At 36.2% G+C, this 72,089-nt stretch overlaps 1 protein-coding gene and 1 pseudogene across 1 annotated transcript; one reads left to right on the top strand and one right to left on the bottom strand.

Moving 5' to 3' along the window:
- Positions 1 to 32,625: 32,625 nt before the first annotated feature.
- Positions 32,626 to 33,284, bottom strand: LOC145046276 (uncharacterized). Its single transcript, XM_078994573.1, has 2 exons — positions 33,015 to 33,284; positions 32,626 to 32,904 (listed from the first exon to the last, which is right to left on the bottom strand). Exons 1-2 carry the CDS (start codon positions 33,282 to 33,284, stop codon positions 32,626 to 32,628), a joined length of 549 nt encoding a protein of 182 aa, XP_078850699.1.
- A 5,169-nt stretch (positions 33,285 to 38,453) lies between these two features.
- LOC145044973 (cation/calcium exchanger 3 pseudogene) lies at positions 38,454 to 41,023 on the top strand (annotated as a pseudogene).
- Positions 41,024 to 72,089: the final 31,066 nt, after the last annotated feature.

The raw sequence follows: 72,089 nt of genomic DNA, 5'->3' as shown, positions 1-72,089 counted from the left end.
TCTTAATGTCAACATATGTCATAAATATCATTCCTACAAAAACCTTACACATCGAACTCTCATTCTAAAGGCTTCATAATAAGCTTATTTCTTATTCTAATCTCAAAGTGTTTGGATGTTTATGCTTTGGAACAATGTAGGATCCCAGTACAACAACTGGATTGGTGCGGAAAGATAATATCAAGAAGATAATCGTATGAACAATGATGAGCACAAAAATGTGAGTAAAATTGTAATGGAAAAATAGAGAGATATCAAATGTTACATGAACAAATCACATGGATAGGGAGAATCCCAGGCTAAATATTCTCTAATCTTAATGTCTACATGGTGCACTCATCATAAATGACCACTCACTTCCATTTTATATACTAGTGGATGGAATATACTGTCATATAAGGGAATATTTTAACCTAGTAAATCACTTATCATTGTAGAGCATTTTCATGCTCCAACAAACAAACCTTATTCCACATAAAACAAAGTTTAATTCCAAAGTTACCATGTGTTGTTTCATTGGTTACAATATCGGACAAAAGTCATACAAATTGTATGATTTACATGAGAAGAAGAACATTATGTCAAAGGATGTCATATTTTAAGAATCGTTATTTTCGTTTAAAGATACACAAGAGAATTTACTTGGAGAAAGAAATATAATTCCAAATTCAGTTACTAATGAGCCATAACCATTTGAAATTGATGCTCAAGATTTCATATGATGTAATGATTACAACTCATATAATATTGATTTTATCAACGAATATGAAAACTTCAAAATTTCTCAAGAAGAATCATAAAGTGAAGCAGATAATGAAATAATAGGTGAAAATATTGGCAATATCGACCTTAATGGTAAGACTTTTAGAACAACTACTAGACCATGAAGGAAACCATCATGAAACCATGATTATGTCATGCAATGTAATGACGCACTCTCATATACAGACTCATCATTAAATCCAAGTTCTAATTCAAAAAGACTTACTTGCCCATATTATCCTTATTTATTCCATACTTTCACTCTACCCTTCTTCCACAAACCCACAAAAGTTTTTAACATCTATTTCATAAATCAAGGATCCATCAAATTATAAAGAAGCTTGTTGTAAAAAAAATGGGTAAAGGCCATGAATAAAAACCTAGTGCAGTGGATGAAATGGCACATGGAAATTATGTCCCTATCACCAAACAAGAAACCAATCCGATCCAAATGGGGTTACATAGTGAAATTACATCCAAATGGCTAAATTGAAATGTATAAATCAGGTATTGTGGAAAAGGGATACAATCAAGTATATGGGATTGCTTATCTTGACAGCTTTTCTCCTATATCAAAGGTGGTTACATTCAGAAATCTATTAGCCTTATAAACATCAAAATGTTGGTTTTTACTTCAACTAGACATAAAAATTCATTTTGACATTAATTTTTTTAAAGAATAAGTATATTTGATTCCACCACATGGTTATAGAAAATCAAAAGAGGGAGAAGTACATTGACTAAAAAATTCACTATATGGATTAAATTAGGAAAGCATACAATGACATATAGAGTTTTGTAATAAACTTTTAGAATTTGGGTTTCAGCAATCCATACATGATCATTGTCTATTTACCAAAAGAAAAGAAATTAAATTTCTTGCTTTTGTGGTATATTTTGATGATGTATTAATTATAGGGCCCGATGAAGAAATGATAGTTGAGGTCAAAAACTACATACACAAAGCTTTTGCCATTAAATACCTTAGAGATGGTAGTTATTTTCTTGGCATTGAGTTACTAAAAAAAGAGAAGGTTTTATATGTCAATTGAAGAAAATATATTCTAGACAAATTATTAGAAGTAGGATTAACTAGACCTAAACTAGAAACAATTCATGTGATTAAAAATATGTAGTTATGATTAGAAGGAGGAGTAATTCTTAATGAACTAGAAAATTACAAAAAGCTAGTTGGGAAATTGCTCCATCTAAACTTTACTAGTCTTGACATAACCTATGATGTACAACAACTAATTCAATACCTACATTCACCAACTAATATACATTGGAAGGCAACATTACATGTATAATATTACATATAGGGGTTTCTATCGAAAGGATTAATTTTTGATAAGAATTCATCAGAAGTCACAATTACTACACATAGTGATTCTAATTGGGCTTCATGCAAAGATACAAGAAGATCACCAACTAGATATTGCATTTTCATAGGCTCATTATTGATATCATAGAAGACAACGAAACAAAATACCATGTTAATGTCATCATGTGAAGCAAAGTACATAAATTTAGCTGAAACAATATGTGAATTATTATGGATTGGTTATATTCTCAAAGATATCAAAATAAAGATGGAAAATTCGGTTGCATTATGGTGTGATAATAAGGCAACAACCCATATGATAGAGAATCCTATATTTCATGAAAGAATAAAACACCTTGCATTGATTGTTATCTTGTATGTGATCAAAATAATCTTGGTTTTATTTTAATAAAGCATACTTCAATAAAGCAAAAATATGCAGATCTTTTCACAAAGGCATTATGTGGACCAAAATTTCAAAATTTGTTATCCAATTTGAACCTTCAAGACATTCATCAAGGTCTAAGTTGAGAGGAGGATGTTAAGATTCAACACGTGTCATAGAGGGTAGTTAACAATAACAAATTAGTTAGTTAGTTATAATTATTCTTAGAAGTAATTAGTTACAAAATAACATTATACTTTGTACTATAAATAGTGATTCATCAATACAATAACAATGTGTGGAATTCATTATAACCGATTCGCATTTACATTCTATCTCTCTGTTCTTACTGTTGGAACAATTGCAACCACAGACTCCAAACATTTTCAAACTTTTGTCTAATGAGTAAACTTTAACATATCCGAACATGGGTAGAGAAAAAGACGATGGAGAGAGGCATTTTGATGGCTTTGTCTTTGAGGTCTTTGTAATGGGGAAATGGTTTCAAAGAAAGGATAAGGGAGGAGATGAATTGTTACTTCTGTTCGTTGGTCTTCAGTTTCCATTTCATAGACAGTGGTTCAATGAAAAGGCATGAACTTGTTGGAGTAAGGTGTTTAAGCTAGTAACTAAATTAATATACTCTTATATTTTGAAGCAAAGTCCTTTTGGGTTGCCGTCATAACTAGAAATTGATTACAATGACATTTATAATGAGAAATAATTTATTAGATTATTATATGATTAATGAACTAATTGGAAAATATGAGGAAATGATTTATTAATATAATACTATCATTAATGTATTAAATTTAAATCAACTAGAATTGATTAATTACTAATAAGAATTAATCTGGAATTAAGTCGGGATTAGTTAGAACTAATTAAAGGTGTCAAGGGTGAATGGTAATTGTTCAATAGTTAAACAAAAGAAGATAATTCAAGAACCATCCAAGGGAGGATGGTTTAGGGGCCTCCTTGGGATTTCCGGAAGCCTCTTGGATACATATAAGGAAATGATTGGGATTAGGACTGAATCCATTCAAACCTTATGTTGTCACTAAGTTACCTAAACTATGACCCCTTAGGGGCTTGATTTTATTCATGCACTTCTGATAGGACTTAGAAATGAAATTTCCCTCTCCTTCTCTCTCCTTAATTGTCTTCTAGTTCTAGGGCTTGGGTGTGAGCCATTAGAGGCATCATATTTTTGGTGCTAGCTTTCCAAGCTTTTCAAAGGAAGGATCGGAGTGATTTGTTTACTACAACAAATCAAAGGTATGTAAACCTATTTCTTGTGTTTTGATTATACTAGGGTTTCAATTAGGTTCATCTTACTTTTGTTGTTCATAGTATGTAGCATTCATAGTGTATGACATTGATCCTCTAGGTGTGTCTTACACTTATTGTACATGATATAAATTGAAAAAATCTCTGATTTTTCGAAAAAAAAGTGTTTCTCACGACGTGGCAGGTCCTCTGTCACGATGTGTGCTTAACCGAAATCCAAAATTCAGGATTTTACTGCCTATTATGATTTATGTGGTTAATTTTGCTAATTATCTATTTTTTAATATGTCAAAATTTGATTTTTGATGCCTTAGATGATTAAAATAAAAACCCCAAATATTAGGACATAATCTTGGAAATATAATACTTGATTGTAAGATAAACTAAATTGGATTATCCTTATGTGTTTAATAATTAATGTAACTATAAGACTAATTAAAAGATAATTATAAATCCATGATAGGTTTAAATTGATTAATTAATTATATGATTAGTTTAGATAATTAATATTTAAACCTTGTATTTTAAAATGTTTTAAAATACACCTTATACTATGTATGATTAAATGCTTAATATATTATATGTTTAAGACAAGTCAGTCAAATCCATAGTAGGCCTCATTCACGAAGCAATACTCTAAACGGCCTATAAAATGACTATTGAATGGGTGTTCACTCTCACCACCACTCTATTATATGGTGGAGGGTCGTCACTAGAACGGATTTGATAGGACATAACCTCATTAAAAGTATGATGATATAAAGTGTTGTAACCTTTTATATAAATCACAACTCTAGTTACTTTAGGAAATATGTGAAGTTTATGCTAATCCATGAAAACGCACATCATTTCTTTGTGAATCGTTAATGGAGCGTGTTTGGTAAACCGGCACACTAATTTAGGACTATAAAGATGAAGTGATGAAACAACTTTTGTTTATAATTATTGATGCGGCGTGTGTGGTCAACCGACATAGCAATGGGAGATTTTAAATTGATCGAGGGTGTTTGAGTAAGTTTGCATGGTTATTTACATCTTAATTGTGATCCTTAGCATCTCAGTCACTATTATTAAGGGCATAATCAAGATTAAACATGACACTGATAAGATTTAATGAATCTCAAAAGATCTAGGAGTTTCATAAAATTGAAATTTGTAAAACCCTTACCTACATAAAATAGATTTGAATTTGATTACAAGATCCCTCTTCAAAGTTCGAATCAAAAATATGGATCATATTCGTAATTTAAAATTTGGGTTAATAATCAAAGATTAAAATAAACTAACTTGAATTATCACTTCTCCCAAATTTTAGATGTCTTATGAAGATAGAAATAATCTTCCTCATTCTTATGGAAATGGTTTTCCTCAATTATCTGGAGATATTCTTCCACTTTCAAGCTAAAGTGAATGTCTTCCCTTCCTTAAGAAATGGTGGAACTAGACATTTTCACTATTCAACAATTCCACCTCCTCCTCATTTGACTGTCCCAAAGCTACATTTCCGTCGAATTGAGAAATATGAAACAACTCAAGCCCTATTGGCATGTAAACATAAACATGGAAATTCTATGTGTGCGCATGTTCTGAAAATGAAATCGTACATTGAAAAATTATAGAGAATGAGTATGTTAGGGTACAAAGTCATGCTTGGATGTGGAGTGTTTAGGCTTACCCTCTTATATGTGTAAATGCGTTGAGTCTTTCCTATCATTATGAAGTGAGTGACTCCCATTATGGATCCTATCATTATGAAGTGAGTGACTCCCATTATGGAATGAACCATTTGGAGTAAATAAATCTTTTAAGTTCCCATTATGGAAGTGAGTGACTCCTATTATGTGTAAACCCATTTGTACTCTTTCTAATTCAACAAATGGGAGCGTACAAGATTTATTTACTCCATGTGTTCTTGATTTGTATGATGATTCACTAGATCTTTTCTTATTCCGTACATGTCGTCATAATCAACACCACTACAGTTGGTATCAGAGCAAGTTTTCTTGATTTGATCAAGAATTGATCCATGATGGCATTCTAGATTTGGTGATTCTTCATTTTGACCTTTGATCTTCATGTTATAGAAAGTTTGGATTCTAGAAATCGAAATCATTTTTGATTCTATTCATAATTTGATTTTCTTCACTAGAATTCAAGTGATTTTTACTTTCTCTCTCTAGAAAACCCTTTCAAAATCACTTTCTCTCTCTAGAAATTATCAAGGTTTTGTGATCATGGTGTTCTTGAAGTATGATTCTTGGGTTGTGATCGTTAAATATATCAAATACAAAGTCAACGAAAGTCAATTTTATGGGTTATTGTTAAGTAGGTTGATTTCATGGGAAACTTTGGTCTTTTATGCAGGTTTGAAGGAATCATGGAAGACTGACATTTCAACCACTTTCGAAGATTGATTGTTTGTTTGGACCTTCCTGTCTCATTTGATCTTCACGTGAAAATCTAAAGGAATGAGAAGAAAGAGATTTTTTAATAAGAGATACATTTCTCTTGTTGAAAAGCCAAGTGATCTTCATGCTCTTAACTTTGTTAAAGATGTTATTGATGTTCTTGATGTTCTTGAAGTTCATGATAAGAAGATTCAAGTTGATTCTCATGAAGATGAATTTTTTGTTCAATTGGAGTTCAAATCGATGATATTTTGTGTTCTTGTGATTCGTTTGAAGGAATGATTCCTTATCGAAAGTAGGTAATCCAAGAAATTCACAAGTATCAAATTCCAAGATATTTGATTCAAACTTGTCAAGTTGAAGTTGTGAAAAATGGGTTTGTTCATGAAATCAAATCTTTAGGATGCAAAAAGATGGGGAAGAAAAATAAGAAGAAGATTAAACGCAAAAACAAGTGGGTTTACTCACAAAAATCGTCAGATGTCGTAAAGTCAAAATTCGTAAAGCAAATTTGGCTTCCAAAGCAACAATCTCCCAATGTTGCATTGAATTTGAAGTCAAAACCCAAAAGTATTGGTGGTTCTTATGAAGATGTTCTTGGATTGTTAAAGAACACGAAGAAAGAGTTGTACAACACACATTGTGGGTGGTACAATGTTCAAATTGGAGATTTTCTCGTTCCAACAAAAGAACCAAGATCTTCTAAATTTGATTCGTTCATTGAAAACAGAACTCAATTTATCAAAAAGGTATCACAAATTCTCAAATGGATTCCAAAACATCCATGATTTTGATTCATATTTTGCGTTTTTCATTTTTGACCATTTTGTCTCGGTTGGATCAAATTTGTTTCAAGCCAAATTGTAGATCCAATCTATTTTCTTTCGTAGATCAAGCCAAATTCTGTTTTCTAATCATTTTGATCTAAAATTCAATTCTAATCCAATCACATAATCAGTTACTGTTCATTAGTCCAAACTTGTGATCCAATTTTATAAGCCTCTTACTTTTCATCATTGATTCTAGTTATATATTGGTGTTCGTTTATGACTCATAGAAATCTGAGTTTTACATTGAGCCTTGTTGTTTCAAACTCATCGTTTCTTTCACTGATTTCAAACATATTTGATTACTCAACGATCCAGTTTCTTCAGATAAAATTGATTCGATTGGATTTGTTGATTATTAATTTTCAACATACACGTTTCTTTCTACATTCATGATCCAAAAACTCAAATTGATTTTTTCAAGTCATCCAGAATTTATCTTGATTTTGATTCAAGATCGAGATTGTGTTTATCATTTTATTAAATCGATTTCATCAAATGTTCTATTTCTATTATTTTTGGTTGACGAAATATACTGGTACAACTTGCAATTCACAGTAATAAGGTGGAGTTTGTTTCGAAAATGTCAAAATTGATGATCATATTTTCCGATTTTGAAGAGAAGATGGGTGTAAGAAGTCGGTTTGTATGTCGATTGTATTTCGAATCGATGGTTTGGAAACGGATTGAGTAAATTCATTTAAGTTGACTTTTTGAATTCAAACTGTGTTCTATTGATTTCGAATCTACAGGAAGGATCGATTTTGAAGGGTTAATTGATTTTTGATTTCGAATGGTTAAAAGTTTATGATTTTGATTTCAAAATGAGAAGAGACGCTTTAATTGGTGTTCGATGACTTCATTCATGAGAGGTTGCACACTGTGTTCTTTTGGTATGTGAATCTGTGTTGGTCAATGTCGATGATTGCAAGCTTGATTTCGAAGATCATCGACATGACGAATTTGATGTCGTTGTGATGAAAAACCGAAGAGCGAAGGGTCCCTTTAGTGAAAACTAAGGACCAAAGAAGATCGTTTGGAGTTGATGGCTTAAGAACAACTTCGAAATAGTGTTAATGTCGATTTTGGAATCGATGCTTGAAGACTGAGAAGATTCTTAATCGATTTTGGAGCTTCAGTTTTAAGTCAATGGTCGATGATAATGGATTCACAATTGACTTTGAATTGAAACGAAGGCATTTGATTGCAATGTCCTTATGAAGTAATCTCAATTTAGATTTCGAAAATGATCTTGATGCTCGAACCGCGTAGTTGCTCGACTTTGGAAGATTTGAAGTGGGTCATCCATTCCTAACTTTGAGGGGGAGAATGTTAGGGTGTAAAGTTATTCATGTATGACTTTGTAGATGGTTTGACTTTTGTAGACTCACTTGCATGTAGTGCATTAGCCTTATGGCTAATGAGTATTTGAGAGTGAGAGAGAGACATGTAAACACTTCTATATAAGGTGGGTTCATACCACTTGTAGATGTGTGCTTAAGAGATGTAGTCATAGTGATTAGTGAGTGAGATATTTATGAAGTTCTAGACTAGATCCCTTTTTGTACTCATTTACTATGATCGAATATATCTTTTAGCACCCAAATCATCATGTTTAATTGTGCAAAATTTAATTTCGCGTGCCAAATCATGTTCTTTTGTCACTACATTTATATACAGGACCAATCCAATCATATTTTGGACTCGAGGCGAAGAGAAAGTAAAAAGACCATGTAAAACACAAATATAGAAAAATAATTTTCAAAAATATACTAATTTAAAGAAAATATTTCATGTAGCTTTTTAGATAGAAAATCATTAGTAATAGTATCAAGCTAAAGAAACATTGGTTAAGGGCTTGTACATTCTGTGTTCTATTCGGTTGGTCACGCATTGGAAACCATGTAAGTTGAATTTTCTTATCCTTCTAAAAAATAGTATAACGATCAATCTTATCTAAGTATATCTTTATCTATACACAAAATAGTCAACCATTTAACATTTCTTATGACATTGATAGCCTTTACTAATTATTTATTAACTTCAATTTTTTAAAAATCCCCCCGATGCCAAAATGACAAGAATGATAATGAAACAGTTTAATTTTAATTATCATTTAAAATCATTGCCCTATTTGTTGGATTACAAACTTAAAATGCCCAATTTGACCATTACCTCCCCCTCCACCAACCACCACCATGTCCACACACCGTTTCTATCGACACCACTATTCCATCTACACCCACATCCCCTCCCTTTGCAGCTGTCACCCTATTGTTAGCGTGCCGCTTGCAATAGATAATTCAAGTTTCTTTTCCTTATTATTTATAGTTTAGGTCTTTAGATTTTGATTATAAGATTTTGATTATAACAATACGTGTTTTCATTTAAATATTTAAAGTTTTGCATTATTATATTTTGACAATCGAACAAATAAAAAACAGAGTTGTTTTTATCATATTAGTAAACACTAATCGTGTATTATGATGTAGATAAAACCACTTGCTTAGTTAAATGACCTCTTTTGCATTTTTCTTTTTATAGCTCAACAATATCAAAAATGCAACTGCAAAAAACATAATACTTATCCAAAAACCTGAATACTATATCAATTACCAAACTATATGGAAAGCTATTTTGATATTTATGAAATAACAAGCAAAAGAGAATGTTGGCACTCACAGCATCCACTAGCTCAAGATATGTGGTGCACGTGGTTGTAAATATCATTTAATTCCGTGCCATCTTTACAAAAAGGATAAGCTCAATACAATACGACACACTGACAAAGCCTTTAAACACATGTTAAATTTGTATATTATATTTTGAATTTTAATGCGATATAAACTTTCTTGTTTAAATACAAATAAAATTGGAATATAGATAAAAGGATGATGATTGAGAAATTGACTTACGATGTGTGTTAGTTTTAAGTTCATTGAATAACTTTGAAAGAGAGTAGTAAGGAATGATGGGCTGATCATGAAAACAGAAACCCGATTACAATTCTTCCTCTTTGTGGGCCTATTATTTTGATAGATGTAGACCATTTTGGGGTTGATAAGTCCAAATCAATCACTTCTCTAATTGTATGACTATAAGGGCGATGTTTTGGATTTATCAATAGCGATACACAAATAATAAGGTTAAGCATGCAAACGTAGTAGTAAAAAAGAGAGAACAAAAGAGAACCATTCTCTTATAAAAAAAAACTAGTGAACAAAATTGATTCACATGTGAACCTTGTTACAATGCACTCATGAAAATTGGTTTCCTATTGAATTTGTTTCCAAGAAAGAGAGGATAAAATATAGATGTGAATAGGACAAAACAGAGGTGAAATAGCCTCAAATTTTAAAATCACTCTCTAGTTTCCTAGTTTTCCCCCAAATCTTCCATTAAATATGTTTGGCCTAAAATTCTCCATTTAACATTTATTAAACGCTACATGAAGTAGCATCTGGATTTGGAGCGTTTTGTTAAAACTAAACGCTAGAAGCTTGTAATGTCGAACGAGGCTTTCTGTTCAAAACGGAGCGTTTTGTCAAACGCTAGAAGATAGAAGTTTTCAAACGCTCCGTACTGAACACGCCCTTAAAATTAACGCTAGAAGCTTGTAGTGTCAAACAATGTTTTCTGTTCAAAATCAAGCGTTTTGTCAAACGCTAGAACCTAGAAGCTCGCAAACACTTCGTGCCGAACACACCTTTAAGCTTCATGGCCTACCACTCCCGATTTCCTTTCTTAGGAGTTAAGAGTGCAGTTTCATTTTCTTTATCGCATTGTTAATTTGCATTTACTCCCATGTAGATATTTTTGTTGATCTTTTATGTTTATATTACTAATACAAAAATATGTCAATTTCAATGTCTTGTTAGTCTTTTATGTTTGTACTACCAACACAAAAATATCTCAATCTCAATATAGCAATATAGTAATATTATAAATTTAAAGAAACTAATATATAAAGAACCCACTTGATTAATACCAAATTCACACTTGAAAGCATGTAAAAATTCCCATTAAATGAGAACTTCGAAATATCTAGAAATATCTTAAGGACAAAATTAAATATTTTACTATTATTTTCTTATTAATGATATAGTATTTTAAAATATTACTAATTTTATCAAAGTATACTATTTGTCACCATCTCACAAGAATAAAAAGATAAATAAAAAAATACAGCAAGATATTTAATTTTTCTATTTTAAATTGTTTAGCAAGTTAAGGGTAATATACTAACATAACAATTGATAATTAAAATTTTGCTTTATTTAAAATTGAGCATCATTGATAAACTTGTTCAAATTTAATAAATAGTAGGTTTGATTAAATTTCAATAATAATAATATATAATATTTTGTTTTATTTGTATTGATGATATGTCAGACCTTATGCAAATTGAGGTTACCGATCGAAAAAATTGCATTTCTGTGAGCGATATAAAAATATTTCATATTAGTTGTTTAGTTTACAAAGTTTCCTATGTCATGTCCTTGTATCAAATTAAAGTTATTAATATAGTTATCTTTTAAAGTTTTGATTCCCTCCCCTACCCCTCCTAACTCTACTATATAAGTTGCCCTTGTCGAAAACATTATAAAAATACTCTACGTATGGAGATCAGGTCATAAGTGTTGGGGAAATATGGTAAAACTATGTGTCATACAATAATCTTACTATCATGAGCTATTATAATCTTACTGTCATGAGCTATTAGAAGCCAAGGGAACACCCCCCCCCCCCCCCCCCCCCCCCGCGGATCCCAAACATAATTATGCCATCATCTTATGATGAAAGTTTGCCAAATTGTAACCCACTCATTAGACAAATTAGATAGAAATTGTAGCATCTGAAAAGCATTTTATAGCTTCTTGAATCTGCATCTCCTCCTTGGCCGAGTATGGATCATAAAAGAACTTAGACATAAGCATCTATTGAACTAATAACGTATCTCTATTTGTGATCGAGATATCCACTATGATCCAAAGCATGTCCTCCTAAAGAGCGACATGTAAGTATTGTAAGCACCTAAATTTTTCTCAACACTTAGGATGAGAGTAAGGAAGGATCATATCGGGATCAATGTGGTGGAGGCCCACGAGGACGGCATGGAAGCAACAAATGGGTCGCACAATGATGCTTGGGTGGAGTTCTTAGCTGCCCAAATGAACACATGTGAAAGCTTGGACTCGCAAAGGAAGCAGATACAATAGCTCGAAATTTTCTTATGAAGTGGAAAATTTGTGCGGGTGATGTCTGGGCCGTGCAAATAAAGAATTAGCAGCATTGGTCTCGCAAAGAAGGGGAAGGATTTGTTCTTGTCCTCGAAACAATTTGCAAGGGTGAGATTAGGTCGTGCAAGTAGGTTGCGAGGGTGGCAGTCGGTCGTGCAAACATTTGCTCGGGTGAGGAACCGGCCGCGAGCAGACATTAGAATACACCTCGTGTTGGAGAAATTTTTAGCTCAGATATACACGGGTGAGTCGCGGGTCACGCAACTTTTGTGCGGGTAAGCAGTCAGGCCGTGGAGATTGCAAATTTTTTACACTTTTTTCAATTTTTCGCTCCATAAGCTCTGGTTTTTTCCCAAACTTCACCAAAATCATTGGTAAACCTCAAGATGCTTATTTTTGACCAACTTCAATCCTAGAAACATCCAAACTTCAAGTAGAGATTATTTATTCACAATGCATTTATTTAACGTCTTTGCCAAGACTTAGTCCCGCTTTCTTCAACTTTCATAAATCAGAGTTTCCAATTTTACGTTGTCGAATTCTCCCATGTCAAAGCTTTCATAATATGGTTTTAAACAGTGCCCCTTCACTTTGAAGATCTGATTCGTTTCCAAATCTTGATTTCAACCGCACTATGATCAAAAACTTTTATAATAATAAAAGGTATGTGTCATCGAGATCGCAATTTTTCCGGGAATAGTTTTAAGCATGAATGATAAAGAAAGACTTTTTGACCCATAACAAAGTATTTTTGGGTAATGTGCTTGTCATGAAATGCTTTTTTCTTCTCTTTTTACCTTTTGAACCTTTTGATTATCTCCTTTTTGACCACTTTCATCATTGGAGGATTTAGTCTTCTATGAGCTTCTCTCCTAGGTTTATGATCATCTTCCATAAGAATCTTGTGTGTGCATACATTAGGGATTATCCCCTTGATATCCTCTTCTGTCCACCCCATGGCCTCTATATGATCTTTTAAATATTCAACCAATTGGTCTTCTTCAAAATCTTTCAATTCAAGTGGTTAGGTAAGGTTTTCAATTCAAGTGGTTAGGTAAGGTATTCAATTCAAGTGTGGGTGGGTGGATTATGGAATGGGAATCTTGTTTGGAGAATGAGATAATGCAACTTAAGAGACATCTTTCCTTGTTGACTTGCTTACTTCCAAAGTCTTCACAATCTTTTCAACGTCGGAGTCCAATGTAAACATCTCCAGTGTTTTCTTCAAACTCTTACAATCAAGTTTCATGTTGAGTATCATCTCCAAAATATCCGTATGAGACAAATGAAACACTTCTTGGGTTATTGGCTCAATTATATCAACCCGGTACAATGGAGAAATCCTGGTAGGGTACCTTATTGCTTCAAAGATGTTGAATTGAATGGTCTCTCCATCAAACTTCATAGTAATTTTCCCTTTATGGACATCAATGATCGTGTGGGTGGTATTCATGAAAGGTCTTCCAAGGAGGAATATAGATGATTTGGAAGGAGTCTTCTCTTCAAGATTAATGACATAAAAATCCGTGGGAAAATAAGTTTGATTAACTTGTACTAACATATCCTCCAACACTCATCTTGGAGACACACTTGACTTGTTTGCTAATTGAATGATTACTCCGGTTTCTTCCAAAGGTCCAAAATTGAGAGATTGAAAAATTTAATATGGCATCACATTGATCGAGGCTCCAAGATCCATCATGTCACTTTCGATATGCAAATCACTAATGGTACAAAGGATAGCAAATATTCTTGGATCCTTGCATTTGGCTGGTAACTTATTTTGGATAACCGCGGACACATTTGCATTGACTTGAATCTTTTCATTCGCCTTAAATTTCCTCTTGTTGTTGCATAAATCCTTGAGAAATTTGGCATATCTTGGAATTTGCTTTATAACATCCAGTAGTGGAATATGGATTTGGACCTTGCGGAAAGTCTCAAGAAACTCTTTTTCTTCCTCATTTTTCTTTGAGGGGCTTACCGGGAAGGAAAAGGTAGTGGTATGACCAACGACTTGATGATATTGTTGGAATATTCGGGCTGATCAATGTTTGTCACAACCAGTTCCTTTAGAGGAACTATAACCTTTGTAGGCTCAACAACAATAAATCTTCTTCTTCTCTTAAAAATCTTTTGGGGTTGCTTTCTCCGAGTGTTTTCTCATTTTTCAAGGAGATTGCACTCGTATTGGGATTTTTCTCGGTTTGAGATGGAATTTCACCCCTTTTCTTTATCTTGTTAAGAGCGGTGGCCAAGTCTCCAGTTTGTGCTTGAATATTGGAGAAGGTGTTCTTTGTCTCTTATTGAAATTGGATTTGACTTTGAGTAAGAGAAGTAACGAGTTCTTGAAGACTCATTTGATGATTACCACTTGATTGGCATTGTTATTGAGGTTGTTCGTAATTGGGTTGATTTAGAGGGCATAAGATGTTTATGGATATAGACATTTTTGGGAAGGATATTGTGGATATTAGGGTCTCATCATAAAATTTGGTGGGTTTTGCTTTGGTGGATATGGGTTGTTTGGATTATTCCTCCAATTTGAGTTGTATGTGTTTTGAAATACCATGGGTCTTGGTTGACCTTAAAATCCTCCCATGAGATTAACATCCTCATGTTCACTTCCAAGTGTGGGACGCTTATCCATATAATTCCCCGTCATTGCACAAATACCACACACCATCAATTGTTGACCACTTTCCACCACCATTTAACTTAACACATTAGTCAAATCCAATATCATTGATTCCAAGTGTTGCGTGTTGCTAATTCACCAACCACTTGTGTATAATTTCTCTTCATTTCATTTCAAGACCCAAAGTTTCATTGATTTTGAGAAATGTTACCAAAAAGTAATCTTATATTTTGAAGTGTCTTGTTGAAGATGTCACCACCACTTGAAGCATTAATCATCCTTCGATCTTTTTCATTCATACCATCATAAAATTGTTGAGGAAGTAGTTGTTTGGGTATGTTGCGTTGAGGAGATCTTGTACACAAGTTATTAAATCACTCCCAAAATCATGAAAAGTCTCATTCTCCCCTTGACTAATCCCCAAAATGTCACTTATTTGACTTGATATTCGGGAAGTGGGATAGAACTTACTATTGAAGGGTTTGAGTAACTATTCCCATATGTGAATAGATCCTGGTGGTAAGTTGAATAACCAATCTTTAGCTTTATCTTCCAAGGTGAGAGGGAAGGCGTTTAGATTTAAATCATCCAATATCACATGTTCGGGCAACATGCTAACACATATCATATGAAAGGACTTCAAATGGATTTGATGATCTTCTTTATCCAAACCATGGAGCTTGGTGATTTGATGTATGAAACTTGACTTCAATTCAATCCCTCGGTGATTTGCGGGATAGACAACACCAAGAGGTGTGTGAGTAACATTCTTCTCCATCATTGGGTATGAACCAAGAGAGGGATTCTGGTTTGGGTCCTTATCATCCAAACAAAGTGGCACACACGAGGAGTCAAGCGCGAAGATATTTGGATGCCAAAAAGGTATGTGATTCTTTTGTTGTATTTTTGGTTTTTATAGGGTAGATGTAATAGTGTGAAACCATAGATCCATTAAGGATTTTCCAAGATAGCGAATCCTTTGACCAAGTTGATGAAGAAGACTGTCACTTTTCATTGGAGGCCTGAGCAGTTGGCAACTTTTAAGACTTTGAGGCATAGATTTTGTGAGGCACCAATTCAGACCCTACCTGAGGGCGTTGAGGATTTTGTGGTATACTGTGATGTGTTAAGCATGGGGACATGGTACTCCTAAAGGTGTCACCTTGTAAAGGTGTCATCCGATTCTAGAAGAGGGGCAAGTTGGGCCCCAGATATATTGGTCGTTTTAGGGTTTTACCCCGAGTGGGAAGGGTTGCATATTGTTTAGATCTGCCTGAGGAGTTCAGTCAAATTCATAGCACTTTTCATGTCTCTTTGGACTAAGGATCTACTTAGCATTGGTCACGCCTTATGAGGCGAAACGGTTGAGTCAAAGACTTGGGGCAGATTTCATGATGAGATTTCAGGTCGAGTTTTCACTTGTGATTGAGTTTCAACAGTTGGCGAGAGAGTTTTAGGATATTTGCCAATCTACTGAGACAGTGGTGGAGATCACTGCTATGTTTCGTGATAGGGCGTTATTTGTTCTCTAGTATGCGGTGGACGATGAAATGAAGAAGATGAGATATCATGATATATTAAGGAGGGATATCGAACTGTATGTAAGCATATACAGACATAGGACACTAGATGATATGGTGGTGAGATCTAAGGAGAGGGAGATTGATTTGGGGATGTAAAAGAAGAGGAATTCGGACCAGGTTTAGAATTCAACGGATGTGTCTCGACTAGCAGGAGCTGAAAAATATAACAATGCAGAACTGTTATCTACTCCCGAGGATCGACAATTTATTTAACCAGCTTCAGGGTGCATCTTGGTTTTCCAAGATTGATCTGCTTTTAGAATATCACTAGATAAGGGTCGGAGAGGAGGATATATAGAAAATAGCCTTCTAGACTCGTTATGGTCATTACACATTTGTGGTGATGCCCTTCGGGCTCATGAATGCTCTGGCCGCATTCATGGATCTCATTAATCGCATATGCAGACGTATGATGGATCGGTGTATGATTGTGTTTATTGATGACATCTTGGTCTATTCCAAGACTCAATAGCAGCACGAGGAGCATCCGAGAGAGGTATTAGAGAATTTGAGGCGTGAGAGGTTGTATGTGAAGTTCTCCAAGTGTGAGTTCTGGTTGCGTGAGGTGCAGTTTCTGGGCACCTTATCAACCAGAACAATATTATGGTTGATGCGTCCAAGGTTGAGGTGGTGATGAGGTGGAAGGTTACGAGGTCTCCATCCAAGATTCAGAGTTTCCTGGGATTGGTGGGTTACTATCATAGATTCATTGAGGATATTCCATGATAGTGGTTCCTTTGACCCGATTGATGAAGAAGACCGTCACTTTACGTTGGAGGCATGAGCAGTTGGCTGCTTTTGAGACTCTGAGATAGAGATTTTGTGAGTCACCAATTCTGACCCTGCCTGAGGGCGTTGAGGATTTTTTGGTATACTATGATGTGTCAATCACCGATCTTGGTGCAATGCTGATGCAGCAGTGTCATGTGATCGCTTACTCTTCGAGGCAATAGAAGCCTCGTGAGGAAAATTATCCTACATATGATCTAGAGTTGGGGGTTGTGGTTTTTGCTCTAAAGATTTGGCGACATTACCTCTTGTTGGGTGACAACAAAAAAATTTAAGCACTTCATAGAAAAAACAAAACAAACTTTGGTGACCTTGCGGATATTAAATTTCTTAAAAAAAATCAAGTGAACACAATATTTAACATGGTTCACTCAAAGTGACCTACATCCACGGTAAAACAAGAGAGAGGATTGTATTAACTTCCAAGAGCAAAATTCAATCACAAATAAAGGTTACACCTCACTTGATCTCTCAAAACAAAAGAATCTCTCTTGCTTACTAACTGCTCCAAAGGAGTGCTCTCAACCTCACAGTGATTACTCACTTGAAATTTATGCACACTTCATAATGATGGAGATATGATTCAATTTATACTTGAGGAATCATACCAAAAAGCCTAATAGGAGAAGCCCATTGGCCTATAGGCCCATGAATAAGGACAACCAATCATAATCCGCCATGCAACATCTTTTGGAAGATTCTTGAGCATCATCATCTTCTTCGCATACATGGATAAACATGGCACAACAAGGGAATCAATATGGCGTATCATGTTCCAAGATGGCGTAACAGCTTGTTCATGGTGCAACAACAACCCTAGATGGCACAAGAGGGATATAAATGGTGCAAGAGCCTCAAATATGGTGCAAAAACATCAATCTTGGAGTAAAAACATCATAATGGAGCAACAGGCACATGCATGGCGCAATAAGAAGCATCATGGCGCAAGAGGAGAACTAGATGGCACAAGAAAGAGTGTCGTGGCGCAAGATCATCCCTATTTTCTCAACCTTTTATCAAATGGCGCAATAAGGACCCCTTGTTGATCCATATCCCTCCCAAGTGCTCCAAACCTCTTATAAGTGCTACAAACCTCTTCCAGGTGCTCCAAACCCACTTGTACATGATCCATTACTTTAGCACTTGATCTGTTCCTTTGTCTGATGATCCACTCTTTTCTCAGAAGATCCTTTCTTTTGTCACATGCTCTAAGAACCTCAAGTGCTCCATTGAGTCCTGAGTGCTCCAAATACTTCATTAACATGATCCAAAAGCTCAATGTTGGACAAGACTTCATACCTCAAAAATCTCCCACTTGAAGGCTTGAACAACTTCAATAGCCATTTAATGTCATCATCATTCTTCTCAATCTCTCTCCCTCTCTATGCCAACCTCCATCCTCAAAATCTAGGAAGGGCAGCTGAATTCATGTGTGGCTTCAACTTTTTAGTGGTAAACACCTTAGTACATTCATCTGTTGACTTCCCCTTACGAAGGACTTTCTTCAGCTTAGTAGCCCATTGGTTCATTGTCTTGAACTCTCTAGCTAGCTGCATCTTATGCTCATTAATATTATATGTGTTGGAACAAGTAATCAACACGACATCAACATTTAATACGAGGATGATGGATCAGGAGCTTAACTTCTTCAAGTAATAAACGTGATCTACCTCACATCTTCTGAACCCACTCTTCTTCATGAAGTTATCAAACTTTAAGTACCATTGCTTAGATGTTTGCTTCATGCCATATAGGGTTTCTTTCTTCTTAAACACCAGCTTTTTCTTACCATTTGTCAGAGCACTTTCTAGCTGTGCCTTCAAGATGTCTCCTTCCAAGTTATCATAAAGGAGATCAGATGTATTCACATCTAGGTGCTCTAGATGGAGATTTTCAGAGTCCACTGCATTTAACATAGAAGTAATTGTAGTCATCTTTGCAATTGGAAAATCATCCTCTCCCTTCTGTTGTAATCCCTTGACTACCAATCTTCTATTGCAACTTTTACTACCATCTTTATCATCCTTAACTTGAAACATCTTACTATTATGCAGTCCACTCAACTTGTCATCTATAGCATTCTCCCACTGTATGGAGTTTATCCTCAAGGCCTCTAGTTTTGACCCATTCTCACACATCAACATGTCATTGGTTTATGCAGAATACCTCACTGGAGTACTTTTCTTCATGGTCCTCTAGATAATAGGTGGTTTGAACTTTAGAACACCTACATGTCCACCCTTATAACCATTATCACCAGAGCTCTTACTATTTCCAGGTTTATTAGAGCTCCCGTTTCTTATTGAACCTCTCCCTATCCTTTGACCAAAGATAGGTTTTTCATGATTCTGGGATCCTCCCATTGAATAATCTGAAGTTGGACTGTAAACACCAGAATAAACTAAACCCACTTCCCAAACTTAGGCGGATTTCCTATATTTGCAAAACTAACTTTCTTCTGTCTACCAATAGAAAAAGGATTAGAAACATTTGTCACATTCTTTGAATTTGACATCCTCCCATTGGATACATGTTTCTTTATTCCCTCCTCACTCATATGAACAATTTTTTGTGGCATAGAGTGGATGTTCCAACTCTTTCAATAGTGATTGCTTCCTCTTCATAAACCTCCACCATATATAGTATACCATGTTTCTGACCATTAGCAATTATCAAGTTTCCCTTCTTCACTTTCCACTTGTGATCTCTAACTGTAACATGATAACCTTCATTATCAAGTTGTCCAACTGATATCAACATTCTTTTCAAGTTTGGAATGAACTTGTAATTCTTCAAAGTCCACTTCGTACCCAAAGTAATCTTGAGGACCACATCCCTAACACCTATAATATCAAGTCTCTTGTTGTCTGCTAGTATGACTCCCTTGCTACCACCTGAAATTCTGCATCACATCTTTGGAATGACTAGGATGGAATGACGCACCAGAATCCACTATCCATGATTCAATTGAGTTTTCGAATGCATAGATAAGATCATCTCCTTCAGAGTTTGATGCAATTTCATCTCATTCTTTCCTTTTTCTGCAAGAGGCTTTGGACATTGATTCCTGAAATGACCCTTTTCTTTGCAGTTCCAACACGTGATGTCCTTCCTGGTTTTCGATACTACTCTCTTCCTCAACATTATCTTCCTTTACCCCTACTCCCTCTACTGGATTTCCTTCCTCTTTCCTCAGTACTAAGAAGAGTATTAGAGGATTCTCCATCACTTCGTCTGCACACATCCTCACCAAGGATAAATTGTGTATGCCTTCGAATGTCAGCTTGGCACCTTCAGCTGAGCTGCTAACTAATGTTACTGTTCCTGATAAACTTTCGGGTAATGATGATAATAGTAGCAGTGCTTGGACTTCGTCTTCAAATTTAATCTCAACTGATGTGACCCTTGACAAGATTGAATTAAATTCATTGACATGATCAGTTAGTGAGCCACCTTCCATCATCTTCAGATTTACCAATTGTCGCATCAAATGAAACTTGTTTGCTGCTGAAGGTTTTTCATACATGTTAGATAGTGCCTTGATCAACGCATGAGTATCCTTCACATTGAAAATGTTATATGCTACATTTTTTTCCAAGGATAATCTCACCACACCAAGTGCCTTCCGATATAACAATTCCCAATCCTCCTACTTCATTTCTTCAGGTTTACTTTTAGACAATGGTTCATGTAAATTCTTCTCGTAGAGCTAGTATTCAATTTGCGTTTACTAGAAACTGAAATCATTCCCATTGAATTTTTTGATTTTAACTCTCCCATCTTTAGCCATAGCTATGATACCAGTTTGTTGGGTGACAACAAAACAAGTTAAGCACTTCAGATAAAAAAAAAAACTTCGGTGACCTTGTGGAAATAAAACTTATGAAAAAAAATCAAATGAACACAATATTTAACATGGTTCGGTTAAGGTGACATACATCCATAAGCGAACGAGAGAGAGAGAGAGAGAGAGAGAGAGAGAGAGAGAGGATTTTATTAACATCCAAGAACAAGTACAATCACACACAAAGGCTACACCTTACTTGAGATCTAGAAACAAAAGAATCTCTCTTGCTTGCAAACTGCTCCAAAGGAGTGATCTCAACCTCGCAGTGATTACTCTCTTGAAATTTTTGCACACTTCATAATGATGGATATATGAGTCTATTTATATTTGAGGGATCCTGCCAAAAACTCTAATGGGCCAAGCCCATTAACCCATAGGCCCATGAATAGTGACATACAATCATAATTCGCCATGCATTATCTTCTAGAACATTCTTGATCATCATCATCTTCTATACACACTTGGATCAATATGGCACAATAAAGGAATCAATATGGCACATCATGTACCAAGGTGGTCCATGATGGCACAATAGCTTTTCCATGGCGCAACGGCAACCCTAGATGGCGCAATAGGGATATATATTACATAAGAGCATCAAGTATGGCACATAAACATCAATCTTTTAGCAACAACATCACCATGGAGCAACAAACACATGCATGGAACAACAAGAAGCATCATGGTACAAGAGGAGAACAAGATGGCACAAGAGGGAGTGCCATGGTGCAAGAGCATCCCTCTTGGCCCATCCCTTTATAAAATGGTGCAAAAAGGACCCCTTGTTACTCCATGTCCCTCCTAAGTGCTGCAAACCTCTTCCAACTTCTCTAAACCTCTTCCAGGAGCGCCAAACTCCTTTATACATGATCCATTCCTTTGGCACTTGATCCATTACTTTGTCTGATGATCCATTCCTTTATCAAAAGACCGTTCCTTTGTCACATGCTCCAAGAACCTCAAGCGGTCTATTGAGTTCAAAGTGCTCTAAATACTTCATGAACATGATCCAAAGCTCAATGTTGGACAAGACTCCATACATCAACACCTCTATGAGGTCTATTATACTATCTTCACGGATCAAAAGAGTTAGAGGTATCTGATGGATCTGCCGAATCTGAACATGAGGCAATGCATATTGTTGGATGTGGTGAAGGATTATGATTATGAGATCCTTTATCACCCGAGGAAGGCCAACATGGTGACCACTGCTCTTAGTTGCAAGGTAGCTACTACCTTGATCAAAGATGTATGTTTGAGGATGACTGTGATCACCCCACTTTTAGAGCAGATTCGAGAGGCTCAGGTTGAGGCCATGAAAGAAGAACACTGAGAGAGTGAGTGTATAGTAGGTCAGGTGGCTTCCTTTGATTATGATAGTTAGGCATTATTAATCCTTCATCGGAGGGTTTGTCTCCCATATTGGGGTGGTGTGCATCAGGTTTTGATGGAGGGGGCATACAAGTCGAGGTTCTTTATTCATCCGGGAGCGAAAAAAAATGTATAGAGATCTCCGAATTGAGTATTGGTGGCCACGAATGAAGGGAGACCCGACCTTGTATGTGGAGAGGTACTTGACTTACAGGAGAGTTAAAGCCAAGCATCAGCGACCTCATGAAAAAATGGTGTTGCTGGGTGTTCCCATTTGGAAATGGGAAGATATTACATTAGATTTTATCATGAAGTTACCTCGGATGGAACGCGGAGTAGATTCGATATGGATAATCATGGATTGATAGACCAAAAATGTACATTTTATCAAGATCCCGGAGAGTATTTGAGCTGAGAATCTGACCAACATCTACATTCGGGAGGTCGTGGCACGACATGGGTTGCCGATTTTGGTGGTTTCTAATAGGGATGTTCAATTTACTTCCAGATTGTATAAGAGATTTCATGAGGAGTTTGGTACCCATCTGCATTTCAGCACAACTTTCCACCCCCAGACGGATGGATAAAGTAAGTGGATTATCCAAACATTGGAGGATATGCTACGGGCTTGTGTGTTGGATTTTGGTTGGAGTTGAGATACATATCTTCATTTGGCGTAATTTTCATACAAAAATAGTTATCATGCTATCATTGATCAACTTCCTGTTAAGAAGCTCTATGTGAGGAAGTAAAAGACCCCGATAAGTTGGGGTGAGGTCGGTCAGCAGGATATAGGGAGTACGGAGGTAGTACTCCAGATTACAAAATTAATCCAGCAAGTATGCGACAGACTTCAGACAACAAAGAGCCAATATAAGAGTTATATAGATAGATTTTTGTCAAAGATAGAGTTCCAGGTTGGGGACATGGTGTTGGATAAGGTGTCTAAGTCCATAACTATATTTGGTGTGTACTTGACCCGATTTAGCATGGTCCATTTGGGTTGCATGGCATCGTAACAATTGGATAGAAAAAATGAGAAAAGGGACACTTATGATTTGTTAATACATTATAAGCTCTAATATATTAATATGAAATCATATTATTTAATTAGTATTGATCAAGAATTAATTTGCAATTAATTCTGTGATCAAAAGAGGCTAATTAAATATATGGGGATTGATTTGGTAAATCATTCATTCTTATATAGTGGGCTTATGATCCATGATTCATTAGATTAGGCTAGAACCCATAGGGTGCTCCATGGAGGTTAAAACCTATGGATCATGGAGGAAATGAAAAGTCATGCACATTAGGGTTCACATGGTGTAACCCTACATGTGGCACACTATACAAAGAGCTCCATGGCAAGCAAAATCGGCACTAAGACATAAGGGTGAGGGCTAGCCGAATTTTGTGCACAAGTGTTCTTCTCTCAAGTTATTCCAAGAGTTTTGGCGTTATGTGAAGCATTTGAGGCATTACATTTGGGGTGCTAGGCTCACAAGGTCTTAAGGAATCCAAGCTACAAGAAAGGTAGGTCATTCCACTAATTTTTCTTAATACATACACCCCATTATATGCTAGTTAGGATGAAAGCCTTGGAAAATGAAAGTTTACATGTATAATAGAGAAAATATAGATCTAAGGTTTCTAGGGTTGCATGTATACCATAGGAGTGTGAGAATGCTCAAAACCCATCAGTAGTATCAGAGCCTAGGCTTGTTTTAAATTATACCTGATGCAAACTGCTTAAAAATCAATATTTCTGCTCACTGTTCAGTGAACTCATGGAGTCGATGGGGGGAATCGATGAGTCTCTGTGAAATCTCATCCAACTCATCGAGTTGGTTCATGCACTCGACGAGTCGAAGGCCCTGAGTGCAGAATTTCGAGTTTTATTGCATGAATTAGACTAGAATCATTACTCTAAACTGTTTTTAGATTATTAAACCTATTTTTGATATGGTAATGATTGTGCTTGTCCAAATTCAATGATAACTATCAAAGTTTCAAGTTTTATATTAAGTTCATGTGATACTTGAAAATTGTTGAGTTGAATTATGCATGCTTATGAGTTTGTTAGATCATAGAAATTATTTGACATGCTTTTTAGTGTAATTGTTGATCTAAATGCTTTTTAATTGACTTCATAACTTGTCCTCAAGTTATGGAATTCCAAAATTCTTTTCCATTAAAATCATTAAAACTCCTAAGTTATAGAAATGAAAGGTTTTGAATAGTTTCAAAACTTGCACTCAAGTTTTGGAATTTTAAAGTTACATTAGAAAACTTTAATTCCAAGCTCTAGAATTTTAAAACTTTAATTCAACCATTATATTATTATAGTATTATAAGTTAATTATATATATATATATATATATATATATATATATATATATATATATATATATATATATATAGATCAAGTCAGTCTTACCGTTAGTAGGCCTCATTCACGACGTCGGTCTATAGGGGGGGGGTATAAGGTTGTTGCCAATAAAATGGCAGTTTAATGGGTGTCCACTCTCACCCACCACTTCCTTGACTGGTGGAGGGTCGTTAGCCGAACGGGTAGGACAAAGACTATAATTTTCATTAAAAGTGTAACGATAAACATAAAGTAACTAAACCTTTTATAAATTCCCAATCTTAGTTACTTTAGGAAAATGTGAAATTGATCCTAACATATAAAATTACACTTTGCACCTTGCTAAAGTTGTTAGTGGAGCGTGTGTGGTTAACCGGCACACTAACTTGGAATTAACAAGGATAGCAAAGGGTGGCTTAAGGTTTATCATGGATCGGTGGAGCATGTGTGGTTAACCGAGACATCGATTAGGTGATAAAATTAAGAGTACCAAGTTACTTTGCATGGTTATTCACACCTTATTTGTGATCCTCGGTATCCCAGTCACAAACTTGAAGGGCATAATCGAGATTTAAACGTGTCATTGAATTGTTCAATGAATCTCAAAACATCTAGGAGTTTCAATCCAATTAAAACCTAATAATCTATTTCGTTTTTCATGGTGGAAATTTGAAACATCCCAAAAATACAAGCCAAAAATTTCGTTTTGAAAATAATATAGAAACTATAATCATCCATACTCCATAAGAAAACCAAGTGGCATGTATCTCAAAATATCATGAAAATATTGTCCTAAAAACAAATGATATAATATCAGAGTCTAAAAAACATCCCAGGCTAAACACTGTGGTGTGTGTCATGCGATCACCCCAAGCTCTTCCCCTTGCTACCGGAAGTACCTGAAACCAAAACTGAAAACTGTAAGCACGAAGCTTAGTGAACTCCCCCAAACTACCATATACCATACAATAGCACATATAACAAATACTGGGCCTTGCCCACTGCATCGGGCCCCTCCCGGCATCGAACCGAAGTCAAGAATAATTTGGGTCGTGCCCACTGCATCGGGCCCCGCCCGGCATCGGACCGAAGTCTGTAATAAACTGAACATAACATAAACATAAACATATAAAATATTCACATAAACTGCATTGGGCTTGCCCGGCATCGGACCAGAGTCCGGAACATATAACACATAACATAAACATGCATGAATCACAAAGACATCAAACATACATAACTACTTCTCAGGACCACCCCAACATCGGACCGAAGTTCGGAAACATATAAACTGCATTGGGCTAACCCCGCCATACTACAAATATATAAATGGCCCAACATTGGTGCCTTAGACTCGTTCCTACTAGAGGAAAACTCACCTCGTAAAGATGACTGTCTGCTGAAAACCCAAATGAGAAATCCTTGCCTACTGTTCCGGTGACTCCTTGGCTATGAATTCCATAAGGACACTTAGTCGAAAACTGATAACTATTCTTTGGGTAAAATGACCATTTTACCCCTAGCCAAAGTCAACATCCTGGTCAAATTCAACCCCCAGTTGACTTGACTCGTCGAGTTGGTCCACTAACTCATCAAGTCCCTATACTTTCAAAATGACACCACCCCGACTCTACTTGTCGAGCCTAGAAAGTACTCGACGAGTTCTCCTTCAACCATAGCATCGATACTATCTTCAATCGACTCGCCGAGTTCATCTTCATAACGTGAATGTGTCTAGTCTGTGACTCGCCGAGTTATATGAACAACTCGTCAAGTCGATCTTCATGGGTTGGGAGTTGCCTTGGGATCGTCGATTTTGCTCATACACTCGCTGAGTCCCCTGATATCCAGGTCCCTAGTTACATCCATTTTGTTGAGTCCCCTTCTAGACTCAACCAGATTCCTCAAAACAACAAAGGTTGGGGAACCATTCCCCGACTCGTCGAGTCCCAATAATAACTCACCGAGTCCCCTAAAGTCCTTATCCATAAACTCTATTTTTGTGGAGCTCATCTCATCCAAAGGGTAGATATGGCCTCTTAGGGTTGATATAACACATAAAGTTAAGAACTTTACGTCCATGCATAGGTCCTTCAGCTTAAAAGACCCAAAAATGAGGTCTACAAGATGCATGGGGCTACCATGGCCATAAGATTTGCATCTTTATGCCATGTAACCATCCCTAGAACCTAGATATGAGATATGAACCACTTGGGATGTCCCAACACCAAGGACCAAGGTTTTTGATCCAAAACCTTCTTGATATGGGGAAAATAGATCTAAGAGAAAAAGACCAAGTTGGAAGCTTGATTACCAGAAAATATGGCAAATGGGGTGTAGTTCATGGATCTACTCCTTCTCCCTTGAGTCTTCAATCTTCCACTTCTTCCACTAGCTTCAAGATACACCAAATAACACTCAAAATAACCAATAATGCTCAAGTTCACTTATGGAGGATTAGGGTTTCGGGATTAATGCTCTGGAAGTGATGGAGGCTGGAATAGAGTTCTATAACATTGCTTAAATATGGTGCAAACCCTAAATATTAGGGTTTCATCCAGCCCAGCCTACTCGCCGAGTCTGGGACTAGACTCGTCGAGTAGCCTCATTAAAACCCACACTTTGTCTGGCCTCTACTCGACAAGTTAGGGCTACCAACTCATCGAGTAGCTCCTATAAAATGAACATTTAATGAATTAAATACGTACAAGGAACAGGGCGTTACAAAATTGGTAAATCGTCATTTACCTACCTTCAAATATATTCTAGCTTGGATTACGGCATCCCTCTTCCAAGTTATAAAATATTGTGTTGGGTCCTAGCCTTAATATTTCATTTGGGTGCCTTATTAAGGATTATATATCTAATATAAACTTGTCTCTCTTCCTTTTTCAGATTTCTTCCAACAAATTTACTTCTGGATCAAACCCTACTAGCTCCTTCTCTCTCATGAACCTCTGTGGGAGAGTCATCTTTGATGGAACTAATTTCAATTATTCGATCAGGAACATAAGGATGGTCACTCGTTATGAGGACAATGAATATGTCCTCGACAAGGAGCTTTAGGTCATCGATGATTCGTCTGCTACTCCCGAGGAGATTGTTGAGTATACTAGCCATGAGAAGGACGCCACTAAGGTGTCTTGTATCATGTTGGCTACCATGATAGTAGCACTCCAGAAATCCTATGAAGATTTCTACCCTTATGAGATGCACCTTGACCTTATGGAAAGATACCATCAGAGTGCTCATTAGGAAAGGTATGAAATCATCACCTCCATGATAACAACAAAAAAGAAGGATGGAGAGTCTATCATGGGTCACCTGCAGAAAATGCAAAGATTCGTGGACCAGTTCCATAAGATGAATGTTAAATTTGATGAGGAGTTAGCAATAGACATTATTCTACACTCCTTACCCTCTTGGTATGATCAGTTTCACATGACTTATCATATGAACAAAGAGGAAGTCACGCTTAGAAAACTTCAACGACATTTGACGACTGCTAAAAGCAGTCTCAAAGGTAAGAATATTGTTCCTGCTCCTACTACCACCCCTATCCTGGCAATCGGGCAAGGTAAAGGGAAGAAAAGGAGAACCCCTTCGAAGGGTACCAAGGGAAAGTCTCTTGATGGCTCCTTTTCGAGTGGAACCCAAGGTGGTAGTGCCACTCCCTCTTCCAACCCGAAGGATGCACAATGCTCCTACTATCAAGAAAAGGGGCACTAGAAGCAAAGCTTCCCCAAGTACTTGCAGGATGTTAAGGATGGGAAAGTTAAACCCACCCATGCAGATATTTACACTATATTATCTAATAACTCACCACATACTAATTCTTGGGGTCTTGATACAGGGTGTGGAATTCACATTTGTTCTAATTTGCAAGGCCTAAAAAGAAGTGAGGATGTGGAGCATGAGAAGATAAACTTGATCATGGGAAATAGGAAAGCTTCACATGTCACCAAGATTGGAGTTTATTCTTTATTGCTTAGTAGTGGGTTAATATTAGATTTGAATAAATGTTGTTACTCGTCTAAAATGGCGAGAAATATTATTTCTTTTCATGGTTTGTACAAACAAGGATTTACTTTTTCATTTGATAATGAATGTGGTGGTATTAATGCTTTTTATAATGGTGTTTTTTAGCATTACCTTGTGATGGTGTATATGAAACTGTGTCGTTTGTAGACAACTTAGGAAATAATGTATTGCATATTGATTCTTCCACTAGTTTAGATAAGGCATCCTCGTGGCATTATCGTCTTGGACATGTCAACAAGAAGCGCATAGGCCAACTCCAAAAGGTTGGAGTCTTGGAGTCATTTGACTTAAAGTCAGATGATTGTTGTGAATCTTGTTTACTTGGAAAAATGACTAAGTCACCCTTCATTGGTACTTGTGCTAGGGGTGAAGTTTTATTGGACCTCATACACATATATGTGTGTGGACCCTTCAAAACCGCCACAAGGGATGCTAACCGCTTCTATGTGACTTTTATTGATGATTACAGTAGATATGGTTATGTCTACTTAATCAAGCATAATTCAGAAACCTTTGAGAAATTCAAAGAGTTTAAACAAGAACTGGAGAATCAGTTGGGCAGGATGATAAAGATACTTTGATCCGATCAGGGTGGTGAGTATCTTAGTATCGAGTTCCTTGAATATCTTAAGGAATGTGGAATTGATTCACAACTAACACCTCCTAAGACACCACAACTGAATGATGTGGCTAAGAGGCACAATCGAACCTTTTTAGATGTGGTTTGTTCCATGATAAGTCGAGCTTCATTGCCAATCTCATTCTGGGGGTATGCCTTAGAGACTGTCACCCATATCCTTAATCTAGTCCCTACCAAAAAGGTTTCCAAAACACCTCACGAGACGTGGAGTAGGAAAGTTCCCACTTTAGACCAAATCAAGATTTGGGGTTGTGAGGATTTCCTGAGGCTCGAGACTCACGACAAGCTCAAACCTCGAAGTGAGCGGTGTATTTTCATCGGCTACCCACATAAATCCTTTGGTTATCTCTTCTACAAACTGAGTGACAATGTTGTCTTCATGGAGAGGAGAGGAGTATTTCATGAGAGAGAGTTCATAATCTAAAGAAACAGTGGGAGGCAAATTAATCTTGAAGTAATTCAAGAGTCAAGCGATGATGGAACCTCAAACACTAGCAATCAACTTGAGGAGGAAATTCCTATTGAGCCGATTGATGAGTTCTTACCTCTGAGGCGTTCCACAAGAGTTAGGAAAACACCTGATTATTATTATGGTTTCCATATTACTACAGAAAGTGACTACTTCAAACCATACAAGGATTTTTGCATTTTACACACCTGATCCATTCCCTTATTTTCTTCAAACCCTGGCAGGAAGTTTCATGTATATGTCTTCTTCTAGTGTTCCATTGAGGAATGCATTCTTTATGTCCAATTGGTGTAGTTCCCAATCTAGATTAGATACAAGAGAGAGAGAGAGAAGAACTCGAATGGAGTTCAATTTTGCCATGGGGTCAAACGTCTCTTCATAATCAGTCTTATAGGTTTAGGAGTACCCCTGCGCAACTAGCCTTGCTTTGTGTCTTTCAATGTTTCCATTAACACCAACTTTAATTGAAAAAAATACATTTGCACCCAATTATCTTTCTTCCTTCAGGTGTTTTGACAACCTCCCATGTCTTGTTTTCCTTAAGGGCATTAATTTCTTCAATGATAGTTTTCTTCCACTTCGGATCAAGTAGGGCCTCATGGATACTTGTAGGAATCACTTCTTTAACCACTTGTGAGAGAATGACCTTGTATTTTGATGACACCTTACTGTATGAAAGATTCCCTGAAATCGGGTATCTAAAAGATCAAAACCCTTTTCGAATAGCAATAAGGACATCAAGATCATAGGATCATGTGTTTTAGCTTCTTCCGGAGCAGGTACCAGGTCGTGGCATTTTGGAATATACTTTAAATGTGGATTGTTGTGGTTCTTCCCTTTGACCAGGATCCTCAATGGTTGGTGGTGTTGAAGATAGTATAGGGGATGTAGAAATAGGCTCCGACAATGACACAAGAAGGTTTTCCCCCATGAAGAGATGTAGTGGGATAAAAGCTTTGTGTTTCAAAAAATGTGACATCACAAGTTACAAACATCCTTTTTGAAGATGGACAATAACACTAATAGCATTTTTTAGTTGACGAGTATCCCCCAAAAAAATGCATTTGATATCTTTATGATTTAATTTCCCTCGAGATGGACTTGTATTGTAAACATCGTCTTTACACCCAAAGACACGTGGCGAAAGAGAGTTTAGAATTCTGAGTTTAGGGAAACATTTTTGAAGACATTGTATTTTGGTTGAAAAAGCAAGAACTTTTGAAGGGAGCCTATTAATTAAATAGGCAGCAGTAAGCACAACTTCACCCTAGAAAGAGGGAGGGACATGATGGCTTATCATGATAGCCCTAGACATTTCAAGAAGATGGCAGTTTTTTCTCTTAGCCACTCCATTTAGTTGTGGAGTTTTGGTACAAGAAGATTGGTGGAGAATGCCATGTTCAGTTAGATAAGCTTTGAGATCATTAGCAAAATACTCTCCACCATTGTTAAATCGAAGGACATGGATTCTGGATTGGAACACATTTTCCACATGCTTGTGGAATTTTTTAAAAATTTCACCACAATCAGATTTGTTTTTTAACAGATACAACCAACAAGCACGTGTATGGTCATTCGATGAATGTGATGAACCATCGGGATCCATTTATGTTAAGAGTACTGGATGGTCCCCATATATAACTATGAACGATACTGAATGGTTGGGATGGTTGATATGCATGGCTTGGGTATGTATTTCTAGCTTGTTTAGCAAGAACACAACTTTCACATTGAAACCCAAAACAATCTTTATCGATGAATAATTTTGGATTCAAACGACGCAAGTAATCAAAAATAGGATGTCTTAAACATTGATGTAATAAAAAAAACATTAGATTCAGAAGTAACAAAAAGAGAAAGGTGTTTAGGGGAATGTGACATGGATGAAGAGCCTGTGAAGTAGTAGAGACCGTTGTATTCTTTAGCAATGCCAATCATCTTCCCCAAAGACTACTACTAAAATTCACAATGTGTAGGGAAACAAGTTACTATACAGTTCTGATCTCTAAGAAGTTTAATGACTGACATTATATTAAACTGGAGGTTTAGCATATATAAAATTGAATTTAGTTTTAAATCATCATAGATAGCATTCCCTATTCCGGTAACACGAGAGAATTTTCCATCAGCAACTGTTACAGTAATGTAATTGGTGCTTGGTTTAAAGTCTTTTAGTAAATTCTTACTCCCATTCATATGATCAGAAGCACCAATATCAACAATCCATGCTTCAAATGATCCATTTTTTAATAGAAAACAAGGTATTTGTTTACCTTATTGTGCCCTATTACCTAATGGAGTGGAGGATGAACTCATGGATTGTAAGAGTAACCTGAGTACTTCCATTTGATCTATTGTAAAAGGGTTGGGAGAAGAACTATTTTCTTGTGAAGTCTTTGCAAGATGCCCATATGCAGTTTTGGATTGTACCCTTTGAGGAGTCCAGTTTGCAGACTTTCCGTGAAGGCTTCAACATTGGTCCTTTGTATGATACGACTTCTTGCAGTGTTCACACCAAACATTGGTGTTTGAAGACTTAGAATTCTTTTGTCCTTCTGATATGTAGGCAACAAGGGTAAAACGTTTAATATCGGTACTTGTTGGGGTATATAGCATCACCTTCTTGAGACTTTCTTCTTATCAAACTTCTGCAAATACTTCTTGAAGAGAGGGAAATGGTTTGGTGCCAAGGATTCTGCCCCTAACCTCGTCTAGTTCTTTGTTGGGACCTTGAAGGAAATCAAAGATTCTATCTTTTTCAAGCATTTTTGCATGAAGAGCACCATCGTGAGGACATGACCAGTTTATGTTGTAAAACACATCCATCTCCTGCCACAATTTTGTTTGAACATTGTGGTATTCAGTAACCGATCGTCCTCCTTGGTTGGTATTCCGAAGAGCTGAACGAATCTCAAAACACTGTGAGGTGTTTTCAAGATCGCAATTAATTCTTGGACAACTTTCCAGATTTCATGAGTTGTGTTATAATAGAGATATGTTCTTCCGATATTTGAGTTCATAGAATTAACCAACCACGCCAAAACAATGGAGTTTTCTGCCTCCCATACTTTGTAGTGAGCATCCTTTTGGTCTGGGGCTTTAGTTTCACCTATAAGGTACCCGGTCTTCCCTTTCCCTCTCATGACAAGAAGAACCGATTGAAACCATTCATGGAAATTCAATCCATTAAGTTTATGTTGGGTAATTTGAAGAGAGGGATTGATATCAGATGGTGGAAAAAGAGATAAATTTGGGTTTGAAGACGGATGGGTAGTAGATGATTCGATAGAGCCCGTCATTATGGTGGGAAAAGAAAAATCAAGAAAAAGATGATCACAAATAGTTATTTGGCATAAAAAACTTTAGCCGACAGAGGTTACCTGGCTTTGATACCATGAAACAAAAAGAATTAGAAAATTAAACTGAAAACTGCACCTATATTACATTCAGGGCTACAATTTATAGACTAGAATAAACATGGAAAGAACTCCTAATCTAGGCAGGCTAGCTATACAAATATTCACATTAAAAATAAAGATTCCCTTTGACAAATTTTTAGGGATCAATCATGATTCTGATTTGACTTTTCATTCAAACATTTTTACAACAACTATACTATTACACAATTAGGTTTACTGCCTAGTGTGTGTGTGTTAATCCGGTTGCGATAAAATCAGCTTTATAAATTTATAGCTTGAGCAATATATATATATATATATATATATATATATATATATATATATATATATATATATATATATATATATATCACATCAAGTTTTTGGCGTCATTGCTGGAGAATTATTTTCAATTAATTTAATTTGTTTGATTATTTGTTATTTGTTTTTAATTTTTAGTTTTATTTTATTTTTATTTTCCTTGATATCAAGTCGCTTGTTGGGAAGGTTTTTGTTATTTTGTGCATGAATTCGTGATCATACACATTGTTTGGTTTTACTTTTAGCATGGGTTTCTAGATTGCAAGCGATTAGGGAATTCTTGACTTCTTTAGTCTACTACTTTGGTGATTTGTCCAAGTTTATCCACAAGGCGTAGTATAACAAGGAATATCGAGATGGTTAAGTGGAAGACCGAAATCTTAATACTATTGACTAGTTGGGTCAACTCTTGTTCTGTTTAGTAGTTAATGGTGCAAAGAAAACAATGGAAATAGTTTGATAGGTCCCGAAAGTTTTTGTTTTCACAAACCACCTCTTGCATGCAATGGATTTAATCAATAATTGTAGCTTGATTTCGATGAAGACGAGTAATTGTGATATTCTTTTTAGTTATTTTGGTTTGATATTTTTTTAGTTGTTTTTGGTGAGTTTTTATTTTTATTTTTAGGTTGTTTAATTTTTGTTTTCCATGTTGATGCTCTTGATGTTTTAGATCTTTGCATAATTTTTTGCCCTTCAGATGCTTTTAAAAATTTCAAAAAGTGGGTTCTAATGTTAATTTATCATGAGAAGAAGTCGTGATATTTTTTGAAGAATACAGTTGAAGACCATGTTTTTGGATAAGTGTGGGGTTCCCAGTTAATGAATAAAATAAGTTTGAAAGAAATTTATAGAACGAAATGACCGAGAATGGTCCTTACCATTATGAAGGGTTGATGCTTTACTTTGGATCTTATAAGGTTCTCTGAGAAGACACCACGAAGTGGCCATCATCACCACGTTGTGGTAATTGATTTTATTGCAAAAGCATCTGACCATAACCACGATGTGGCACCACTTGAACACATCATAGAAATTTTAAATTTCGCCACCATTACGACTTCAAGCTCTACACACGTCGTTGCGTTGCTTTTCTCACGATGTGTTTGAGGTTCAACACATTTTTCAATGAATGGTTCTTTCATTTATTTCGACTCGACACATTTACATTCACAAGAAAAGATTCCAAAAGTACCGTTTCCAATTTTGTTTCAAGATGTACACCACACGAAACAAATGATCAACCAAGGCATGGATTAACTGTTCCCACACCATACTCAGCTGAAGAGAGAAAATAGAAGAAAATCAACATCGTCACTTTTATCCGAGTGAGTCTATTCTTTTTTCTCCCTTTTTAATTGTTGATATTTTTATTTTGTATAACATACAATGGGGGCATTGGATGAATTAAGTGTGGGGTAGGGGGTTGGTTACATTAGAATTTAAAATATTGCATTTTTTTGCATTATCATGGAAAATTACTTGTTAATTCAGGAAATTAAGTTAAATTTAAAAGCAAGTTTCATTATTAGAGTTCAATACTAGTATTGTGTGGGATGATTCAATGCAAACCTAAATTTTTATTTGAGGCAACATATGTTATAGTGCATTTGTGGCTTCCATATCCTAGTGAAATCATGGAACAAAAACACGTCATTGGTTAGTTTGAGGGCGTAATATGTTTAGCATCATGTACCAAAAATGTATCCAGGAGAGCTATGCAATCATTGCACATTAGACTAATATCTCTAACTAATAAATGTTGAGGTTAAATCCCCTTGCTTAAGCATATTTGTTTTAGGATTTTTTTAGTCTTGAGTGAAAAAAGTATGCTGTCAAAAAAAGTTGACAAGAAAAAAAAAAGTTGTAAGAGTTTGAGAGAATAAGAGTCTACAAAGTTATGAAGATCAAGAAATATCATAAAGAAAATCTCCAAATTATCAATGACTCAAGAATAAGGCAAAATTTTCCAAGTTATTTATTATAATTTTTATTTTCTAGGTTATTTTTCCATATGTATGCTTGAGGGTTTAACCAAAAATACCTTGAGGTTAGGAAAGTTTTCTAGGGATGGATTCGGAGGGGTGTATAAAATGAGTATTGTTCAAAAGAAATGGGCAAGTGTTTATAAAGATTGTGAGTATTTAGGATTAGGGAGGTTCTTAGAAAAATTTAGACACAAAAACATGCATTGCGTTCTTGGCATAATGGATGAGTTAAGTTTGGATTGTTTTGTGCGATATTGGTATGCTAAAATTCAATTTTGCTTGAAGGCAATCAAAAGTCAAGTGTGGGGTATTTTGATGTGTGCTTATTTAGTTATATATTCAAACATTATTATTATATTTTATGCTACATTATGTCTTAATTCTAGAACAAAAGGTACTGATTATGTTTGAAATATGTTTTGTAGCAGTGAATATATGCTCGAGACAAAAGGAAGCATACGAGGAGTTGGAAGTAGGAAAATGGGAGATAAAGCAAAAAGAAGACAAAGAGGATGTTGTTGGACAGCTTGACCCCTTGTCAGTGTTTTGGCCATATCTCATGACTCGTAACTCCGATTGATGAGAATCAAAATGTTCTGAAAAATTAAAAAGAATTTCGGACGACTTTTGTGTTTTGAGAAAATTTTGATTCCCAACAACCACGCCGTGGTTATCACAATGATGCCATGGTGAATGGAATCTTTGTCATTCTTGATGCTGACTTGAAGAATATGGGGTTTTTATGAAGAACACGTCGTAGTGGCCATTTAACACACCGTGTTGATGTTGAAACCTATAAATAGAGTCGAAAATTAGCCCTAATGATATACCAAGAACCCTAGATCGATTCCTACTATTATAAATCCCCAAGAAGACATTTTGAGTGTCTAGAAAGTGGTTGTAAGGCCGTTAAGCTGACATGAGAGAAGATCTGAAGGATTGGAGAGCAGATTCAGGCCATAAATCATTTGGTTTGTTGTTCTGACCAAGATTAACATTCCAATGTGATTTTTATGCATTTACTTTCTGATTTGGGTGTTAAAACCCTTGGCTTTGTATTTATGATTATATGAATCCTTGAATTTGTGGATTAATTGCTATTCGGATTATTTGTTTGTGTTTAATTTATTTTGTAAAGTTTGATTGCAAGATCCATATGTGTCACATATTGTTATTTTATTCCTTATTGCTGAATTAATAGAGTTTAGATGACTATTTGACTATGTCAATTTGAATCAAAGCTGTCCACTAGAGTTTTGACAAAAACCTTGGGTTAGGAATAAAGTGATGAACTTTAATTTGTATGCATGAGTAAATGACCAATATAAGCATGATTTAATTCCTATGACCATTAGGATTAATAAAGATCAAATATTGCTTAATACGAACTACTGATTTTTATGATTTTTTGTTCACTTGATCAATGGATTAATAGTTATGTTAAAATTAAAGGATTAGTTATCTAGAATAAGAGTTAGTAATTTTAGGTGTTAGTGAACAAGAAGAGGCAAATCTATGTGTTTAATTATCTATGATTTTAAGATGTAATTTGTCTAAACCAAATTACCTCTATATATATATATATATATATATATATATATATATATATATATATATATATATATATATATATATATATATATATTGTCTTCGGTTAGTTTAAGATGTAATATACCCTTATAACAAGTAATTTTTGTATATTATGCTAATGTCTTCAAAGTGTAGTTCTTAGGCAATCTGATCTTGCATCACCAGACCAAAACATATAGAAATGTACACCCATGTCTAAGCTTACACTATATTCCTACTTCCTTTTAGGATACCCTCTCATCTTTCCATCAATCATTATTGATTCTACCCTCCTTATTGATACTGATGGTAGTCTCCTTTTAACATGTTCATACCACCTTAATCGCCCTCATCTCAATTTGTTAATGGTTTGTGACACTTGTAACAAATTTCTTATAGCCTCATTTGTTATCTAGTCTAGCAAGGTTATACCATATGTCTACCTCAACATCCTCATTTATGCTATTTCCATCTCCATGTTCTCCTTCTTGTTTGATTAACATTTTAATCCATACAACATGACACACCTAATATTTACCTTTTAAAATCTCATAATTAATTTAAGCGGGGCCTTTCCTTTACACAAGACTCCTAAGACCGCCATTCATTTTAACAAACCCATCATTATGTGATGTGTGACATGTACCTCCACATCTCCTCTCTCATTGATCACAAGACCCAAATACTTGAAGCTTTCTCGAATAAGAAAAGAGTTTGCTCACCCATAGTAATCGCTAATCCTTCAACAGCTATTTCCGCTCTAAAATTACACCAACATACTCGGTTTTAATGAAAATGCACCATTCAAAAATTAACAATATGTGTTGACTAGTTGACTTTACATAAAATGCAATATTTTTAAAAAATATTACAAGAATATATTTATTTTGTACTATATGGGTTCCTTTTTATTATTTTATTAATATAAGTTATCCTAATACATTGTCTATACTACATTCTTTATTTTGTCTTCGTCCCTATATTTGTTAGGTTGATCAAGTTAGATTAAAGAATTTGATTTCAAACTTTTTGACATAAACTTTTTATATGCTTTAACGTTCACTAAAATGAATAATGATTACTCCTTGTGATTTAAATATACTTTGATTTAAAGAAATGGTTTCACGTAATGTTTAGATAACGACATCATGGCGGTTGGCAAGGTATTAATCCTCACACGGTCACACGGTTACCTCAACCACCTCCCCAAATAATGCATCCAAAACAAAACTCCCTTTATCATTTTATCCCCTCTTTACATTACGCGTCGCCTTCAAAAGTCAAGAAAACAAAAAACCTCCGAATCACCACTGTTCAACACGACTGACGTATCCGAATTCCGACCACCGTTGGTTGGTTGATTGGTTCTTTAACCTCACCAAATCCCCCGCCTTTTTGCTTTTGTTTCTATATCATCTTCTCCACAATTTCACCTCCAACCCTAAATTACATACCCTTTCTTTCCTTCTTTCTTTATTTTAACCTCATATTTATACTCTCTCTTTCTTTTCTTCACTTTCATGATCCGTTGTTTAAGCCTCTGAAAACCAAACCTCTTTTGACTTTGTTTCTCGATCATGACCCATTAATCAATCCATAACCCTAATTTCTTCGTTTCCTTTTTTATCTACAATCAAATCTGTAGATGGGACACTTGACAAAGATTTTCCATCGGAAACCCATTTATTTCCGCGGCTCTTTTCACGCTCTTTGTATCCTTGTGTTCATCGTTCTCTGTTTCAACAATTGGAGCTACGAGAAAGTCGATCGGGTATCGTTGGGTTCAAATTACACTGGGTTGAAGATCACAGACCCAACTGATTGTTCTGGATTAAATCAACACAAAGGTTTCGAAAACGAATGTGAGTATTTAAAAGCCAACCCACAATGTAAAGCCGGCGGCTTTTTTTATTACTTGGATTTTTTCTACTGCGATTGTCAGAAGTTTGCTCCTTTGGCTTATATCGCTCTTGTAATCTGGTTAGCGACTCTGTTTTATCTATTGGGAAACACATCCGCTGATTACTTTTGTTGTTGTCTTGAAAAGTTATCGAACGTGTTAAGATTACCACCAACTGTAGCAGGGGTGACCTTGCTTCCGTTAGGAAACGGCGCTCCTGATGTATTCGCTAGCATCGCTGCTTTTGTAGGCACCGATAACGCCGATGTCGGACTTAATAGTATCTCCGGTGGTGCTGTTTTCATAACTTGTGTCGTCGTCGGGACGATTTCGCTATGTGTGGCTGATCTGGGTGTCACCATCGATAAGAAGTGCTTCAAGAGAGATGTGTATACGTTTATGCTCGCTGTTTTGGCTCTTGCTGTTATCTTGTTTGTCGGAGAAGTTAACGTCGGCGGAGCTATTGCGTTTGTGTCCATCTATGTCGTTTATGCCACCTATGTTGCTGCAAATGAGTTCTTGAGAAAGAAAGAGGCGTATGCACCATTGTTACCTCTTGCGAACACTTCGGAAGATAGATTACTGGTTTCGGAAACGGATGAGGTCCCACATCTTGTTAAATCTTCTAAGGTTCCTCATTGGATGTGGGGAGCACATGTCGCGATGTATTCGGAGGTTTTTAACCATGGTTTAGAAGATAACCCGAAGACTCCATGGGGATGGACAGATGAGGAGACACACAGTGAGGATTCTGGTTCTTGGTTTTCGTGTTCAAAGTTGCTGACGTGTCTAGAGTTTCCATTGATGTTACCAAGAAGGTTGACCATTCCAATCATAGACGAAGAAAGATGGTCGAAGTTCTATGCTGTTGCTAGCGTCACTTTTGCACCTTTGCTTCTAGCGTTTCTATGGAATAGGGTCTACAATGGTGGTCAATTAGGTGAAGATTTGATCTATATCGGTAGTGCAGTCGTTGGATGTTTTCTTGGGTTTGGTGCTTTTGTGTCGACTAAAATAGACCACCCACCACAAAAGATGTTGCTTCCATGGGTGTTAGGAGGGTTCTTTATGAGCATCATTTGGTTCTACATGGTTGCTAATGAACTCGTTGCTCTTTTGGTTTCACTCGGTCTTATCTTCCGAGTCAACTCGGCGATTCTTGCATTGACCGTGTTAGCATGGGGTAACTCGATGGGTGATTTGATGTCAAATGTTGCCCTTGCCATGAATGGGGCAGATGGAGTTCAAATTGCAATATCAGGATGCTATGCGGGTCCGATGTTTAACACACTTATTGGTTTAGGGGTTTCGATGTTGATTGGATCATGGTCTAAGAGACCGGATTCTTATGTCATAGCTCGTGATAGTGGCTTGTTGTGTAATTTGGGGTTCATTATAATAGGGCTAGTTTGGTCATTGGTGGTGTTGCCAAGAAACCAAATGCAGCCTAGTAAGTTGTTAGGAATGGGGCTTATCGGTATTTATTTGGTGTTTCTGTGTTTGAGAATAGGAACAGCGGTCGTGGTTGGCTCGCTAAACTGATCAAACTGATTAGTGTTGTATTGTGTTAGTCGTTGTATGTTCTCTTTGTACCAGAGTGGTATCAAGGTGAAATTTTATCTGGTATCGGATACCCGTTATCAGGTACATGTATAGGTATTAGATGCCGGTCAACATCGGACATTAGGTATAAGATAGCATGTATACATAACTTTTTTTTTTTTGTTCTAGCCATAATGTTATGGTTAACGCGAATGCACATGGGTGACATATAGTCATATACCCTAGTTGTTGTACATCTTGGTTTGAATGCTTAGAAAACAATTTACACGGTAATAATAACATATATATATGTTTGGTAATTATGTAGTTGGTAATAATAATTACGAGCTTTTTTGTTTTTTTGTTTGGTTGTACGTATTATTTTCTTAGGTTTCTTATTTATCAAATGAGGTAGACGGTAAGTTGATGACTACGACCCCATGATTGCCGATAACACATGTAAAATAAAAGAGTAAATTACACGAATGGTCCCTATGGTTTAGCATAGTTTGCGCGCTTGGTCCCTAACTTATTTTTTTAACTCGAAAGGTCCCTACTGTTTGTTTTTATTATGCGTTTGGTCCCTGTCTTACCTACAAATACTATTTTTCCTATTATTTTTTAATTTATTTAAATAAACACACCATCAATCCTGCTCTCTCACCTTATCTTACCTACCTCACAATTTTTCCCTATTTTAATAATAGTATTTTTAGGTAAGACAGGGACCAAACACGTAACAAAAACAAATAGTAGAGATCAAGTGCGTAGCAAAAACAAACAGTAGGAACCTTCCGAGTTAAAAAAAATAAGTTAGGGACCAAACGTGCAAATTACCCCAAACCATAGGGACCTTTCGTGTAATTTACTCAAAATAAAACAAAAAATGAAAGAGGATGAAATGAAAGTGAGGGAAAATTGTAAGGGATTGAATGGAAATATGTGAAACTAAGCATTGATGAACACGTGTATAATCCGATTTTATTTCCTTCCTATTATTGTGTATTAAATAAATAATTAAATAGTCGTGAACCAAACCTACCCAACCATCTTTTCACATTAAATTATTAAAAAGTTGGTAACAAAATAAGACTATACGACCCAACCATCTTTTCACATTAAATTATTAAAAAGTTGCTAACAAAATAAGGCTATACGGTATCATAAATGAATCACAGGCGGTATAGTTACATGGTAATGGTATATTTACCGGCGGTATCTTTCCACCGACGGTAAATTTTGAAAAAAAAAAATAACTTTTGTGAATGTTGGAAGAATTGGATATTGGCAACACCTCTTAACCCTATTTAATCTAATTTTAGTAAGTTTTATATACTTTAATGGAAAGGGATCAGCGATTAGGATAAACTATTATTAAACTGCTGAAACAAGAAATATGGATCATGACAACTTTTTGCTTCATTTTTTGTACAGTACTTATAATATTATATTCTTTTACGTTATTGTAATAATGATGGTTGGAAGGAAAATCAGTTTACTTTAATTGGAAACTATTTACATCTTTACATAGGATATTTGTTTCCATCTTCACATATGATATTTGTTTAAAACTTAATGGGGTGAGTTACCTCCTTTAGCTAGTAGCCTTTTGGGAAGCGATTTTTCCACACTAATATATGGACAATAATAGCCTCATCTCATTTAGAGTATGTTTAAGACAAAGATAAATCGAATTCTTCCGCCTTTTTTTTTTTTTTTTTTTTTTTTTTTTTTTTTTTTAAATAAAAAAAACTACTTTTCCACCTCATCTCCGACGCCAATATCCTCAAAATAATCTCCTCCCTCCTCCCACCACCACTAAACCCCCGCCCCTGTCTCTCAAAAGTTGAAACCTTACATCCGTCTACTATATTCCCCACTTTTTCCCGGTCACCATCTCCGATAACCATTCTCTCTCTCTCTCTCTCTCTCTCTCTCTCTCTCTCTCTCTCACACACACACACTCACACCGACAATTAGCGATGGTACTCTCCGGAGAATCTGCAACTCATTGAAACTTTGCTGAAGGAATCTGCAAACGACTATCTCTGGTGAAAATACAACTCACTATAACGATCGTCATGCTCAATAAATGATCTATACTAAGCTCCACAGTTAATGTAAAAGCATCGCCACCAAGATCAACTCTGACAACTATTTTCTTCCGTTGATGTTATGGCTTTTAGAAATGAAAATCCTTATATGTATTATCATCAGATTAAGAACAAAATTAGCAGTGGTTCTTTTGATTTCGAAGATGAATTGCATTCCAGCTCTTGAAGATGTGTTGGGAATCAGGATGAAGAAGCTGCCCTGTGTCGTTTGGAGTTTCCAGATGTTTGGTTCTTCTCTTTTATGTGACAGATGATGGTTGAGGGTAATTATTCTTCTATGTTTTGAAAGCTCAAAAAAAATTCCCACTATAATGATAACAAAGGAATATTAGAGGGTGTTTGGCATTGTTTTTAAAAACATTTTTGGTTTTTAACTTTTCTAAAAAGTTGAAAAACATCCAAAAACATGTTTGGCTATTGAAAAAAATCTTTTAAAAATCACTTTTTGTATTGAAGAAAAACAGAGTGTTTCAAAAGTCACAAATCCTATCTTTTTGTGACTTTTAAGACTTTTAACATGAAAAGTTAACTTTTATGTCAAAAGTAAATACAAACACTTTTTAAAAAATTTCTTTTGGAAAAAATCACTAAACAAAAAGTCCTTTTTGAAAAAGGACTTTTAGCCTTAAAAAGTTTTCCCAAACACCCACTAAAACTTAGTTGAGATGAGCCACAAACCCACGATCCTCAGAAGGGGATAATATCCGGATCAGAATGTCAACCATCACTGGAAAAATAAAATGGTGTGTCGATCTGCAATTCGACCCCAGCTACCGACCCCGAAACTTTGCTTTTACGGTCTCTAAAAATCAAACACCTACAACTGCTTTGCAAATCGTGTTTGATGGACAGATCAGAAACATAAGCATATTCCCTGAAAATGAGATCGACAATGTAGTGATTCTCCCATTGATTTTTTATGATTGTGATAATCTATTTAATGGCAATGTCTGATAAAGGAAGAAGGAAGAATGAAAAATGGAGGAGGGGACGTGTCCATTTGGAAAAAAAAATCGGATTTCTCTCTAAATTAAAATGATGGGCATTATTGTCTATATTTTAAATTTTCAGTGGATCGATAAAAGGTCTCATTGGTAAAATCAGCTCCCCTAAAAATATTATGAAAAATATTACTGAAAGCAAATCAAATATTTGAATATATCTTTAATAACAAAAAAATGGAAAAAATATATACTCCAACAAATTAATACGTTCATTTTATTCGGTTAATCAAGATTTTTTTTTTCTCCACCACCTCCTTAAGTCGATTATGTCACATGATTGGCAATAATATATTTATTGGTTAACTTAACCTTTTATTCTGTTTAATTAGTAAAATATGTTTACATGTTTTTAGTGTAGTTTTCCTAAACATCAGTTTTCACACCTGAGAGAGAACAATTGGGCATGCAAATGATGATGTAAACGTTGAATACATCAGTAGGCCATAAAGATAGGATGGATATTTGAACTCAGAACCAGACCTATACATTTTTGGATCCTCGAGTCAGTTTTTGGTTCTAAAAAATGATCACAATCGGTTTGGTTTATAACCGGTTGGGTCCATCCGGTTCCAGATAAAAATCATTTTTGGACCATATTATTAAAAAAATCTTTTCAAATATTTTTCTAATTATCCATTTGACTAATTGTGTTTGTGGAGAGATGTTTATGGAATTTGACGTAAGAGGCATTATTTAATTTAAAGTTAAAGTACATTTTCATTTTTTTTGTATGATTTATTACGTAGAAACAGTAAACAAGCATGTCTCATTCATTTTAAGTCGGATTAACATGCAGTTTTTTCCGATATTTTAATTTAGAGTTTGTGTATAATTTTAAACTATAATTTTTTCGTTTTTGATGTTATATTCAATTATTACAATCCTTCAAAGTTGGGATATCAAAGTAGATAATTTTCAGCTTTTCAATTATTTTTTAGGCTTTTGTGTTTGTGAAAATCTTTAAGCATACATATCTCATTCGTTTTAAGTTTAATTGACATGCGGTTCTTTCCAACATGTAATTTAGAATTTTAAATTATTTTAGACTATAGTTTTATAATTTTGGTGTTATATTTAATGAATTATATTCCTCTAAAGTTGAGATATCAATGTTAGCCATGTATTTTATTATAGCATCTATTTGTTTATTTATTAGGCCCTTTGCATGACTTAGTCCATTATATTTATTTGTAGCCAATATCATGTATTTTATATATATATATATATATATATATATATATATATATATATATATATATATATATATATATATATATATATATATATATATATATATATATAAAAGTTAGAAACACTTGATGAATTTAAGTCTTAAATTTAATACTAAGAGGTACCTCTTAGTCTTAAATTTAAGACTTTAATTCATCAAGTGTTTTAAATTTGAAAAGTTAGTCGAATCGGCTTGCCAACTTGGATTTTTGATATGTATGTGTGGGTCGTTGATAAGTTACTACAATCTACTGGTTCCAAGCACATATAAGAGAGTTCTCACGGATTGTGCCTTCATATCACTTTCGTCACCTAGAAAATCATTGATTTACCAACTCCAACCTATTCAAAGTAACTTTCTCTCACAACTATATTTATATTCATTGTGTTTTCCTTTGAACGAATTCGTTACCAAGGCTGAAAAGTCATAGAATATGTCTAAAACTATCTACCTAGGTTTATAATTAATTTTGATTTATGTTTTCTAGTTGATATAAGATTTATACCGGTTATTGTTAGGTTTAGTTCTTTTTTTTTTTTTTTTTTTTTTTTTTTTTTTTTAATGTTTTGGTTACTTGACAACCATCCTCCCACACATCATCCCGTCTTTTCCATCGCTTCATAAGTTGCAACAGTTGCTACCCAATGACGTTCATGGTGTTTCCCCTTACAGTCGCGAGTCCTAGTGATGACAGAATCAATCGATAAACAACCTTTGATATTTGTAGCAATAGAAGGTGAAATTGTTTATGGTTATAACATTAAATAGTTTCTGTAAGTCCCTAAAATTGAATCTTCTCAAGATATCAACGCAATTGTTTGAGTTAATGTGAAATCTTAATAAAGCAACTATGTAAAACAAACAATTAGATTAATCAATGAACACGTTTCAAATAAAGCACAAAATTCTATTGATCAACTGTCAGGTACATTCAATTACTCTTTAAAACCGTGAATAGACTCCAACTCACCAAAAAATGCATTCTCAAGAATAACTATATATAGACCATATTTGTACTAAATCAATAACCTAAAGCTCAAACATAACAAGCCCACCGAAAAAGCTAAGCCCACAATCGAGAACCATATAAAACATACAAAACAAAGCATAAACCACAAAATATAGCCCAACAATCACCCCCTTGGTTTATTTCTTTTAGTTGTAACGCTCTAAATTTTCAAACAAAATTTTCACTTTTAAGTCACATAAATCAGTATCACATTTTCTCAAAATCACAATGTATCAGATGTCAAAAACACGATTTAACAAAACAACTGATAATATTCCAGAATCCTCAGCATAGGCTCAAATATGTGTGTACAATCAAGACGATGCCTTCTCGTGATCCTAAGTAGTACCTGAAACACATAACACACAACACAGTAAACACAAAGCTTAGTGAGTTCCCCAAAACACCACATACACAATAATAAGCCTTTCATGGCTATAACTCGACATGGACCCTCCGGTCTCATGCGTCTCGGTGAGGACCCTTCGGTCTCACGGCTTAGTGTGGACCCTCTGGTCATGTGTCTCGAATGTTTCTCCTCAATATGCTCAAATACCGACTCACACATGCTTGCTCTGTCGACACGTGCTCAGGGCAGAACAACACCCTCTCATGAAACATCCTCGTAATCTCTATCACTGAATTTTTCTTCTGCTTGAGAGACAGAAACTCATGTGCCAAACATCCCCTCTCAGCCTGGGGAACATACTTATCTCGGAACAACTTGGTGAACCTCTCCCAAGTTACTGCAGCATGATCTGCAGGGGTAAAATCAGTCATCATAAACTTCCACCAGTCCTTCGCCCCGAAGCGAAGCTGGTTCAGCGCGAACCAGACTCTAAAATGCTCTCGACATGATCACGTACAGAAACACCCCTCAATGTTGGAGATCCATCTCATGGCAGTGATCGGATCATGTGCCCTATCTAACTCTAGTGGCTTCGTGTTGCTGAACTCACGAAACACCAACGAGTCACCTCCCTATAGCCTGGGTGCAACTATGGTCGCGGTGGCTGCAGCATCAGTAGCCTCCATAACAACAGCCTATCCCTCATCGAATTTCTTAATCAACGTGGTCTTAATAGACCCGAATATCTCTGGTATGGCCTATTGGATAGCTGCGGCCACCTCCTCATAAATGATCCTGTGGATCTCCTCGTTAATGGTACCACTGCCCCTGGGTTGTTGCGGGTAATCACCATAGTGTCTCTAAAACACAAACACAAAATCATTAGAGACTAGCTCAATACACACACTCACTTGATTACTCACCCCTACATGCTCCTTAGCATCCTAAGATTCTTACTTAGGTCGCATACAGGTCCGGTTTTTTCAGTATTACATGCCGGATACTACCTTCCACACCAACCTATATTCATCTCAAGTGCTCCTCCGAGGATCCTAATTCACACTACTCTATCCCTTATGGATCTCAACTAATCTCTCAGTAGATTCCTCAATGTTCATCTAGGTATCTCTCCTAGATTACTCAAAACTCTCTCTAAAGATTCCTTCTATGTTTCTCCCTACTCAGTACACATAGAGAGCAAATAGCAGATAAAATTAATTAATAGCATACCCTAGGCTAAGGCATCATGAATTAGGCAACTCAAGTCCTAATTTCTGAAGTACCTAGCCTATTCTCTAGCATGCAACTCTAATATCTCATAATATAAACAAATAATTTTTTTTTGGAAATCACCGTTCGAGCTCTGGCTGATTGTACACACTGCACAGTCTCGTTTTCTCTTTAAAATTCTTACTCATTTTAGAAAAATCATTTTCCTTTATAAAATTTTCTTAATTCCTCAATTTGAGTCCAGACATACCCGAGGGTACATCTGAATCCCTCAAACCAAGGGTCTGATACCAACTTCTAACACTCTAAAGTTTCAAACAAAAAAATTTCACTTCTAAGTCACATAAAATCATTATCACGTTTTCTCAAAATCACAATGTATCAAATGTCAAAAACACGATTTAACAAACAATTGATAGTATCCCAAAATCCTCGACATAGTTTCAAACATGTGTGTACAATTAAGAGAACGCCTTCCTACGATCCTGAGAAGTACCTGAAACACATAACACACAACACAGTAAGCACAAAGCTTAGTGAGTTCCCCAAAATACCACATACACAAATAATAAGCCTTTCATGGCTATAACTCGGCATGGACCCTCCGGTTTGATGTGTCTCGGTGATGACCCTCTGGTTTCATGGCTTGGTGTGGACCCTTCGGTCATGTGTCTCAGTGAGGACCCTACGGTCTCAGAGCTCTGGTTGGACCCTCCAGTCCTATATCTCAGTGAAGACCCTACGGTCTCACAACTCGGTTTGGACCCTCTGGTCCTATCCCAGTAAAACACATAATAATATAGCACATATCACAAAGACAAAATGCATAATATTACATAACTCGGTATAAGCACATATGACCATTCGGTCGATAACTCAATAAGACCCTTCAGTCATACAATATTACCACTCAGGTAAGTATAGTAAGAAGACTCACCTCATATGTAAGCAAGTAGATCTAGCAACCCACGAACATTCTAGACTCCGCCTACACAATATAATTATCTCTAATAAGCAATTTGTAATAACCACTCCGTGATGCTAAGCTAACTCCTCCACTAAATCCCAAAAGGGTGAAAAGGTCATTCTACCCCTCCATGGTCTCTGAGGTCCACAGTTGACCAAACCCTAAAAGTCAACAAAAGTCACTGCTCCAGTCAACACTCCATGTTGACTAAACTCATCGAGTGCACCCATGTAACTCATCGAGTTTCTTCATTTTCTTTGGAATATCGGGAAAATCCAACTCAACTCGTCGAGTTGTCTCATCAACTCGCCGAGTTACAATGCATCCAATCTATCGGGGAAAACCCTAGCTGACTCGTCGAGTTGGCTCATGTACTCGCCGAGTCCCTCTAGACCAATGCTCATTTAGATGATCCTAAGCATAAATAGTGTCCTAAACTCTAGATCTAGCCTCCTAGGGCAGAAATACCATCTAAAGATGCAAGATTTACATCCATGCATGGCATCTAGAGCTCGAAATGCCAAAAAAAGTTCTATATACTGTTTAATGCATAAAAACTTGCCACCAGCTTGATAAATCTTGTATCTTTGGGCTCAAGGGACTATATATGGTCCAGATCTGAAGTCTCAACTCCATGGTAAGCTCAAAACACTCTAGAACTCAAAGAAAAATGGATAAAGGCCGTAAACTTACTAGGAACAAGATCTAATCAAAACAATGAGCAATGTTAGAGCTTTTTACCTCCAAACTGAAGCTAGAAACTGAAAAACACTTGATCCAAAAGCCTCTTCTCGTTCCAAGCCTCGATGCTCTTCACTCCTCTTCCAAATGTGCACCAGAACACCTAGGTTAGCTTTTCTCTCTCCCACACACACAACAAAATACACTTGATTAGTGTTTCTCATAGAGTAAAAGGTGATGAGGGAGGCGGAAAGGAAGGATTAAGGTCCTTTAATAGGACACAAACCCTGAAAAGTAGGATTTCCTCACTCAACACCTACTAGTCGAGTTGGGGTCCTCTAACTCATCGAGTAGAGTCTAAAAACATGTGGCCCATTAAGTCCTCTACTCCACGAGTACGGGCATCTAACTCGTCGATTTGCTCTGAAATTATGAATTTAAATTAATTAAAAATCATACCTAGGAGTCAGGTTGTTAATATTCTCCCCTACTAGAATTAGACTTCACCCTTGAAGTCATCCCCCAGAAACAACTCTGGGTAATGCTCCCATATCTTGGACTCCGGCTTACAAGTCCACTCGGATCCCTTTCGATGTTGCAACTAAACCTGAACCATGGGCACCTCTTTATTCCTTAAAACCTTCACTTTCCTATCTAAGATCACTATCGGCCTCTCAATGTAGTTCAAGCTTTCGTAAACCTGAATTTCCTCTAAAGGAACCACTAGCATCTCATCGGCTACACACTTCCTCGGCTGGGACACGTGGAAGGTGTTATGAATCTGCCTCAACTCTATAGGAAGCTCCAATTGATAAGCTACCTTACCCACTCGGGCGATCACTCTAAAAGGACTAATGTATCTAGGGCCCAACTTGCCCCGTTTCCTGAATCGGATCACCCCTTTCCATGGGGATACCTCCAGGAGTCAAAATCCCCCACCTGAAACTCTAGCTCTGCACGGTGCCGTTCGGTGTATATCTTCTGACGTCTCTGGGCCCTCGGTAGCCTCTTTCTTACCTATTGGATATTCTATATTATCTTGAGCACTATCTCAGTGCCCCCCCCATCACTCTCAGCCCTACCTTTCCCCAACAGATGGGACTCCGACACCTCTTCCCATATAAGAGCTCAAAAGGAGGCATACCAATACTGGAATGATGGTTGTTGTTGTATGAAAACTCAGCCAAAGGAAAATAAGTGTACCAACTTCTACCGAAGTCCATAACACATACATGTAGCTTGTCCTCGAGCGTCTGAATCATCCACTTGCTCTGCCCGTCTGTCTATGGGTGATATGCGGTACTGAAGTGCAATCGGGTACCCATCTCCTCGTGAAATTTCTTCTAGAATCTGGAAGTAAAACGTACGTATCGATTTGACACTATCGATGCTTGCACTTCATGCCATGACACTACCTCTCGCACGTAGATCTCAGCCAATTTCTCTACATAAGAGCTCTCACTGATAGCCAGGAAGTGAACACTCTTCGTTACCCAGTCTACAATCAACCATATCGCGTTAACACCTCGCGTAGTCCTCGGTAATTTGGTGATAAAATCCATGGAAATTTGTTCACACTTCCACTGGAGAATCTCTAGAGGCTGTAACGGGCCATGTGGATGTTGGTGCTCTACCTTGACCTGACGACAGGTCAAGCATTTCTCAACTACCCATGCCACATCTCTCTTCATGCAGGGCCACCAGTAATCCCTCTTTAAATCCAAATACATCTTGGTGGCCCCCGGATGGATCGAGAATCTGATGAATCGTTAATCAAGTAAAAGCGAATCAAGTCAGAGTGAATACGATATGAATGAACACGAGATGTAAATATGATCTTGTTTCAGCTTTATTATACTTTCACAGTTTTACAGAGAGTACAAAGACAAGTTTCTGTCAAGACTTCTTCTCTAACTCTAAGTAAAGTTCCTATTTATAGGGAACATGAAAGTATACAAAAAATACTAAGACATTACTTTTAAGCTTCGTACAAATAGACATCTTAGTAAATACATTATAAGTACCCTAAGGGTATGGCCCTTGACTCATTACAAAATGGCTTCGACTCTAACAATCTCCCCCTTTGGAATGAAGTTGAATTCTTAGGTTGTGAGAATCTGGATGGCATACATCATCACCCTTCGAACTTCCGTGTACCAGGAAATAAACTTCTTCAGCTCCTTCTTTTCTCCTTCATTGTTCTTCTTGCAATTATTCATACGAACTATGAAGTTCGTATATTGAGATGTTGTATATCTTTCAAGTTCAGTGACTTGGAACAAAAATCTCTTCGACTTTCCAGCCTTATCTTTACCAGCAAAAACTAAACCAAAAGGCTTCAAACATATTTCCCCATCATCATATTTCTTCAATTCTTGCTGAAACTTGGATGGATCCATGGGTACTTTGACTTCAAGTCCTTTCATTGTCTCTAGCTCCACATCAGTAAGTGCTAAGCACTCGTAATAGTTCTCCAAGAACATCTTGATGTGAGCCACTCCCAATCGAAAAACATCAGGTTCTGTTTCTCGAAGATATGAAGAATTTTTATCTTTAAGGAGAAGATCCATTTGACAGAGGTCATACAGATTCATTAAAGGAAAATCTGCAACTGTGAAATCACAAGTCTGACCATTAGCCCTTGTAACTATGAACCTTACATTTTGCATCATGTCTTCGAACGATACATCCATCTTGATGCTTATAACATTCTTGATTTTTACCAGTGGCCATATTTCTTCAGGAGCCTTAGTAAGAACTGCATGAAAACGAATATTCATGTAGTTATATTCGTATTTGATCTTGAATTTCTCAGACACTTTGAATTGAGGCATGAGGAACATCATCTCATTGATTGGAAAATCCAGCTGGCTCATGTCTACATTCCAAACCATGTAACTTTGTTTCGATTTCTTCTCAAATGCATACATGTGGTTATAAGCCACCTTCGCCTCTATAATTTCATAGTTATAAAGTTTGGCAAGATCTCCTTTGTTCAAACGTGGAGGATCAGTCACCCTTTGTCTCATTATGCTTTGAACAACCCTCAACTTTTCCATCTCTGCTTCGACTTCTGCTTTCTTTTATTATTTTGATTTTTCAACAACAAATGTCTTGCCATTGTCTGTTGATTTATCTGTAGCATCCTTTGTTTTTGTAGCTTCAACTTGGTCAGTAGATCCAATAAAAATCCCCTTCGTAATCGGCTTTGTGATTGGCATGGATGTTACAACAGTTGAAGTAACTGGTCCAACACTCGAAATTCTAGTCTTAGACGATGGAATCTTTGAAGGAAAAACTTTACCCACAACCTTAGCTTCTCCCTACAAAGCATCACCTCCATCCTTCGCATAAGATCCTTCTCCAACTCTCCTTTCTCCCCCTTGCACCCTTGATCGAACAGGAGGGGCACCAGTTGGAAGAAGATTTGAAATAGTTGACAATGGAGATAGTTGTTTATGAATTATAGCCTTGAACTGTGTAAACTTTTGGGAAAGAAACTCTTGAGTAATAAGGGAAGATGTAGCAGGTTTGAGCACTGACTCCTTTAAGTCTTTAAGCATCGAAAGAACATCCCCAAATTTTTGATTTTCAGTTTTAGAAAGTTGAGTAATTTGAGGACTCAAGCTTTCATACAACATAACATACTTCATGACCGCATCACAAATGATATCAACTTTCTTATGTAGAGTGGCATAATCATTCTACACAACTACAACTTCGTGAACCATATCATCACGAAGCTCTTGAAGCTTCTGGTTCACATCTTCTCTCACCTTCTTCAAGTCCATAACAAACAACGTATGTCGTTCCTTTTGAATATTCATTAATTCTTTCACCACTCCAACATACTTCGAATCGAAAGAATTAATCCTTAACTCCGTTGTCTGATCAGCATGATCAATCTTCTCCAGGATTCTAGATTATGAGTCTCTGGTCATACTAGACACTCGACTCATTATTATTGCCTCAAAATCTTTCATTAACGCATCCATTTCAAAAGTCGAAGTCGAACTTCCTCCTCCCATGTCTGCTTGTGACTGAATAATAGAGTTGAGCTTCTTATTCAGAACTTTGAATTGTTTCATGGACATGATCATATGATCAAGAAAATACTCCTCTTCTTCATCAAAGGCCAAATATTCAAAAGTACCGCCAAATCCTCCTTCTTCATTGTCAGAGTCATCATTTGGTTTTGGTGGATCAGTGGATTAAGATGAAAAGATGGATGTAAAGGGTTGATCAATAATGTTATGGAATGTTGGTGAATTAGTGGTGGAAGTAGTAGGGATGATTAATGGAGGTAAAGAAACAAAGGTACTTGTAACGGGTCGATAGAAACAATAATTGGAATACCTTGTGGAGGTTGAGTAGTTTCCTTTGTTAAATCTCCTTCAACCATAATGATATTTGCACCCGCATCAGATACGTTTGTAGTGATATCCGAAGTTCGTACCTCCTCATAAGATGATTTGGTAGAAGAAACTTCGAGTGGTATGACAACAGTCTTCTCAGGAGATGTAAGCTGTATAATAGGTTTAGGTTTGGGTGTTTCTGGAACTTGTTCTTCTTTGGATGATTCAGTTGGAATGACTAACTGCGTCTTCTTTGTCTTCTTTTTCTTCTTCGAAATCTTTTTGGCCATATCCTCAGCCCTTCGTTTCTTTGAGTGAGGAGAAACTGGAGCTGGGACTTCACACATAAGTACTCCTTGGTGAGTAAGATGAGGCTTTTGAACCACATTCGAAGTAGGAGAACCACCATACTTCAACTTTAATTTACGAAAAACTCCAGTCTTCGAAGGAATGATTATTCAAGTTGGCTCTGTAACAACTGGTTCAATAGGTTTAACAACGGATTTTGAAACTACCTCGTCAGCCTTTGCCTTTGGAGACTTGGATGTCTTCGTTTCTTTAACAGTTTGTTCAGGAATGATAATCTCAGGCTTCTTTGTAGTCCTAGACTTCTTCGAAGGACCCGTACCCGCTTTTGTTAACAACTTCCCAGTTTCAACTTTGGGATCAATTGTTGTTATGTTTGCAATAAGTACAACATTTGTTGGATCAACTTTTTTCAACATGTCATCTGGGATTCTTGCAACATGTGAAAATATTTCTTGATCATCAGATACTTCCTTTGGAAAACTATACTTCAAAAAATCAGTTGTTTCCTCCTCAGAATCTACCAAAATACCCTATTTATCATAAAAATACCTGAGGATAAGACTCCAATATCGTGCACATGAAATTCCTTGCACGACATTCGTATTTTCTACGCTCTTTTGAAATTCTTTCCATAGTTACGTAGAGTAGTCCACTGGAATATCATAATATATGCCTGCAACCATTGTATATACTTCCATTCTTCCTTTATCTATCCCAACACTTCGACCTGTTAAGCATCGAAGAAAATTTCCAAACAAGAAATTCCAGATCATCGGAAGACCAGATTTTTTAAAATCACTGATCTTGGTGAGTGGGGGTTGATGACCCATCTCGTTGAACATGTAGTTCACTTGATCAGTTGAAAGAGTAGTAAACGATTGGGTGTTCGGAATATCAAAAATTTGACAGAACAACTTCTTCGTTAATCGTACCTTCTTATCATTCACCATGTTGAAGGTAAAGACATCTAGGGCTTTAGAATATGTTGTAGTAGTACCTACTTGAGAAATCCAGGACATAGGTACTGCAAAAGAGTTGAACACAGCTGTCGAAAGAACACAACCCTTCAAAGCAATTACCAACATCTTTAATCCTTCATGGTATAAAGATTCATCCCCTTCTAGTTGATAATTCGTTCCTTAAATCTTCATTATTGGTTGTGAAGTAACATCTTCATTGGTTTGTGTGGGTGCATCAACATGAGTTTGATCAGCCATGACTAGGGTTGTAAAATCGTTTAAAGAACAATTGGATTTTTCAGAGAGAATTTTGGAACTTTTCTTCTGAAAGCATAAAATGATAACAAACCCTTGAATTCCTTTTTATATGTAACCCTGAGATTTGAATTTGAAGTGGGATGTGAATTTAATAAATCCAACGTGGCACCTTGAAACTCACACCACTATTCCAATAAAGTAGCCATACATGAAAAAGTGACTGCCACTTCTCCTTGAAAATCATAAAGAATACAAGACGTCACTTCTCACAGCCTGTTCATTTCCCCCAATGTAATATGAACCGTCAGCAACCTTCGGATGGAGGTTATGCTCTTTCACTTTTAGGATTTAAAGCGAAGTCATTTTCCAGACTATCAAAATCATCAGCCTAAGTTGGTACTACTCAGAACCTCAAGGATTTCGTGAGTGCAGTGTGCCAAAGAGAAAGATAAGAAGCAAATAAAGAAATTTTTTGGATTTGTGATGTCAAAATTATTTCGACACAAAAGTAGGTAAACCCCGGACAAAGGTTACTTCGTTAATTATCAAGAGAGATAATCAACTACTTGTGTGGTTTCCAGTACATTACAATCGAGAACTTATTGAGAAGTTTCAAAGGGATTCTTTTTCAAGGTTTCATGGATGGGTACACGACTTCGTTACATATCATCCAAAACATAAGGTGATAAATTGTAACAGAAACCACTTGTTTGACCAGTGTAGTCAGTGACAAGTATGCTTTGAAGTAAATTTGAAAGTAACTTAGTAATCAAATGAAACTCACACTGAAATCATATTCATTAAAAATTTGTTCTGGATCCTGTTGGGTAACAAACATCGTGGGTTCGGATAATTTGATCAAGATCACTTGTACGAAATGAATATGATTTGGAGTTTCGAATCTTGGTACAGAAACAAGAATTTCGTTAAAAACTAGAACAAAGTTCCCCGTCAATTCCTTAAAATCTAGAAAATTGGGTTTCACTTTCATCATGGTCTCATGATGTCAGATCATTAACACAAAATTTTGATATGTCTAAGTCTCGATGGGTTTGATAGAAGACCTCTTGGATATATGTCTTTGTGTGTGATCGTGTAAGAATATTTAGATGAAAAAGATTGTTTTAAGAATTCGTGTGTGCCTCTGTTATGATGGAAAAAACAGTAAACTCTTAACTCATGTGAGATGAGTTAGGTAGCTCATGTGACTAATGTGAATATAAGCCTGTCTTGGGAAGAAATTTTCGTATGAAATATTTGATTAAGGCTTTCGTTAAACACACATAGAGTCATTTGAGGCATTGATCAACATGCTACAACATGCTTTTAGGGATAACTTAACTAGTTCAGGAGTTTTGAAAGAATTACCTGACCCTAGAACTGCAAGTATTAACCATTGAGAATCAGCTTTGATACCTAAAACAAAACAATACAAAACAAAATATTTTTGTGATTTTTGATTTTTCGAAAATAAAAGAAAAAAAAAACAAATGAAAAATCTTTTTGTTGATTTTGGAATTATTAAAAAATAAAGGACAAAACAAAAGACAAATCTTTTAGTTGTTTTTGAATTTTTTGAAAATAAAGGACAAAACAAACGATTTTTTTTTTGTTGTTTTTTTTTTGAAAATAAAGGACAAAAAAAACGAAAAATCTTTTTGTTGTTTTTGAATTTTTTGAAAATAAAAATTACTTAATGAAAATATTTGAAATGTACCGGACACACGGATTTTTCAATTTCAATTTACGAAGACGAATGGTAACGAAGCGTTGACTATGAACAGTAACTGTTGAATTTCACAGTTGTCCCCCGGTATCCCTATTCTTTCGAAATTGAACCCCTTTCGATTATTCCAAGTCCACCTAAAATTCTCACAAACGATTTTGCATCTAATGGTTTTGTGAAAATATCAGCCAACTGATAAGTGGTTTTCACAAAATGCACTTCAATATTACCATTTCTACATGATTTTTTTTTATGAAATGATAATGCAGAGCAATATGCTTAGTCTTCGAATGTTGCACTGGATTACTACAAATACAAATTGCACTTTGAGAATCACAATATAATGGAATTATTTTCATGTTTATTGCATAATCACGCAATTGAATTTGAATCCAAATGATTTGTGATGTGCAAGCAGCAAAAGCTACATATTCAGCTTCAGCAGTCGAAATTGATACACATGTTTGCTTCTTTGATTGCTAGCTCACCAATTTCCCATCCAGTAATTGACATCCTCTACTTGTTCTTTTGTGATCAAGATTGCAACCACCCAAGTCAGCATCTGAGAAAGCTTGAATAAAGAAACCAATTTTCAAAGGTTACCACAATCCTAACGAAATTGAGCCTTTGAGATAACGAAAAATATTCTTGACTACAGTAAGATGTGGTTCTCGAGGATTTGACTGGTACCTAGCACAATTACACACAAAAAACATGATATCAGGTCTACTTGCAGTGAGATAAAGTAATGAACCTATCATGCTTCGATAAAGTGTTAAGTCAACTGCAGGTTTGTCTAACGAAGGTGTTAGCCTTGTTCCAGTTGCCATCGATACTCGTAACTTTTTTCTATTCGTCAATCCAAACCTTTCAAGCAAATTCTTCATATACTTTTCCTGGTTGATAAAAATTCCTTCTCTGTTTTGATGAATATTTAGACCAAGAAAATTATTAATTTTTCACATCATAGTCATTTCAAATTTTCTTTTCATCAGATTTTCAAATTCTTTAGACAATGCAGGGTCAGTAGAGCCAAAAATAATATCATCGACATAAATTTGTACAAGCATAAGATGATTCCCAACTTTCTTTCGAAATAACATAGGGTCAACTAAGCCTTGTTTAAATTTGGATTGTTTTAAGAAAGAGGTAAGAGTTGCATACCATGCTCTTGGTGCTTGTTTTAACCCATAAATTGCCTTATCAAAAATATAATCATCAGGATGATCTTTATTGACAAAACCTGGGGGTTGTTCCACATAAACTGTTTCTTCGAGCTCTCCATTCAAAAATGCACTTTACATCCATTTGATATACATCAAAATCTTTGTGAGCTGCATAAGCCAAAAATATACGAACTACCTCGAGTCTTGCGATAGGGGCGAAAGTTTTTTCATAGTCTATTCCCTCTTGTTATAAGAACCTTTTGCAACAAGTCTGGCTTTTATTCAGATAATGTTTCCATCTTTGTCGGGTTTATTTTTGAAAATCCATTTTAACCCAACAATCGAAATATTTTCAGGTTTAGGAATTAATCTCCAAACCTTATTTCATTCAAACAAAGCCAATTCAAATTGCATTGCAACAAGCCAATTCTTGATGAGTATTTAACACCTCATTCTTTACATGAAGTTGAACTCTAGTTAAAACTCCATCTTGCTGATTCCCAAGTACTTGTTCTTTCGGATGATCTTTTGTCCATTTTCGAGTGGTGGATAAGCTGGATCAAAATCCAAATATGCATCGTCGTATAAATCTTCATTTTCTGATCCTGCAACAGAATCATTAAATTCGTGAAATTCATCACTTAGATCAAGACTTATTGTATCACTGTTATTTAGATTCTGTTGCTCCCCCTCAACATCTTCATTCATTCTCACATTCTCCCCCTCGAAAGAATGCTCCCCCTCAACATGAGTATTCTTATCCAAGTATTCCCCCTCCACTGGATTATGTAGCATGCTTTCGCCATTTCTTGGAGAATTTGATGTTGAAAAAGTGTCATTAGGAATTTGGGTAAGATTCGATCCTTCAATTTGCTACCAAGAATCTGATTGATTATTATCATTCGCACGAACCTCAACATCTATTGCCCTGTCAGGAACACCAAAAATTAAATCATAATCAAAATCAGATTAATTTATAATTTATGTTTCATCGTTTGATTCATTAATAATTGGCCTTTGTTCAAAGAGTTTGTCAATTTGTTTAACATAATAGTCATCAAAAGTAAGATTGAATGTTTCTTCGACTATTCGTGTTCGTTTATTTAACACTCGATATGTAACCGAATTGTGCGAATATCCCAAAAATACTCCTTCGTCAGCCTTAGCTTCAAACTTTGAAAGATTATCTTTGAGATTCATGATGAAGCACCTACAACCAAACACATGAAAAAATTTAACATTTGGTTTTTGATTATTGATTATTTCATATGGAGTGATATTGAAACGTCTATGAATAAACGAACGGTTCCGAGTAAAACACATTGTGGAAACAACTTCAGCCCAAAAATACTGAGGAAGATTTGCATATGTCAACATTGTTCTTGCTGCTTCGCAAAGTGACCTATTTCTTCGTACAACGACACCATCTTGTTGTGGTGTACATGGTGATGAAAAATTATGCAAAATTCCTTTTTCAATTAAAAACGAATCCAGGACTTTGTTCTTAAAGTCAAACCCTTTTTCACTTTTGATTTTTCGAACACTCTTCTTTGGACTTTTCTCAATTTGCTTAATGAATTCGACCATCGTTTGGGCAAGTTCATATTTTAACCTGAGAAAATATACCCACGTAAATCGTGAAAAATCATCAACAATAACCAACATGTACCATTTCTTGTTAAGAGTTTCAATAGTTGATGGTCCACAAAGGTCAATATGAAGAAGTTCCAACGGTTCCATGATTTTCGAATCTATCACAATTGGATGTCCTTTTCGATGTTGTTTGCCTTGTTCGGAAGCTGAACATAAAGTATCATTATCAAATTTTAAAACTGGTAAGACTCGAACAAGATCTACAGTTACCAACTTATTTAAATTCTGAAAATTTAAATGAGGTAACCAACAATGCCATAACCAGCTAACATCAGATTTAGCTTTCGAAAGTAAACAAACTGAAGGTTTCCCAACTATCAGTTTGATATCAAGGGTAAACATACCGCCATGTCTCTTTGATTTCAGCAACACTTCTTTTGTGACTCTCTTCAAAATAATATTGCCTTCTTCGTTAAACACAACTTGATTTGCAGTGCCCACAACTAGTTGCGAAACACTTATCAAATTATGTGTAAGGCCTTCGACATATGCAACTCGATTCACAGTGAATTGGCCATTCGTTACTTTCCCATAGCCTCTGACGTGACATTTGTGATTGTTGCCAAACTTCACAACTCCATCATTATCTAGGCTTCGATAATCTCGTAAATTCTCCTTTCGTTCAGTCATGTGACATGAGTAACCACTATCAATATACCATTTCTCATCATATTGCTCATCACATAATGCCTGTGATCATTGAAGGAATTTAGGTACCCAAGGTTGGTTGGGTCCTTGGAAGTTTTCTTTAAGAACAGAATGAAATCCAGTATGCTTAACCCAACCTCAATTTGGGTTTTGAAACTGTCGATTAAGTCCACACCACTAGGTAAAGGACTAGAAACATAAGTTTTCGACAGTTTTGGATTGTTACTGACAACATCCTTCGTCCTTTTAGATTGTGATTCGTCATCCGTTGCTTTCTCAACTACTCTCCATTTCTTGATTGAAACATTCAAATCATTTGATGATGAGCTTCCAGTTGATGAAGTATTCAGATACTTCTCATAAGCATCATTGATTTGTTGTTGAGAATAGTTCCTGGACTGATATATTCTACCATTTCCTTCAAGCCAGTGATCAATATTTTTCGCTTGAGATAACCCTTTGGTGTACGAAACTTTTGAAGGTTGTTTCACCGAAAGATTTGGAAAATTCGGCTTTTGTGGAACAAAATCAACATTTGTATTTGGTCGAAGTTTCTGAGCATAACTTCATCAAATTTGGTTGTGACTGTTGTTTTCGAAATATCTCTTTGTTGAAAATTTTTCTTTTGATTTGAAAAACGATTTTCAACATTCTGATTTTGAAATTTCTTTGATAAATGATGAGTTTTTTTTTTTAAGAAAATGATGTTTTCGGATCTTTTGAAATCTTGTGTTGGGTGAAAATTTTCCTTTTGTCTGAATAAAATGAAAATGTAGTCTTATTTTTAACAAATTGAGTTTTTGGCATTGTAGATGTTTTCATTTTCAATCATTTTGAGTTTTTCTTGACTCAATGGTTTGCTAAAATATTTTCTTTCTTTCTTTCCTTTTTGAAAATTTGTCAATTTGTTCTTTGAATTCTTTTGAATTTAATTTGACAAAATTTTCATTTTCCTTAACTTTTTGTTTTAAAACCTCATTCACAACTTTTGATTTCTCAACCTATTGCCGTTGAGGTTTTTGTCTTTGGAAAATGTATGAGTTCTTTGTAAGATTATTTTCGACAGTGCTTTGATTGGAAAAGAATCTTTCGTCATTGGTTTTCTTGTTGTCTTCTTCAATCAATTTCTTGAACTCAGGTTTGATATTCTCAACGTTTCCAGTAGTAACAAACACTTGATTTGGAAAAATCACATCATCAGTGCACTTAAAATTCAGATAAACCACAGTGTTGGTTTCCAAATAATGTGCTCCTTTTTCAGACATCACTGTTTCGAACTTTGTAGTGTCTCCATACACTTGCTCCACAACTTTTCGTGGAATTTCATCATTTTCATCATCACTATCATCTGTTTGACTGTTGCGTACTTCAACGAAATCAGGATCCCAAACTTTTGAAGTTGAAGGTTTGTCAGTGTCAATCTTAACTTTCGAATCCTTAACAATTTCTTTTCCTTTCGATTTTGATGTGACATTAATGACAGATAACTGTGAACAATCAACATCTTCAAACTCACTGATTTCACTAATATTATCAGAATTATCTTTAATATCAGCAAAATTAGTTTGTAAGTCAGATGTTGAACTCTCAGTCTTTTTCAAAATTTTAAATTGTTCAGATTTGGTCAAGGTTTCATTAACAATATCAATCAGTTTACTTGAATCAAGAAATTCATGTATTTTTACTAAGCTATAGGCATATCTGCCATATGGAATTTTGTCAAATTCAACAATTGTTTTCTCACAATCATAAGAAATGTTATCAACCTTCTCTCTCTCAAAATATAGAAAAGGTAATAACTTTATATGCTGTTCTTTACTAACATCACTAGAATGATGCAAAGCTGTAAGTTTTCCATAAAGTCTCTTTGCAGAATTACAGTAGATATTTCATTGTGCTAACAAGAGTTTTACATCGCTCGAAAGATTTTCTCTATCACACATTATGTTTGTGATTTGTAATTCTAAACATTCTATCTTAGTGATTTTTAAATCAAGCTTCTTTTGTGTCTCTAACAATTGTAAGCTCAGTTTCTTAGCCTCGTTACTAGCAGACACACTAATTGAATCAAAACAAGCAACAATGTCATCAAAAGCAACAATTTCAGAGTCATATGCATTTATAGGAATATTGAAAGATTTGAGAATAGAACATACCTTCGTAGTCATTGGAGACTTGTCAGCGGATTTGAATACGAAGCATCTTCCTGTGACCACTTCGTCAGAATCATCTTCGTATTTTTCATACAGAGAACCGTGCATCGGATTATGCATTTCATCATCGTTTGATCCCGAAGACCAGATCTGATACACACCTTCTTTCTCTTGTTCCCCTTTAGCAACTAACGACATCCCTTTTGCTTTCGGCTTAACCTCCTTCAGCTTCTCCGAATAATACGTCTCATCCTTCACTTTGTTCTTCTTCTCCTCTTTCTTACGAAGCATACAATCATTTGCAAGATGATTGGCCCCGTTGCAATAGTGACAGTCTATTCCAGAATCTCCTTTCAATTTTTTCTCTCTCTTCTCCTCAACAAATTTGATTTCCTTCTTTTCTATCTTCTTCTTCTCTTCATCACCCACCTTGATCAAAAAAGTTCATCTTCCTTCATTCGGCATTGTTTTCGAATTAAATGGTTTCTTAAAGAACTTTTTGAATTTGTTGTTGGAGTAAAATGCAATTGCTTCATCGTAGGAATTCATCAAAAGTCCTTCTTCAACATCAGAATCAACAGTTTCATCAGTTTCTTTATCAGTAATTTTCGAGACAAGAGCCAAAGGACCACCCATAGTAAGCTTCAACTCCTCAACCATCTCATTGACCTCACTTTCGTGAGTTTTGAGTTGATTATTCAAATCATTCAATGAAGATATATCGAAACTTTGCTGATTTTTTACCATCATACTCACGCTTCTCCATTCTTTTCTGAGTCCCACGACAAACGTAAGATTGAATTCCATTGTAGAACAAGTGATACCATATTGATTGCATTGATATATCAACTCGTTGAAGCGATTATAGTAGATTCCGATTGACTCATTCTCCTTCTGTTGAAATTCCTTTAAATCCACCAAACATTGCTTTACTGAGTTAATTTTCATCTTTTCACTTCCTTGATACTTTTCTTTAAGAGTGTTCCATATCTCCTTCGCGCTTTTACAACCATGAACATAGTTGTAAACAACTGGTGGCAGTGCACCTCTTAGCTCCCTCATACATCTTTTCTCATCTAATGATATCCAGATCTCAAATCAATCTTGGAAAACAAGGATGCCCCTTGCAACTGATCGAATAAATCGTTGATCTTCGGTAGTGGATAACGGTTCTTGACCGTCAGCTTGTTCAACTCCCGGTAGTCGATACACATCTGATGTGAACCATCCTTCTTCTTGACAAAAAGGATCGGCGCTCTCCACGGTGAGATACTCAGTCTAATAATTCCCTTTCCCAACACTCCTGGAGCTGCAAGGATAACTAATGCATCTCGGGCGGTGCAAGGTAACAAGGTGCCTTGGAAATAGGCACCGCACCCGGAATCAAATCAATCTGGAACCCTACCTGCCTCTCGAGAGGCACACCCAGTAACGCCTCATGGAAAACATCCGGAAACTCACATACCATCGGGACCTTGGAGATTTAACTCTCCCTCTCAGTGGCAACCCTCGTATCCATTAAAAATGCTAAAATTCCCATGCATCCCTGCTGTAAACTCTGCCTCGCCCTGGTAGTAGAACAAAAAGCTGATCCAGATTTGGTCTCCTCGCCATATACAGTAAGCACTCCCCCACTAGGGTCTCGTATGTTCACCATCTGATGCTCACAGTCAATCAAAGCTCCAAATCGGATCAACCAGTCCATGCCACTATGACACATACATAACCCATCGCTATCGATAACAGATCTACCGGGAACTCAACTCCAAAAATCTCCAATACACATCCCCGAAATACATCGGTGGCAAAAACCACATGCTCGTCAGCTATAGAAACCCTCTGTGGTCGACTCAACGCCTCGCGTCTGACACTAATGTGACGACTAAAGGATAAAGACACAAAAGATCGACTCGCACCCGAGTCAAATAACACCAAAGGAGGCACATAAATCACAAGAAGAGTACCTATATACAGTACAATATAAGCATAAAAAATCTCAAAATAATATAAATAGGGGGATACGTACCAGCAACGACATCAGGCGTTGCACGGACCTAATCCGCGGTCAACTGAAATTCTCTCCCATGAGCCCTCGGAGGCTCGACCTTCCCCGACCGGCCATCAGTAACATGTAAAGTAGTAGGAGTACCAGTATGGGTTAATCCCATGGTGATCTAGGGACACTCGACCTTCCGATGGATCGTCTGGTTGAAGTGAAAGCAAACCAAAAATCCCTTGGGGTAATCCCTCGCCATGTGCCCCTCCTTGCCACATTTGTAGAAAATCCAAGCTTGGCAAGACCCCTCGTGGTTCTTGACGCACTTGATACAAGTGTGGCTCTTATTGCCTCTAGCTCTCGAATCAGCGGGCTAAGCATGGTTTGTCGCCAGCTGCGACTATACCAGTCTCCTATCTCTCCCCTGTTTCTCTCCTTCCTCCTTGGTCTGAATCTCCAGTCGAATATCTCTCTTCCTGGCATTAGTCTGCAACTCAGCCAAAGTCTGATAAGACGAGTTTGCCATGAACTCTCGTATGTATCTCCTCAAGATGCTCAAATATCTTCTGACACATGCCTGCTCAGTGGACACGTGCTCAGGGCAGAACAGCGCCCTCACATGAAACATCCTCGTAATCTTTATCACTGACTCTGTCTTCGGCTTGAGAGATAGAAACTCCTGTGCCAAATGTTCCCTCTCCACCTGGGGAACATACTCATCTCAGAACAACTTGGTGAACCTCTCCCAAGTCACTGTAGCATGATCTGTAGGGGTAAAATAAGTCATCACAAACTTCCACCAGCCCTTCACCCCCAAGCAAAGCTGGTTCAGTGCGAACCGGAATCTCAGATGCTCTGGACATGAAAACATATAGAAACACCCCTCAATGTTAGAGATCCATCTAATGGCAGTGATTGGATGCTACATCACATCAAAATCTGGTGGGTTCATGTTCCTGAACTCGCGAAACAACAAGTCACCTCCCTGTGTCATGGCTGCAGCTATGGCCGCGGTGGGTGCAACAACAGTAGCCTCCGTAACAGGAACGTATCACTCATCGAATTTCTCAATCAATGTGGTCTTAATAGACCCAAAATCTCTGTTATGGCCTATCGGATACCTGTGGCCACCTCCTCATGAATGATCCTGCGGATCTCCTTGTCACTGGTAACACTACCCCCCGGGGTTGCTACGGGTAATTACCATTGTGTCTCTGAAACACAAACACAAAATCAATTGAGACTAGCTCAATACACATACTCACTCGATTACACACCCCTACATGTAGCTTAGCATCCTAAGATTCTTACTTGGGTCGCATACAGGTCCGGTAGTTTCATCAAGCCGAATGTCATCTAAAGGAACCACTGGGATCTCATCGGCTACACACTTCCTCAGTTGGGACACCTGGAAGGTGTTATGAATCTTGCTCAACTCTGCAAGTAGCTCCAACTGATAAGTTACCTTACCCACTCGGGCGATCACTATAAAAGGACCAATTTATCTAGGGCCCAACTTGCCCTGTTTCTTGAATCAGATCAGCCCTTTCCATGGGGATACCTTCAGGAGGACAAAATCCCCGACCTAAAACTCTAGTTCTGAACGGTGCTGGTCGGTGTAAGTCTTCTGACGTCTCTAGGACGTCAGTAGCCTCTGTTTGACTTGCTGGATTTGCTCTGTCATCTTAAGCACTATCTCGGTGCCCCCATCACTCTCTTCCCTACCTTTCCCTAACAGATGGGCTTTCATCACCTCTTCCCATATAAGAGCTCAAAGGGAGGCATACCAATACTGGAATGATGGCTGTTGTTGTATGAAAACTCAGCCAAGGGCAAATAAGTGTCCCAACTTGCACCGAAGTCCATAACACATGCACGTAGCATGTCCTCAAGCATCTAAATCGTCCGCTTGTTTTGCCTATCTATCTTTGTGTGATATGCGGTACTGAAGTGCAACCAGGTACCCATCTCCTTATGAAATTTCTTCCAGAATCTGGAACTAAAACACATGTCTCGATCTGAAATTATCGATGCTTGCACTCCATGCCATGCCACCACCTCTCGCATATAAATCTCGGCCAATTTCTCTACTGAAGATCTCTCACTAATAGCCAGGAAGTGAGCACTCTTGTTCATGTGGTTTACAATCACCCATATCGTGTTAACACCTTATGTAGTCCTCGGTAATTTGGTGATAAAATCCATGGAAATTTGTTCCCACTTCCACTAGGGAATCTCTATAGGCCACAATGGGCCATGTGATTGCTGGTGCTCTACCTTGACCTGACGGCAGGTCAAGCATCTCTTAACTACCCATGCCAAATCTCTCTTCATGCAGGGCCACCAATAATCCCTCTTCAAATCCAAATACATCTTGGTGGCCCCGGATTGATCGAGATTCTTGACCTATGAGCCTCCTCCATCAAAATACGTCGAGCTCTGCCCGTATAAGGCACCGAAATCCATCGACAGAAAGTCATAAACCCCCGACTATCCGTCCTAAATTTATAAATCTGCCCGATCACCCATTCTCTGTTACGATTCTCTGGTCTCACTGCCACCATCTGGGCGTCTCGGATGATATCTAAGATTGGATTCATAACCGTCATCCTCATGCATATGTCTCGGATTGGAGTACTTACTGCTCTGCGACTCAGGGCATCGGCTACCGTATTTTCCTTGTCGGGGTGATATAAGATCTCACAGTCGTAGTCCTTCACTACATCCAACCACCTCCTCTATCTCATATTAATGTTGGGCTGATCTATAAGGTATCAAGCTGTTATGGTCCGTATATATGGTATACCAGACACCATAGAGATAATAGTGCTAGATCTTGAGGGCGAACACCACCGCCGCCAACTCCAAATCGTGGGCGGGATACCTCGTCTTGTGAGGCTTCTGATGGGTTTTGAGCATTCTAACACTCCTATGGTGTACATGTAACCCTAGAAACCTTGGATCTATGTTTTCTCTATTATGCATGTAAATATGAGTTTTCCAAGGTTCTCATTCTAACTAGCATACCAAAGGGGACTTGTAATCTAAAACTTAGTGGGATGACCTACCTTTTGATTGTGCTTGATTCCTTGGATCTTCAAGAGCCTAGCACCAATAATATGGATGCCTCAAGTGGAATCACAAATCACCAAAAACACGTTAGCTTGAGAGAATAGTAATCACACTAGAAATCGGCCCACTCCTTTTTTCTCACACACTAGTGACATTTAATGTGCCAAAGACCTCTTTATATAGTATGGAGGATTAGGTTTACATGCATGTAAACACTACTACCCATGAACTTTCATTTCCATAGGATCTATGGGTTAAAAACTCCATGGACTATCCATGCAAGCTTATTCCAACCTAAATGAACTTGGCCCATCCTATATATATATATATATATATATATATATATATATATATATATATATATATATATATATATATATATATATATATATATATATAATTAGTTCCTTTTGATCACTAAATTAATTCTTGATCAATACTAATTAAATAACACGATTTCATATTAATATATTATAACTTATAATATATTAATAAACCATAGACATACTATTCTCAAAAGACTATCCATACAAATTGTTCTGGTGAAGTACATCCCAAATGGACCATGCTACTCTCGGGTCGAGTACATACCAATAGTAGTTATGGGCTTAGACATCTCATCCAACAGTTTCCCACTTGGATAAGTATAAAAATGTTATTCAAGCATGACTCCAAGATCCCGACTAGCAATCGTAGCTCTTAAAGCTGCTGGTGAACTCTGACCTAGTCAAATGACGTGCCCATTAGATAAGGGGTCATATATTCCTCTACTCTTGATATCATATGGACTGAGACATGGATTATAATCATTCTTTCTGTCCATTTGTTATTTCCCAGTTTCCGATTTATGACGACGGACTAATTGAACAAATCAAATTAGTCCAGGCTTGGCCAAGCTCTTAGGGGTGTTATCACTAAATCATCGTGGGGACCACAGATATCGCTTTCATCCCTCCAAGGGTAAAAGTAATGCATACATTTCGACCTAAATGTTCGCTTGTACTTACTCATCAAATTACACACAATGATATGTTTTATAACAACCAAGTTACTGGTTGCATTTACATAAGTCAATGTGCAACTACAACTCACACGTCTCTGTTTGAAGAATCTAAGATATTATCATCTCATGATCACGCATGACACAATCCATGAAGGTGATTCAAATGAGCGTGGGTTTAATCCAATAATCGAATCTCATTCCAGGAGCACTCATGAATGTTGTAGCAACTTTTGCAATGTCTAAACAATTTTGAAATCTATAAGCCCACTTCATGACACTCTTGATTCATACCTACTTCCAAAGTATCATCGACTGTGGAGAGTTTGAATAACCTAGTTATTCGGGAAGTCAAAACATGCAAAGTGAAACACAAGAATAACTGAATCCAATATGGTCTCAGAACTTATGAATATATATAACACCTTTTATTTATCACCATATTGATTACACATTATTCATTGTATAATGTCTCAAATAATCAACTTAATACTTGAATTAAAACAATAGATGTCCCATGCTCCAAGCATGTACACTATGTTTTCTAAAAAATAGTTATGCCATACTCCAAGTATGCACACTATGTTTGTCAATGATCCTTACTTTGTGAAATAGATCAATTGAACATGATTTAAATTATGTTCATCACACAATCCCAAATCCTTATTGTAAATGTAAGAATCCCAAATTCCTGCCATTTACCAAAATTTGTTGGATTCTAAACTTATATGCATTGATCCTCTTGTAATGACTATGCAAAAAATCACAAAGACTTGTCAACAGACGTTACAAAGTCTCCCATTGGAGAGCAATTCCATGGAAATGAAGTCTCAAATTCAAAGTGCATTCCTTTGAACATCCTTCTTGCATTAAGTTTTCTAATCTTACATAGGTTGAATAACTTCCACCTATGGAGACATTTCCATATTCCTATTTTGACTTTCACTTCTGAACAAGAGTTGCCACTTTTTAGAATATGTCAATATGACCCTTTCCAAAAATTTACACCATACTTACAACTGTCCATGAGCAACCAATTTTTGGTAAACCTCAGATTGTCCTTGACAATTGCTTAATCATTTTAGCCTTATCCAATTCTAGACCTTTTCCCCTCTTAATGCCCTAGGCATTCGGAAAATTTAGAAAGGATAAATATTATAGAACATGTAATCGATCCTATATATGAAGTATATGGAACATGATTCATGATGTCTCACATAAATACATGATCTTTGAACAGTCTTTTGCTACAATATTTTTTATTTGCCATGTTTTCATAATTCGACTATGAAGAGGGATGTCGTAATCATAATCGAATTTGTGAAAGAAATATATATACAATTTCCTTATGTTGAACCATTCCAACATAAAATTTATATATATATATATATATATATATATATATATATATATATATATATATATATCATTGACTAAAGATGATTAAAATCTCAATCTAAGCTTTTATAATTGAAATTAAGTATAATTTCCTCTCCCTTAATTATAACAAAACAACTTTTCCCAATTGAAACTTTTGTTTTCTATAATTAAGACTGCTAACTTGCAAGACTTATCATAATTATCATGCTCCTATTAACATGATGATTATTATCACAACACTTATGCTCCCACTAGCTTTGACATGTATCCAAAAACCAACTGGATTTCTAGAAATCAATACTTTATTGACTTTCTTACCAAAGTTCAGATTTCTGATACGAGATGCTTTGATAAGACTTTATGAAAATCATACACCTTTTCTTAGATAGCCCACATGTATGTCTGAACATTTTTTAGAACTATGAAAATGGATGTTGTAATCAGAGTCTTAATTGTTTAGACCTTTGTTATTTCTCACAAGTCCATGTTAGTGTGTCGGTTAACCACACACGCTCCACTAATGACTTTGAGAATGAAAATATCACGATTGCTATCTACTTAAAATCTACTTAGTGAAAGCGTTTCCTCACCATCATTTTCATGAATTGGAGAGAAGTCTTTTGACACTTAGATTTTATGGTGTATGTGTTCTTATTCATGTGAATTTGTCAAAACCATAATCACAAGACAATGTTAGTGACAAATCCAAACTCATATGGACTGAACTTATGCAATATTAACTTCTTGCCACTTGGCAACACAAGGCCCACCATTGCTTCCAGGTTGTTATGAAAATAACTGAGAACTTGTAGAACTCAGATGTATAGTCAACTTTTATTGGAATGGGCACAGAAATAAGAATATGTCAACATGATAGGTTACAAACCTCAAGTCGTGCGCTAGTGATAAAGTACAAGTTTTTATTCTTGATTAGTACTTGAAACTCTTTTAGGATCTTTTAGACTCTCACTGTCCTCTTGACATATAAGACTCCCTTGCTAAGAACCATTCCTTGACAAAAAAAATATTCAAGATATAGTGCGGATTCATATCAAGACAAAAACTTTACACAATCGGCCTTAGTCGGTCTTTGTTTTATCCAAAACATCATAACTTACCAATTTCAAATGTACAAGAGTAGAAAAAATTTTACTCTACATTCGACAAGTGTTATAAACCATCTTTAAGATATGTCATTCAAGTAACAATGTTGGAGTATGACTCTAAGAATTGTTTTGGAACGAATTATGACTCATCTTCTTGATTTAACTACTTCAACAATTCATGAATCCTCTTCTTAGTCATAAGAATGCACTAAGATGTCCTTAGAGGATTAATTGTGATATGGTTTCATAATCAATAAGATGATCATAAAACATGATACTAAAGTACTCTCCCACCTTTCAAGATTTGAGAAACTTTTATCGTTCTGCCTAATTTGATTATTCTCATTCGTCCTGCCATACATTGAAACTTTTCCAATGTTTCAGAATTATACTTAAACTTGTAAGTATAACCATATTTACTAAACTTTAGTAAATCATAACGAATACTTTTATCGATCTTCGTGGTGGGCTTGACTAGCGCACAAGGATGTGTACTCGATCACATAGTCCTTTACTTGACTCACATATACATGTGAACAAGGAATTAGTCTTCATTTTCCAAAGATGAAAATTCTCATTCATCATACAATACAACTTGCATGATTCCAAGTTTCTGTCCATTTGAAACTTGGGTGATGAGAATCTTTCCATATTTGGTAAATTTAGACACTACCACAAATGAAAGAATCAAATTCATACTTCCAATATTGCTAGAAACGTACAAACATCAATTTTTCATAAATGCCATTGCAAGAAGATATAAAATAAAACAAAACAAAATTTTATTTATTTATAAAATGCAGATTTTTTTTTTCTTACAATGCAACTTTAAATGAAAACTATACTATTATATATTTCCTAGCAATCTATCATAACCCCTAAGTAATAGCTCAAAAATCCGATCTTCGAACCATGCCAAACATCAAAATGCAACCTAGTTACATCATGTACTAAGAATCATCTATTAGGAACTTAACAGAGTCACATAGTGGACTTACCTGAAGCAGAGTCAAACTTTTT

Source organism: Lactuca saligna, chromosome 5, assembly GCF_052625555.1.
Source record: "Lactuca saligna cultivar CGN05327 chromosome 5, ASM5262555v1, whole genome shotgun sequence".
In the NCBI taxonomy this organism is placed as follows: Eukaryota; Viridiplantae; Streptophyta; class Magnoliopsida; order Asterales; family Asteraceae; genus Lactuca; species Lactuca saligna.
Note: the sequence above shows the minus strand (reverse complement) of the source record. Positions and strands in the feature narration are given on the sequence as shown.

Coding starts and splice junctions, on each gene's coding strand:
- LOC145046276 (XM_078994573.1), bottom strand. CDS start 33,284: ATGACGGGCTCTATCGAATCATCTACTACCCATCCGTCTTCAAACCCA. Junction 32,905..33,014: donor CCATTGTTTTGGCGTGGTTG/GTTAATTCTATG, acceptor AACACCTCACAG/TGTTTTGAGATTCGTTCAGC.